The following is a 71918-nucleotide window of genomic DNA, read 5'->3' as shown; positions in this document are numbered from 1 at the left end:
GACGTTAGCAGCAGATCCTTTAAGTCCTGGAAGTTGTGAGACGGGGTCCCCATGGGCTTGTTGTTCTAGCACATCCCACAGATGCGCTATCGGATCGGATCCCATCCGTATGATGAGAAGAAAACGTGATTCATCAGACCAGGCCACCTTCTTCTATTGCTCCATGGTCAAGTTCTGACACTCACATGCCCATTGTAGGTGCTTTCAGTGGTGGACAGGGGTCAGCATGGACACTCTGACCGGTCTGCAGCTACACAGCCCCGTGCACATCAAGCTGTGATGCACTGTGTGTTCTAACACTATTCTATCATAGCACCATTCACTTTTTCAGCATTTTGTGCTACAGTAGCTCTTCTGTGGGATCGGACCAGATGGGCTATACTTCACTCCCCACGTGCATCAATGGCGCCCATGACCCTGTCGCCGGTTCACCTGTTGTCCTTCCTTGTACCACTTTTGGTAGGTACTAACCACTGCATACTGGGAACACCCCCCAAGACCTGTGGTTTTGGAGATGCTCTGACCCAGTCGTCTAGCATCACAATGTGCTCCTTGTCAAAGTGGATCAGATCCTTACGCTTGACCATTTTTCCTGCTTCCAACACATCATCTTTAAGAGCTGACTGTTCACTTGCTGCCTCATATATCCCACCTCTTGACAGGTGCCATTAGAACGAGATGATCAATGTTATTCACTTCACCCGTCAGTGGTTTAAATGTTGTGGCGGATCAGTGTACATTAAATGGCGGTTTTGCCGACACAGATTAGGCCTAATTATGAGACTAAATCGCACTTTCAATCAACACTAACTGAAATTACCTTTTTCAGTCATTGGTCTAAAATAGTCAGACTTGCCCTGGTTGGGGTCTAAAAAACCTGATTCCCAGAAGGAAGATTGGAGCTAATTTAGGTCTAAATTAAGGTTTAAACTGAAGCTGGCCAGAGGCAGGTTTATCTTTGGATTAATGGACCTGGGCCACCAGGACGACATTGAGTAAAGAGAAAATGGATTATCCTGACTAAGACCAGACAGAAGGAGCTGACTAGTCCTTCATTACTGTGGCCTAGGATTTGCTAGCCCAGAACTAACTAATCTTAAATTAAACAACGTCTCTTTTTTATTAGCAATTCTCTTCACAACCTTCAACCGCTTTGACAAATCGGTGAAAACGACAGGATGAGGTAATCAGTCCAGGGCCGGATAATAATCGCCCGTTCCCTTTCATCTTTGCCAGAGAATATGAATGACATTTATGAAATGTTTTCCCCTTTCCCGCTTAAATGGCGTCGTTTGCACTGGAGTGCTGCCTCCTTTCATTTGATGTGAGGAGAAGCTAAACCAAAAGACACTGGCAGCTTTGGTCTAATTTGCCCCAGAAAAACCTCTTCCCTCCCGTTTAATTAACAAAATCTGTTTAATTCAATCGAATCCTTGAAAACACACTCGTGTCGCCCTCTCTCTCTCTCTCTCTCTCTCTCTCCCTCTCTCTCTCTCTCAATACAGTCGCACATCTCAACAAGAGCACCTGAACATCGCCATGCACATTTCCAAAAAGCTGGACCCCGCACACGAGATATTCTCCAGACAACCTCCTGGCGAACAGAGCAAATGTAAATGACTTTCTTTTTCATTAATTATGCCATAAAAATGTAAATTGCTTCGGCGCCAAAATGCAAATGGGGCGAAGATAAAAGTCTCTTGTGCCAAAAGAGAATGTATAAAAGATTCATTTTCTCAAAATGTGTGCCTTTGTATGGGAAACCGGAAAGGGGACCTGTTAGCCGCCTCTATCAACTCCGCCACAGAGAAGACGCTATTAGTTTGACCCGCCGGCTCACAAAGGCAACGGAGTTAATTAGAAGCAGAGGACCGGGTGAATATGTCTTCACAGAGTCCGGTATTGCAGCTCCATCTCCTCTTCTGCGCTCCTCTCGAGAACCTCAGTTTCTGACTTGAGTAATCCCTTTCATGCCTCGTCCCTGGGCTCATCACCACGGTAACAAACGTTACCAGCACTTCAATTCCGGCGAGTTGAGAGACAGTTACAGTAGAACAGACTCTCGCGTCCTCTCTAGGATGCTCTGCCGTGTGCTATTATGCTGAAAAGCGGTACTACAAATTTCGCCTGTTTAATCTGTTAAAAGGTGTGTTTTTTTCCTCAGGCTCAATTGCTTTTTCGTGTGTTTTTTTTAATATGGTGTCATATGCATCCTCACTAATAAAATTCTAATTAAACGGTGGATCACTGATTTCAATTGGAGGGACAATCCTCAGTTCAGAAAAATAGCCTCTGTTGAGTGTACAAAGCTGTTGTATATCTGTTAAATGGCTGTCGGTTGAAATTCTGTTCCAGGGCTAAAGCCTACTTCACATCGAACGCGTATCTGCATCCGACAGCGGGATCCTCCCCCCTCGTGGCCGTCGGATTAACTAGGTTTCGCACCACAAAAGATGTTGATGTTGGCGAACAATGTTTTCAGGGATTAGCGATAAACAAATTGAATCAAACATATTTTGTTCATTAAAAGCAAATTATACCAACGCAGCCGGCTTCTTTCGGTTCAGCTTCTCCCCGGATCAAATGAACGCCGGCGGCACTCCAGAGCAAAATTACACCATTTCAGCAGGTTTATTTGAAGACGTCTTTTTGGAGTGCGGAGCGTACTCACAAATCAAACCCTGTTTCAGACATATATTAATAAAGCATTTTCACAAACCTAGTTTTTGAAATAACATGTCAATGAAGACTTCCAGTCCTAATGACTGCTCCAGGCTATTTCAGAGCCATTCAGTCGAGGTACGATTTGAAAAACCAAACTACTTCACTCCTTATCGAGTGTGACACATGGATCTTCATTAGCAATTTTAATTAGGAGTCTTGTGCAATTCATATGACACCTGCTGCATGCAATGTGCAGCAGGTCTACTTCTATTTATATGTTTCTCAACCTCCCAGCTCTAGACGGGTCAGAACAACAAAACTGGCTGCAATTCAAAACCTCACAATGCCGATCACCAGCTCTGCCGAACCCACCACTGCTGTTAGTTCTTTGTTTCACTGATTGTTCTTTAGTTGAGAAACTAAAAGAAAGTTGCAACGCTCCCAGTGAACTCCTTGATACACTATATCGTTGTTTTTTTTTGTTTTGTTTGTTTTTTCCCGAGAATAAAGGGATTGCTTTTATGGCAGTATGCATTAAAGGGGCGCCGCACTTCAAGGGTGACGCTTGTGTTGCACGTGAAGAAGGAACACGAGGTTCCTAAATCATCAAATGGAAGAACAAGGAAGGCGGTTTTCAAGCGGCATGATGAAGAGCCTTTTGCTGCCGGATAGTTCACAGATAGATTCTTCTATCCATGGCGTGGCGTCTCGGCGCCTCCGACTCCGCCATGCCATGCCGTCGCTCTCCTGGGGGCCTTTGTCTTTCATCATGAAAAGATCAATGGAGGACATACAGTACGCCGCCTTCAGGGGCTGTCGATGGGAAACAGGCCCCGAAGAACAACATCGCACTTATCAGCCGCTCTGAACAATGGTCGCGGCCCGTGCCGGGACCAATCAGCCGGCCGCCCTGTGGTCCCGGGGAGCGGGGACGATGTGAGATTGCTTCTCCGCCGAACGCCGCCTCCCATCGCGGCAGACGTGGATGTGAATCACACAGCCGCCCGCGAAAGGTCACCTTGGACAGGTGGAGACAGGCCGGCGCTAAACTTCGTGCCTATTGGCCCTCCCTGTGCGGCGCGGCCGTTTGTCATCTGACTCTTCTCCCCTTGTGAAATTGTAATCGTCTTCCCGAAACGGGGTGAGAGTCGACGATTACCGCGGGCTGTTTGTCACCGCGGCAAAATAGGACCGTGAGAAGCACAGAAAACTGATAAAGATGGGTTGGTCGGTGGAGGGGGGTGACTAGAAAAATGTGTTTTCTTTCAAAACAAACCCCACCAGTCCACTGAGAGCCCAAGATTCAGGGGCAGAAATGTCCCTCAAAACAATCTGCCGGTGGTTGTTTATACGTCATAGAATTGAGAGTCGTACCGAGAAACCGAAACCACAAGTGTATTCTACAAAGATCAGAAAGACTTTAGCTTTAAGCATCGTCTCGGAAAAGATCATTAAAGGCCAGAATGGGTGTTAATATGATCAATATTTTTAGTTTTTGATCAAGATTCTAGCTGCAGCATTCTGAACAAGCGGAAAACTTCTATAAGCACAATTAGGAAGACCAGAGAAAAGGGCATTACAATAACCAAGTCTGGAGGAAAAGTTTTGAACATCGCGCAGTGATGGAATAGGTGGAATTTAAGAATGAAAATGAAAATTTAAGAAATGAAAAGATGCTGTCTTGGTAAAAGCCTTGAGACTGGAATGTCAAAAGAGAATCAGATATTATCACCTGATCAGATCATTAAGATCATCGATATTAACACTCGAATTCTCAAACAAACGTCCATATTTGGCTGGTCTAACAACTAAAAACTCTGTTTTATCGGCATTTAACAGGAGAAAGTTCATACTTAAAAAAAAAAGATTCTGATAGACTGATAACACCATATTAGGAAATAATGTCACAGAGGGTAAGCATATAGATAGAGATGAGCAAGGGGCCAAGGAACGATCCCTGGGGTACACCAACCGTTACTTCAGAAAATTTAGACATTGTATTATTGTAACTTAGTGTTGAGTTCTATTTGATAAATATGAATGAAACCGCGAAAGCACCGTCCCCTGGATGCCAATCTGCTTCTCAAAGCGGCTCAAAGGTATGCTGTGGTCCACGGTGCTGCACTCAAGTCAAGGAGCAGCAACAATGATGTTAATTCGGAATCAACAGCAACAAGTAGATCATTGACTTCTCTGGGCAAGGCAGTGTCAGTGGAATGACGGGACCGAAAACCAGATCGAAATTAATCGAAGCGATTGTTGTGGGATAAGCGGGAAGTAGGTTGATCAGCGACAGCTCCCTCAAGTAATTTGAACATAAAAGGAAGATTGGAATCTGGTCTGTCATTATTTAGAATTTGTGGATCGATAGCTGTTATTTGGAGCGGCGGTTTGACAACGGCAGTTTTCACAGCTGAGGGCACAGAGCCATGGAAAGCGACTTGTTGATAATATCAAGAAGAGGACTATTTGAAACAGGAGGCAGTTCTTTAAAATGACTAGATGGTATGCACGTTGTAGATTTGGAGGCAGTTACCTCGCAGGCTGGCGAGCGCCTCAGGGGAAATTATTTCAAACTGTGAAATAGAGCAGTTGGTCGGAGTCACAGTGCCTGCATCCATCAAAGCATTAGAGAGTTTATAGCCATCATTTTGAGAAGTGGACAAGTAAACTGATCTCTAATGGAGTCAATCTTGTTTGTAAATCAATCAATTCAATCCATTTCAGAAAACCATCAGCGCTGAATGAAGAGCCACTGGCAGGGGTATTCAGGAGTTTGGCAACAGCGTCAAACGGGAAACGTGGGGTATTTTTGTTTTCGTTAATCAAGTGAGATAAATACGCCGTCCTCGCAGCCGAGCGCGCACGTTTATACTTATTAAAACGCTCCACCCGGGCAGGGGCGAGACATCCCTTATTTTGTCACGCGCCACCTGCGCTCCAGTCGTCTACGTGTCTGTGTGCACGGGTGTCATCTGAAAAACCCACGGCGCCGATTTGACCCGAGCGCGTTTTCCGGTTGTGGGAGGGGCAGCGGAGGCAAGCGCTTTCAAGGCTTCAAGGCACTATTCAGATTGTCCGTGAGATTATTAAGGGAATCAAAATTTGAGCTGCAGGAGTCAAGTGTGTCAGGTAAACACCGGCATAGACCTAACATTGCTGTCAATACGGCGATTGGTATGTATAAGAGCCTCTGAGCACTTACTTGGAATGCAGAGAGAAACATTAGAAGAAGACACAGGAGTGATCAGAAACCACAACCTGTGAGACAGGCGTCTATACCTTTTATAAAAAAACGATGTGTTTTTCCACGCTTGTGAGTGGCATTCTTCACATGTTGGGTAACGTGGAGAATAGTAACAAGGTTCATAAATTCCAGTTCAAAAACTACATTATACAGGTAAAAAAAACTGTATTAAATCTGGTCCTTTAGGGACACATTGCAAATCTCTTAAATCCACCGGGAATTCCTCACCCTATGAACCTTTTTCCGAGGTGACATCACTGTCGCCCAAAGTGGTAATATTGACCCCAAACCTGAAAGCACACCTTTGAAGATTGATTTGCAATTACTGACCTTCAAGTGAACCCATTTCCCCTTCAATACACTTATAAATAATACTTTCCTGCCCAGGCATCAATAAATAACCAAACTCCAATCCAATGCTTGAAACGGAATTGTCAGGATGCTTTTGATTTTACCGAGCTATGGAAAAACATGACCTCCTTCTCTATCTAACTGTATTGCCCAAAACTTACACCTACTGGTAGAGAGGGGGTATTACAACATATTTCAAATAAATTACTCTCCGACAATTAAGTGAATGGAAAAAGAAGCAATATACAATAATACAAAGTCAGTATATTTTTTTCCACAAGACACAAATCAATTCAATCCTATTAAATCACAATCCAGTATGCCGTACGCCTCAGGTCCTGCAGGGACGCAAACGGCGGCCGAATCTGAGACCCAGCCCATGTGAGCAAGGGACGAGATTTATCCACCAGCGAGCCGATTGTCCCCGCATCGTACTGTATCTGGCTGCTTTTGCGATGACAGATCATCGGCCGCACGAGGAGAGTCAGTATCTCGACAGTGTCGGAAACCCATTTCCCTCTCTCATTGCTCCTCTCAGCCACATCCTGTTGTGCCCTGGGCAGAGGCGGCGGCTTGACTCTGATGTACGACGGCGGAGCCGAGCAGAGCCCTGCGTTTAGCTCCGTGACGTCAGGCCGAGGAGCCTCGCTCGCGCCGACGCCCGCGCTTCGCTGCCTTTGTGCGAGGCCCGATTCTCCCTCCTCCTCGGCGCAGTCCGTCTGCGAGTCAGTTCGAAGGTGAGCACTCTCGATGGAAAAGAGCCTCTGATTAGACGCTACACCCTGCTCCTCCTTCATGGATCTCCCGTCTCTGATTGCATAGCAGGAGTCGGAGGCTGTCAGTGCAGTCAGTTATCACCTAAGAACTAAGAACTGAAATCAATGGTGAACAACCGCACGCTTCACAGAAATGATTTATAATGCATGAGCTCCAAAGGGTCTTTGTGTTCATCTGGGGGAGTGGACTTGTATTAATTTGACTATTTGAGTGGTGCAAATATATTTTTTTCACACTGTGTGTTATTTGTGCAACAAATCAACTTTTGTCATTATCTAACCCAGGTGACGAAAGAGAGTCAAATGCATTCTGAGTGAGTTACTAACAAGCAGGAGGATGAATCAGACATCTTTCGTCGAGCAAATTTTTGTCCATATCGTCCGAGACACCGGGGTTAGAGGAGCTGTTGCTGATCTGCAGTAGAGAAACTCAGCTGAACGGTGAAGAAACAGTGGGAAAAGCCCCCTAAACTGACACAACACGACAAGAAATAATGTTTGCTTTGACATTAGCGCACAAGTTTGGACGACTTTGGAGGGGACATCCAAAAGTATTTCGTGAAGTGAACTCGTGGATCTCCCGAATTCCCTCGGTGGCGGACTGACCCAGAGGGGCCTACAGATAATCCCGGACGTTCGGACGAAGAACTCACCCTTCACACTCGCCCTTCCCCGTCCCATCCTTCCTGCCAGTCCATGCTGCCCCAACCATACATACATACCCCCTTCATACCCCTCTACCTCTGGGGTAAGACTGTGGTCCCCTGCGGTGGGCAGCTGGTGGGCAGCCGCAGTGCAGCGCCCGGGGACCCACTCCAGATTATTTGCCGGTGCCTCGGGTCAGGGGCAACGGCGGGAGCATTAACCCCCGACATACAGTGCGTCTCTTTTGATGGTGGGAGGAAAGCGGAACACCCAGAGCGAAAGCCACGCAAACATGGGGAGAACATGCAAACTCCTGACTGTCCAAAAGACATGTCCACATTCATTCCAGTGACTCCACCTGTGTGGTGAGACTTACGCACGACATCACACTTCACGTGTGTACATTCAGACAACACTGTGTTCCTTGCACCTGAAGCTGTAATAATACAATTGTGTCGAGGGTTTTGAATTGTTCTTGAAAAGAGTGAATGTTCTGATAATCCATACCATCCAATCCATACCTCATTAGTAATTGATTAGTAACCTTATTGATAAAAGTATAAATACATATTATTTATAGCTATCTTATTAATAATTGATACCTACCTTATTGTTAAAAGAATAATAACCTAGAATTTATACACACCTAGTTGATAAGAATATTAGAAAATATATTTACGTACATTAATACCCACCTAATTGGTTATGATTGCCTATCTTTTCACTTCCTGATACTCTAAAGGTTGAGTTCACGAAAGAAAAGTGTTTTGAATACATTCTTTATTTTTGTCAGGGTTTTATTTTGACATTGCATGTATTGTTTTCATATCCATTGATACTGTTTATTTCTATTGTTTTTTTTCTACAATATATGGTTCCAAGTTAAACGTACCTGGTCTTAAGTGTCCTTCTTTGGTTATCAGTCACTACTACGTCCAAAACGAAATCCCACTATATTCTGATAATCTAGTCCATCAGCTGAATAGTAACGACAGTGACTGTGCCGGTGTTAACTCTGACATAAGCTACATCCTACTCCATCTTTATGGATCTCCCATAATTGTAGAGCAGGAGCCGTGATTGCGGAGCAGCAGATCTGAGACGAGCAGCGCAGTCAGTAATCACTGAAGAGCTAAGAACTAAGATCAATGGCGCATAACTGCACTCTTCACAGAACTGATTTATAATGCAGGAGTTCCAAAGAATCTTTGACTTTTATGTATTAATTTATTTTTACCTGTGCTGTCAGCAGCAGGCTTGGCATACAACGCCATACTTTTATTTATTTGACTATTTGGGTGGTGCAATTTTTTATTTTTTATTTTTTACACTGCTTTTCATTTGTATTGCAGGTAAACTTTTGTCATCACACAAACATCCATGCCTTTGATTTGCGTGCCTTTGAAAGGCACGCAAATCAAAGCCCCGAAAGTATCGCTTCCCTTTCTTGCTGCCCATTTCGAGAACATAACATTCTTCCTACAATGATGCCAATCAAAATAAAACAGTGAGCCAGACAGAACTTGGAGTAAGGCTTGAGGATCTACTCCCATCACACAAAGAATAAAGCCTTTGCGGTGTGACCTCTCTTAAAAAAATAGTGTTTTGTTTCAGACCATGTCTCGAGTGCATTTTATGTGTAAGGGCAAAACAATTGCTATTGTAAACGGACCACCACTTTCACACGTTTGACAACCATTGAACTACAATTTGCTGCAGTGTGTCCCTGCCTGTGTGAAACAGCATTTCAATGACATCGGCTACTTTTTACTTTCCCATTAGACACCCCCACCCCCCCCACCCCATGAACCAAATTAAGTGAACCAGAACACAAGGTCAAGGCATACAAATAAAACAAACAAGCGAACTAAATACGAAAATACAATTTTGGATGAAAAGTATGCAGAATCACACTGTAGTACAACAATATTTAACTGGATAAGGAATGTGTCAGCGGTGGGTTTCATTTAAAATAACTTGAACTGATGGTTCTCGTTTTACACGTTAGCCTGTTTTAGCTGACATCAAAGAACAAGAAGGACAATAAATTCTGCATACAATATTGAAAATTGAGCTTATGCAGATCTTCTTGCTAAACGGATTGGGAGCGTATCTATCTTCCCTCGGGTCTAATATTCCCCAGTTCAATGTCCTGTTAACACACATTAACCCTCCTATGGTGTTGGGATCAAATTTGACCCGTTTCAAGTTACAATATTTCGTAAATATTATCCATAAATAAATATTATAAATATATATTATTTTTTTAAATTGGAAAACCAATGGTTATCATTTGGTTTGATTTTGAAGGTCTCTTAGATAATTGTTACATCTGTGGTGTTCTGATTTAAATCATTAACCCTAACCCTAATCCTAACCCTAACCCATTACGTGTTATAAAGAGCCGGGGAACAAATGACCCTGGGAACATAGGACCCTGGGAACATAGGACCCTGGGAACATAGGACCTTGGAAACATAGAACCCTGGGAGTGCACATATGTAGAACTGTGGAACATCGGACCTTGGGAACATAGGACCCTGGGAACATAGGACCTTGGGAGCATAGGACCCTGGGAACATAGGACCTTGGGAACATAGGACCCTGGGAACATAAGACCTTGGGAACATAGGACCCAGAGAACATAGAACCCTGGGAACATAGAATACTGGGAGAGCACATATGTGGACCTGGGGAACATAGAGCCCTGAGAACATAGTGCCCTGGGAACATCTGACCCTGGGAACACAGGAGCCATAGAACATAGAACCTTGGGGACATAGAACCCTGGGAGAGCACATATGTAAGAACTGTTGAACATCGGACCTTGGGAACATCGGACTTTGAGAACATACAGTAGGACCCTGGGAACATAGGACCTGAGAACATAGAACCCTGGGAACATAGGACCCTGGGAACATAGGACCTTTGGAACGTAGAACCCTGGGAACATAGGACCCTGGGAACATACGACCCTGGGAACATAGGACCTTGGGAACATAGAACCCTGGGAACATAGGACCCTGGGAACATAGGACCCTGGCAAAATAGGACCTTGGGAACATAGAACCCTGGGAGAGCACAAATGTAGAACCGTGGAACATCTGACCTTAGGAAAATAGGACCTTGGGAACATAGGACCCTGAGAACATAGAACCCCTTGGAACATAGAATACTGGGAGAGCACATATATAGAACTGTGGAACATCTGACCTTGGGAACATAGGACCCTGGGAGAGCACACATGTAGACCTGGAAAACATAGGACCCTGGGAACATATTGGGATAACCCCAACATGGTCAAAATTCCCGCCCGCTTACTGAGACTTTGCATAAATAAATAAATGAATAAATACATGAATGAATAAACTAATAAATATATGACTGAATGAATGAATGAATGAATAAAAAAATGAAAAAAAAAATTAATAATAATAATTTTAAAATAAATAAATAAATAAACAAAAAATAAAAAATAAACAAACAAATAAATAAATAAATACATAGATACATGGATAAATAAATAAACAAAATATAGTAACACAATAACGAATCATTCAAGCACGCACAGTCTTTCCGGAAACAAAAGAGCGCGGTCTGCAGATTGGCGTCTGTGTTTTGTCGAGGAGGCGGAGTTGATAAAGTTCATTCAAAAAGCAAGATGGCGGCGCGCATGGTGCAGTCGTGAGCCGAGGTGTCAGGTCATAATACCGTTTCAATTTAACAACTCGATGAAACGTTTTTCTTTTTTTTTTTTCTCCAAACAATGCACTAATCCGATGCTGTTAACGCTTCGTGGATAAACGAAGACACCAGGGAGAAAAGTGAGTCGACGCCGGCTTTGCTGTTATTGAATGGAAGTCCCCGTCGAGTGAGGTGTCACTCAGGGTGGTTGACATCTGGGGCAAGAAGATAAATAAATTGCTTTGAATGCTTCACAGATCTGTCTTGTAATGTCTTGGTCGCAGCTTTCTTAATGGATAACACTGCCGTGTTCGGTGAAAGAACCGATCCCGTGCCTTAGACGAAAGGACGCATTTCTTAACGACTTTGTGAAGTATATTCACTTGGACTTTTAAATATATGTAGTGTTGGAGATGAAGATGCACACATATATCACATATGCTGTTTCTCACTCGCTAAGCGATTGTGGCATCCTGGGCTGTGAAACGCGGTCTGTTGTTACTGGAGCCCCGGTAACCATGGCAACATCCTCTCCCTCCTCTGCCCACTCACGATCCACGCAGCCCCCTGCCCGAGCCTGAGGAAAGCGGGGTGAGGCTGCTCCCGAAGGGGTAGAACACATGGCAAAGATGATGGCCAAACCAGGTTCCTTATACATTCAAATGGGGAAACTAAGCCTGGCGCTTGCTCTGGCGATGGCATTTGCTGTTAATAACTAATTCTTTACACGATGGATCATATTCACCCCATCTGTTTCACCGCCATGCATTGTTTTGGAGCTAGACTGGGTTTTTGTACGGACTGTAACGTGTCGTCATTTGTAGTCACATTCAATGCAACGTGGGATGGCGGCCCGTCTCCCTGATATCATGGAGAATGTTTACCCTTTACATACTGTACGCACAGGATAGACTGCTTGGTGTGAAATGGAGCACAGACCTCGACAAATGGGTGCTGATGTCCTGGTGTGTCCACCATTGCTGGGGTGTTTTGACTTTATTTGCTTCCAAATCTGAATTAGATGGTGGCACACTCTAGTATTACATGTAATTTAATACTTTACACACTGACCGGTGTGTATTTCCCAAACTAGACTACCAGGTGTTGATTGATGATTTATTTGTGTGTGTGTGTGTGTATGTATGTGTGTGCGTGTGAGTAAATATTTACCATCTGCTTTGGGTCGGAGCTCAAATATCCCAAAAAACACCAGACTATGCTTGTATGTGTCCCAATGATGCATAATGTTTCTGCTTCTCCTCAGGGTTGTAGACGCTGCGGCTCTGTCTCCGCTCCGTGTGTACTGTGTGTGTGTACTGTGTTTAATCTCTTGAACTTGAACTTGAACAAGCACAACCTGTCCACGGGGGAGGGGGCGGGGCATAGTTCTATATCGACAAACATGATTGGTCAGAGGTGAAGCTCGCCGCTTCAGCGAACACTCAGTCGACGGCTCCACTCCTCGCGGCTCCTGGGGACCTGTGGGGAGGGGAGAGAGGGCGGGGGTATCGGATTTTTGGGCTGCTACCGGTGTAGGTACCAGGTGTGCTCGGCCTGGCAGATCGGGTCGCACGGGCGAGTCAGAGGGTGAAACAAACCCTGTGGTGCAATGAATGTGAAGCTGAGGTACGGGTGTCGGGCGCATCACTGGCCATCTCCTCCGTGCCATCGGTTTGCCTACGTTTTGTATGAGCATTATCTGCACATTTTGCAAGTTTATAATTTATCTTTTTTTTTTTCCAAGTCAATTTTATCAGGCAAAAAAATGATAATTACCAGAGGCAAACATCAAGGAGGTGAGGTAGTGCCGTAAAGCATAACCTATGTTTACCGCGGTTTCCCACCTGAAAAACAGAAGTTACATAGTGCAAGAACAGGCATTGGTGGTGGAGGGTGGGAATATAAGAGGTGTCATTCTCAATATTACAAGTCATTGTGCCATCAAAATGATTTTGAAGCTGTTATTTTAAGGTTAAAAAAAATGGGGGAATGAAATTAATATTGAGATATATGCATTTATAGGTTCCTATTTTGTAAAAAAAAAAAGTATTTTGTTTACGTCTACTTAGGGTCAATGACGTGACGCTAATTTCTTTCTGTCTGAATCAATTATCATTTAAATAAATTACATATTTTTTCTATTTTTCACATGTGAAAAATAGAAAAAATCTCTATGAAATACACTCAATTTGAAACAGCTTTAAACATATATATATTAGTTCATTTTAGGAGTTTTGTGCCTAAGTCTAGAAATTTCAGGCAGTACAGCCGTGTTTTCTTGACAGTGAAAAGGCCTAAAGCTTTATTTATGGTTGTACACCTGACATTTTAAACAAATTAACGAATGATGTCTTTCTACTTATAACGCATTGAAGGCTCTTTGGAAGGATGATGGTTGTTCTATGGCGAAGCCTGTCCATCAGAGCAGATGACAGGAGCAGAATCTTCCATGCTGAAAACCCTCCATTCACAGTGTATTTGTTTTCACCCAATGTTCGGAGGGAATGAATATGCAATCATGAATAAAAATGGCTTTCTTGGTCACTGATTGTCAACCAAAGTGAGATCGCAAAGAGAATATGGAGTAGCGCCTGAGAGGGGAAAAAAAGGGAAGAGCATTGTTGGTTCCCTCCTAATGGGCTAAGTACAACATAGTTTCCCCATTCGAAACCACGCCCTATTGTTTCTTTGATTTAACTGTTAAATCTGTTGAACTGTTAAAAACTGTTAAAAACAGATACTAAAACACATACCTTTGTGTTACTATAGGTGTTTCAACCATGCATGTGCCAGGGTGTAAACTGGTTCTGTCCCGGTTGGGAACACTCCACCGGGCTGTCCACCACCCTGTTCCCCGTTACCTGTCTCCGAGCACACGTACGCTGTTCAGTGAGACAGGAGTATGGGAGAGGGACTATCGGCCAGAGACTCGACGCAAAGTGGAACGGTGGTGGCACCCGCGGATCATGGAGCAGTGGCAGCGGGATAATGCAGAAGAGGTAAATATCCACGTCGTGCAGGTACCGGTTTCGGATATCGGTCTGTTACTAGGTTAATTTAGGGTATGGGAAAAAAATTATCCAAGATAAAGAAACATTTGTATCACAAATTACAGAAAAGCAACTCAAATTATTTGCTTTTTGACACCTTGAATTATGTTAGACATCTCTAATGGAGAAAATGTGACTATAGGTGAACCATTAATTTGTTCCAATGACCCAAATTAATTGTCTAACTCTATACTGTAAGGGATCAACAATACTTAGGTTTAGGACTTGAAATCGGTATTGATATTGAAAAAGTAGTATTGTCCATCCGGAGTTATTATCCATTTTTTATGCTCTCACTGACCATGGGAACCACAGTTTCTACTTTTGTGTAGAGCCAGATTAGATCCAGGGGGTCAAGTTCATTTATATAGCCCCCACAGTAGAGCCTGAAATGGCTTCACAGGCCCACCTTTCACATATAAATCAACCGCATCCCCTAGTCTTCAACAGCATCCCCATCCGTACAAGGAAAAACACCCTTAACACTATGTGGCAAGCTAGATCAGGGGTCGGGAACCTATGGCTCTTTCGATGACGGTATATGGCTCGCAGACTATTTTGAGCTAACATTTTTCATCACAATTGACAAGTAATAAACAATTATTCAGTGTCATTTTAAAGTAAAACAGGTAAGAGAAATTACAATTTTGAAAATAAAATTCGAAATCAAAATGTGGCGGACAAAGGGGCGTAGTCAAGCACCGGCTGCGGACCACAGAAAGACTCCGGGGCGTCTTTCACTCGGCGCCCTGCCCCTCCCGGGTCTCTGCTCTGGTGCAACTTGTGGGAGTCTCTGCCACAGGTAAGGGTTTAGGGAGGGAGACGGAGTCTTTCTGGCTGCGGTGCGCCGACATGGCCAGAGTTTTATTGTTCATTTTAATATGCGGCACGCAGGCCGAAATTATACATATCACTGAGGATTATTATAATAATTGTGGATAATGATGATCCTCTCGGGCCCAGCAGGAATGGCGTTCCACTGCTGGGCTGCTTACGAGCCCGTGCGCCGATCCCCTCTGTAAGACAGACAAACATTAAGAAACCTCCCTGTCCCAAGTTGGACCGATCAGCTGAACACAAGTTGTCAGAAATGGAAGAAAGTTCAATATGTATGTGACAAATAATCTCTTGAACTTGAACCTGAAGACCAGCTGATTCTTAAAACTTGGAAGGAGCTTCCCGTCAAATAGCACACAATGCAGCGTGTGAGTATTGCCGTATTGACCATGTTTGGCTCTGCATACGCATGTGAGCAGTCTTTCTGGCATCTGAGAAACATTAAGAGCAACCTACGCTCACGTTGAACCGATGGAAGCCTCAACGCCTGCATGAAGCTTAACCTCACTACGTATGAAGCAGACTACACGGCCATCAGCAAAACCATGCAGCACCACAAGTCGCATTAATGGTAAAAAGTATTTCATTTATTATTGGTCAGCTACAGTACAACAACAATATTACTAAGAAGAATAAATAGACATTTATTACAATAGCGCTTCTTTAAGTACTCAGAGATGTGTTATACGTTAAAAATGAATGCCTTACTTAAAAAATGCACGCATTAAGTTGCATTCTATGGCTCACAAGGAAATACATTTAGAAATATTTGGCTTTCATGGCTCTCCCAGCCAAAAAGGTTCCCGACCCCTGAGCTAGATAGTACCAGAGTCTATTTTGCTCGTGCATAGTGCCGCAGGTCATTAATTGTTTAATAAAGCTAACCAAAATATGTTAACCAAAATGTAGTACCAATAAAGCCCTATAATTAGGGCCAATAAAGCCATATACCAGACACACAGTTTTAATAGGGTGGTATATGATACGGTGCGAACATTCATTTAAAGCCCCCTCAACCTTTTTATTAGGTTTAATTGAATAAGATATTATGGGTCATTAAGCACCTCTTTAAATGACTCCTCTAGCTATTTAAGGCCCCGGCCCTTGACGCTCGCAGGAGACCTATAGCCTCGGCTGATTATATAGCATAATGACCAGACCTTGTGTCTGTCAGCCGTGAATGCAATTTCTGCGACAGACTGTCATTAATCAGGGATATTAATGGCAGCCTTGGCCGTAAATAATTGATGTAGGGATTCAGTAATCATTATATGGATGGACCTAACCAGTTCTGGCTACTGTGCCGGCGCTGTGCTCCGGTAGTGACTGTGAAAATGATCGTATATACTAAATTGTAGTTGGTGTGTGAGACTGTACGGACGCGTCCTTTGGAAGCTATGGCGCTGGTCACGCCGCGCAAGCTTGCCCCTGCGTATGGGACGGATCTGACCGGGTTTTCACTGACGTCTGACATCTGTCGTTCTCAGGGTTCCGCTAGGGGGAAGTTTTATGTCCTCTCCATGTTTCCGTACCCGTCAGGGCGCCTGCACATGGGTCACGTGCGCGTGTATGCCATCAGTGACGCCATTGGCCACTTCCAGCGAATGAGAGGGCATCAGGTAAGTCGGAACAGATTCACCTAGTCCTTACAGTAAATTTGTCATGTGACATTAAATGTAATTCTATTGGCAGATTAGTTTTCTTTCCACCAACAAATTTTTCCGTACAGTAGGCGTCTTTTACTCACGGTCCGACGTGTTTTTCCCATCCCACATGACCTCACCGTCATGACTCGGGCTCAGCTGCGCAAAAGATGTTTTAATTCAATATGTGGAAGACTTGAAGCAGCTCATCCTACATCTTCCCCGGCATCAGTTGCTCCATTTGGAGCTGCCGTGTGGATCATTTGTGGCTCAGACGCATATTGACTTTTCTGTCAAAATCTCAAAAGGCTCTGCCAGTGGTGTACACACCACTTAGGTCCTATTGTCACAAAGATCTCAGAGCGTCGAGGCAATTATCTGATGCAAATGGACCGACAACCATATGAAATATGGTATGACGTATCAAATTGCCAAGTTTTGAGGGAATATTTTGAAAGGATTTAATCATTGAATCTGCACAAAAGATCAGTTTAAAAAAAACTTTTGCATGTTGAATATTTGGATCGAAAATAAATATATTCAGAACACAAGTTGATAAGTTATTGAACTTATTTAACAATCACAGTGACCAATTGTTTTCAAAAATATACCGAAATCCACCACAGGAAGATTGATATTACTCAGAACATTACAGCTCGTCATGTCTTACGTCAAAATATTTAGTGTTGATTTAACAAGGAAATGGCTTGTGATGAAAGGATCGTGAATATATTGAAATAATAAATTTAATAAAATTGTGTTGATGTCATCCTATTTATTACTTGGACAAAAAAATATATATATAATTTTTTGTTATATATATATATATATATATATATATATATATATATATATATATACAATTATATTAGTATTTAAACAAAAATTGTTGCTATTGTTCTCACTTCACATGAAGAGCACCTTGAGTACTTCTACGAAATTGAAGTTTGGAAATTTCGGAAATCTAGGAAACGGAGGATCGTGGTCTCTAGGGAAAGACCACAATCGCCGAAAATGAGCGGTCGGCGGTAAAGCTCCACCAATCTTTCTCTAAGTCTGAGTGCTTTTCCATGGAGCTGAGTTGATTTGTGGAGCCCTTCTGCAAAGAGGCTTCACAATCCCAGAAGTAGAGCGTGGAGCACACACTGCCGCCATGACACCTCCATGACTCTATTCCACATCAAACCTGAACGATGCCACTGCCTTGGCGGCTGTCGTTGCTGTTGGTATTTAGTGGTGCGATGGCGCGGTGCTACAGAGGGAGCCGTGTCAGAGGGAGCCTCCTAATGCAGTCAACCTCGCACCTTGTGACATGGCTTTGACGGCCTATGTTTAGCCCTTTCCCTCGCTTCGTCTCTGCCCTCCCATCATCCATTCTTGTCGCCGCCATGACGAATCGCCAAAATTGCAATGACAGGAAGCAGCTGCTGTCCATTGTAGTGGGCTCTTCTCTCCTCTCCTCTCCCCTCTTCTCCCCTCTTCTCTTCTCTTCTCTTCTCTTCTCTTCTCTTCTCCTCTTCTCTTCTCCTCTCATCTCCTCTCGTCTTCTCTTCTCCCCTCTTCTCTTCTCTTCTCTTCTCTTCTCTTCTCCTCTCCTCTCCTCTCCTCTTCTCTTCTCTTCTCTTCTCTTCTCTTCTCTTCTCTTCTCTTCTCTTCTCTTCTCTTCTCTTCTCTTCTCTTCTCTTCTCCTCTCCTCTCCTCTTCTCTTCTCTTCTCTTCTCCTCTCGTCTTCTCTTCTCCCCTCTTCTCCTCTCCTCTCCTCTTCTCTTCTCTTCTCTTCTCTTCTCTTCTCTTCTCTTCTCTTCTCTTCTCTTCTCTTCTCTTCTCCTCTCCACTCCTCCTCTCCTCTCCTCTCCTCTCCTCTCCGTGTATTGGAGGACAATCTTCATCCTCCTTGACAGGGCTGTGAGATGTGGCACACCACCATCACTGCATGTAATCAGCACGGTATCTTCCTCCCAGATGACAGAAAGACGGATGAAGGGTTGGAGGCGAGGGGAAAGCCCACCCCTCCGAATATAACAAAGGCACAGTGGAGACCAAAAGTGATGAACACTTTGATCTGTGTCTCCACTTTTAAATTCATCACCGCTGAACTCATTTGCCCACCCCCCTCCACCACCACCACCACCACCAAACTGTTTGCTGAAAATGAATGGGAACAATTGAATATGTGGCAGCTGCTACTCAAACACCAGGTGTTTATGTTTGTACTGTATGTGCGTGAGCACATAGCATGCTGCACGATGCGCATGATGTGTTTCTGTTAATAAGCTGTCGCTTTGTGTCGCACGCCGCGACATTTCTTATTACCAGAAAAACGTAGCGCATGTATGGAATAAAAGGTATAATACGCCGTCAATTTATTTGTATAGCCCTTAACACAATACAGTTTCAAAGGGCTTCACAAACCCACATTTCACATAGAAATCTACGCCATCCCCTGGTCCAAACCCTGAAACCGGGCAAGGAAAAACTCCCAGGGAGCCCTTAGGGGGAAAAAAAACACGGGTTAATTCTTTTTCTTTTTCTTTTCTTTTTTTTTGCTCGGGCTCAGTGGTGTGTAGCTCCCCTCACCGCAAAGAGACTCCCAAAATGCCGTTGACTGCTTCCCATGGTCTCACATGACTGGCAGCTGCCTCCCCGCCCCTGAGTATACGTTCCACACCTGCATCTGTCAGGAAAGAGAAAAAGTTCCCTCTGTTGCGCGCCGACTATTCTATTCACAAGTTGATCGGAGCAGCCACACCTTGTCGACGGACTCGGTCTGCAGAGTTTTATTTTGGCTTTCGGGGGCTATTTTGGTTGCGCAGAAATGCCTAGTAGGCTTTTCCAGACGGAATGAAACTCCGAGCTTGGCCTACGTGGGCTGAGAAATGTGCTCAAGTTAGCAGCGTGAATCTACTTCTCCAATGTCACCTCTAAACGTCTCTTTTTCTGTCCTTGTGACCAACCCACAGTGCGGACGATGTTCTACCCTCCGTCCCAGTCAGATATTTACATCCCGCGTTATTAGATATTTTCAAGCTCTTCGTCTCTTGGTGTAAAAAAAATTCAGAAAACGGTCCACATTGTAATAGCTTGGGGTCGAGCCCCTCGAGCCACAGAGTTGCAACAGACTAGCATTCTCATCTGGCGTGGACCTGGGCTTTGGTGGAACCGCAGCTACAGGCGGAGGAATGATAGGAATAGGAATGATGTGCCTCATCCTCCCTCTTTGAACTTTGGGATTGAGCTCAGCGCGCTCATACAGGCTGTCCATCACAGCGGGTCCCTGTAGCAACGCCTCACCCGACCTGTTTTGCTTTATGAGACGGAGTATTTACACTCGGAAAAAAAAAAAGGAACAATATAGCACCGGATCCATTTTAATGAGCGAAATCATTTCCTATTAACATAGCCATTGTTTCTGTCTCTCCGTCTCCCCCTCGGTGAGTCTGTATTTCTCCTCAACAGTCTCACTAGTCCGCCGTGCCGCTGTGCTCCTAATACCACTCGGCTTTACAAATTAGGCTCAGACTGTTACCAAGGATACCGAGTCGTCTGAAACATCAGCCCGTTTGAGTCAATGTAATGTCTCCCCACTATTCCTCACCTTCCTCGCTTCCCCGCTTCTGCTCCTTCTCCACGTCTCTCACCCCGTCTGCTCCTGGGCCCCTCACCTTTCCGCCGCCACACTTCCGCTGCCGTGAACCCCCAACGCGGGAGTTTGTTTCGGTCGATACCGTGGCGTAGGGAGCGACACCAGCTTGGTCTAAACGGTGGCGGTAGCGGCGGTTTGGTGGATCTCACAGCGGGGATGCACGGATCGAGTTCCAGGTTGTTTAAAACCTACAGGGAGAGGATGACAGAGACGGCAAGCAGACGCGAGCACCTCCCGATATCCAAAGCCGAGCACTAGCAGCATTAAAGTGTTTGTCAAGCGCACATTTGTTTAACCGCTTTGGATCCTGGAAATGGCTTTGCGTTGTATTGTCAGCTATGGTCGACAGCTTTACCACTTAATTCTGATAAAATAGCCCATTAAACCAAATTAAGGTTAGAGAAACTACCCTTCTTTGCACTGGTCATTAGCTGACAATAGAATGGAGATTCTGAGAGGGATACTTTGAGCAGCCTGTTCAGCACCTGTTCTTAACAGTATTCCTGTTGTAGGGGATGGTTGTTGTCGTCGTCGTTGTTGTTGTGGAAATGATGCTGCATTGTCGCTCCGGGGGTCGTTTGACTGGAGAGATCGCTATTGTTTCCACAGGTGTTAAACCCGATGGGCTGGGATGCGTTTGGACTCCCGGCAGAGAATGCTGCAATTGAAAGAGGCCTGGACCCAGAGGACTGGACGAAGAAGTACGTTCCGGTCTTTCTGATTAACATCCATCATCGTCCATTCGCTTGCACACATGGCATGTCTCCTGCCCTTTGATGTGTTCCTCATTCACCTTCCTGTCCCACGTCCCTCCTCCTGCTCTCCTCAGAAACATCCAGTCTATGCGAGAGCAGCTAGACAGCCTGGGGCTTTGCTTTAACTGGGACCGGGTGAGTAGACCTGGATGGCTTCCCCATAAAAAAAATTATTTCCTGAAAATACATTGAAACGTGTAGAACGTGTAGATATGAATATGTAAATATGTGTCAAAGTATTATTATTTTACTGTGCACACCCTGCAATTACTTCCAGGACCCCTTGGGGGTCGCATACCCCAGTTTGGGAACCCCTGGTTTACATGAGAGCAGGGGTGCAGCCGATCACAAAATGCACGGTTCGGATCGTATCATGGTTCCGAGTTACGGATCGGATGCGTAGCGGCGACAGGCGGCAGCCCGTTCCCGACATGTCCTAAAGTGGCTGTAACACAGTGGCGACCCACCGTGAACCAATCACTGCGCTTGAGAGTAAAACACAGCACGCGGTGCATCGGTCTTGTCTCTTCTTTTCACTGCATCGAGATTTATGGAATTATTACTTTTAAAAAAGTAGCAGCGGCAGTCAAACTGTATTTCATTATGATGGTTAAATTTTTGCAATTGATCCGTGGTTCACACGCGAGCCAAAACCGTCCGTACGGAACACGGATCAACCACGTTCCGTTACACCACGACATGACAGATAAGGAACAGGATTTTCTCTTTTATTACTGTTATTCAGTGTTTCCCTGACCGACTACAGTCTCCCAATCGTCCAACTTTCATAGTATGATGTCTTGGCTCTTGTGGATTCATGACTCCTTGACTGCCGGTAATTTAAGGGTGAAGGCTAAAGCCTCTCGACTTCATTCATTTTAAAGTGAATGGATTTTTTTTTTTTTTTTTTTCGCTTTAGCTATTTCACTAAGAAATATAAATTGACTTTCTGGTCTGTTGTGAGGCTGCTCATTTGCCAAATATGACCAAAGTGTCCTGCTGCAGATGCCTCTTAGAATCAACTTGCGATATATATATTTTCCACCTTGACACCAGCCAGCCAAATGAAACACGTATAAAGAACTGCATGCGGCCCTCACTGGTCAGCGTTTGAACCTGAACCTGGTGTTTCCTGGCAGGAGGTGACGACCTGTCTTCCAGACTACTACAGGTGGACCCAGTACTTGTTCATCAAACTCTTCAAGGCAGGGCTGGCGTACCAGAAAGAGGTAAAAAATAAATCTCACTCCCCTTTATCGGGCTTTTCAAACCTTTTCAGAATATGAACAGTTTGGATTTGAAAAAGTATGAGATAGAAGCTTTTGGATTATCAGATTTGTTCATGTGTGTCAATTCAGGTCAAGTTTGCTTCTACAGCCCTTAATCACAGTCCAGTCTCGAAGGGCTTCACAGGCCCACGTTTCACAGAGAAATCAACAGCATCCTCTAGTCTGAAACCTCTTCCAAGCAAGGGTAGAAAAAACCCCAGAAAAAACCCTTTGGGGAGGGGGAAAGGGAGCAAACCTTGAGAAGGGGCCACAGAAGAGGGATCCGCCTTCCAGGACGACCAGGCTGCAATGGATGCTGAGTGGGCGACAATAATAACAATAATGATAATAATAATAATACAATATAACAAATCATAGGATCTTGTAGTTCTATACTATGCAATTTCAAAGCTAGACAATACGAGAGTCTATTTGCTGGTGCAGAGCGCCGCAGGTAGACGCCTCCAGGGAAGTGGTCATCATCAGGCCCGATCCAGGTAGCTCACAGCAGCCTAAACCCCCCTCTCAGAGCAGAGAGGGGGGGTGGGGGGTAGTACACAGTGGGTTAATATCCAGACGTCATGTACCAGTGCTAAGGGGTGAAGGCAGGGTCCGGTGTGGTTAACCAAATGCAAGACTGTAAAAATGAGTCGTGTGTGTGTGTGTGTGTGTGTGTGTGTGTGTGTGTGTGTGTGTGTGTGTGTGTGTGTGTGTGTGTGTGTGTGTGTGTGTGTGTGTGTGTGTGTGTGTGTGTGTGTGTGTGTGTGTGTGTGTGTTTGTTTGTTTGTTTGTGTGTGTTTTTGTGTGTATGTTTGTGTGTGCGTGTACGCCTATGTGTGTGTCTGTGTGCACGTGTGTTCCAGGCCCTGGTGAACTGGGACCCCGTGGACCGCACCGTGCTGGCGGACGAGCAGGTGGATGAGAACGGCTGCTCCTGGAGGTCTGGCGCACGGGTGGAACAGAAGCTGCTGCGACAATGGTTCATCAAAACGACCAACTACGCCAAGGTAGGCAGCTCTCCGTGGGGGGAGGACTCGGGAGACTCTACAATCAGACCGCTAGAGCCTGTCTCAGGCCAGGAAGAGAGCCGTGCGGGGTTCCGGCTAATGGCGCCGGGCTGCAGGACGCCCGGCAGGCTGATGAGAAAGCGCCACTTTGATTGCTCTGTGGTGAACCGGCCTTGATGATTCGTCGCTACAGGGACCCGCTGTGATGGAATCGCCTTCTCTGGACTCACCGATGGAGTTCCATGCATTATACGTCCGACGCATATATGCTCCCTGTCAGGTTAAACACACACCCATGTATAATGCAGAATGCTCCTCTAAGCCCTCGGACTCCGAGTTAATGAGAAGTGAGGAGGCTAGGCTCTTTATGCTAATGAAGGATAGCACTCAAACAGCTTGTTAATATTTCTAAATGCACGGTAGTAGATATTGGAATTGACATAGAGAAATCTGTAGGCTTAACATAGGTTAATTTACTTTTCAAATAGGAAAAATAGAGAACATTTGTTCAAATGGTGTACATTTGTTCAAATGGCGTGAATTAATGGACAACGGATACATGAATAATGAGTTTGTGCTGCAGTTCGTCCTTTTTTGATGCAAATCGTTGCCTTTCTTTTTTTTTTTTTTACGCCAGTCAGCCCGGATCCAGTTTGAGCGGCCGTGCTGTAGCACGCCTGTCCGTGTCAGAGGTGTGAGAGGAGGCGGAAGCTGCCCACTGTGACAATGTGTTCCTGTTATTCAAAATGGTTTTTTTTTTTTCTTCCGCGAGGAACGGAGAGAAGGGAGGGGTGTAAAAGAAAAGAAAAAAGAGAGAGACATCTGACAGGAGGAGAAGATGGTTAACGGAGGCGGTGTCGATGGAACGTCGTTATTCGTGTTACTGCATACATGTGCATTGTAATTATGTACATTTTTTATGTCAACGGCTGCAAATGTGTAAAAAACAAAACAAAAAAAACAAAACATTACCTGCTGTTTATAATGACTTTGTCATCAGCGGAGCTCCGGGTTGTGTGTCAAACTCCACCAGAAGGCATGTCCGAGTTCCTCAAGACACAAATCACGACAAATAATGACTGCGATTGATCATTGTCATGTGGGTTGTGACACGTACAAAATAATTACGTGGCATTATTAGAGTTTTCAATTTCATGCATAATCACACATGTAGGACCGGGTAATGCATAACGCCCGCCTGCTTTAATGCGGTCGACATCTGAATGATTGACTTGCTCCGCTCGCAAAAATATTTTTCACATTCCGTATCCCTGGGTGTAAACAGATGGGCTCCTCAATCACTCGGGCGCTCAAAAAAGCGAGGCGCTGCCCGACGGCATGAAAACCACATCCGAGCCGTTGCGGGGGTTTGCGGGGTTGCGGGTTCAGATCTCTCGATCGGCGAGGGGGGGGGGGGGGGTCATTTTTCCGAACTCCCAGCGCTGATGAGGCTCCGTGCCAAAAGTCCAACTGTAGAAGTACGATGGTGTTTATATAACCCCTCCTCTGCCTGCAGCTGATGCCGCTTCATTCCGTTTACGTACTCTGTGTATGTGGAAATGGAGCACATTACCTCATTGTAATGTGACAGGAATGTCACCACGCACGCACGCACGCGCGCGCGCGGGTGAGCACACACTCACACTCACACACACACACACACACAGGTGCGCGCGAACACTCACACACACACGCACACACACACACACACGCACACACACACATACATACACACACACACACGCACACAACAAATCCAAACCTAAAGCACCCTTACTTTTTTGACGTACACTTTTTTCTTCTTCATAGCTATGCTTGGTTCCCATGGCAACCACTGTCCTTGGGTTATAACTTCCCTTTGAAGCCGGCTTCTATGCCAAGCTGCGTTTGCTTTTCACAGGAGAGGGAAATAAAAAAAAAAACAAAAGAAAAAATAATTTGGCCCCTCGCTCGTTCACTGTTCCATTAGCGTGCAATCATCTCCTCTCCGCGCCGCCCGGTGCAGCTGGTAACCTCTTGATTTGGCGGAGACGCGTCCCAGCGCGGACGTGTCTCGGCGACGCCGCAGCTCGTTGGCGGACTCTGGCCGTGGCATTTCGGGGGAGCCCGACGCAGGCCCGCCGGCGCCCAACGCCCCTGGCTCTCAACGTGGCCCAAATACACAAGAGGAGCCGATGACACGCGTGGCAATCACGGCGCCGGGGGGGGAGAGATCAGAGTTTGTATTGTTACTTGTGTTGAAATAGCCGCCGTGAGGGCGTGGTGTACTTGGAGGGCGCAGCGGAGGGTGAGGTGTGTAATAGCTTGTGACAGAATAACAGAGAGGGTGAGCGAGCGAGAGGGAGATGCGATATCTCCTGCTCCAGTTGGGCTGTGGCTTATTGGCCCCAGCCTTGTTGATATGCATAGCTTCCTCTAATCACTCCCACTAACTGTGTGTGTGTCTGTCCGTGTGTAAGTGGGGGGGGGGGCAGAGAGAGAGAGAGGACCCATTGAGTTCTGATTTGCAGGATGGTAGAATTGTTTGGAAAAATTCACCTATTGTGTAACCTGGTTTTACACTTTTGTCCTTTGTCCAAATAGAAGAGCTGCTCTTTGCAAATAATTTATCATTTGTACCCACACCACTGACCTATCCTGTGTATAGAATCACATTTGTATATTCGGTATATCTTTATATATTTGACGATTTCTGCTTTTTTTTTTCAGCTACCTGTTTATATTATACGCATTTTTTTTTTTAACTTTACTTTTCATTATTTTTTATTTCATTTCATTTTTTTTGCCCCACTCTCAAGTTAACATTATTTTACCAAACGTACATTAAGAACTTATACAAAATAATTCTCGTCACAAGTGCTATGAAAACAAGGTGTGCATGCGTAGCACGCAGGTGTGCTGTAAGGTGTGTTGTTGTGTCTTGTTGTTTTCCCTGCTGCAGCCGCTCCTGGACGCCTTGGCCGACCTGCCCGAGTGGTACGGGGTCAAAGCCATGCAGGCCAACTGGATTGGAGACTGCACTGGCTGCTACTTTGATTTCCACCTCAAGGTAAAACTCTCTCTCTCTCTCTCTGTCTCTGTCTCTCTCTCTCACACACACACTCACGCACGGACACACACACACGCGTGCCTCCCCTTCTCCCTTTCCCATTGCTTATTCATTTCCTTCGCTTCCTGCTTACATTCCATCTACCAGCATTTCTCCACCCTCTCCATCCTTTAACCTTTTCCTCGCTCTCACCCTCCCTCCCTACCCTCTCTTATCCCCATTCTTGCCCCCCCCCAACACACACACACGCTCAGTTTTTCATCTCCCCGTCTTGTTTCCACCCTTGGAACTGATTGCCTGCTTCTTTTTTGGATTCCGAGGTGTCTTCAGTGATGCTTACCGACGCTCTTTGACTCCTTGAGTTTACATTTGCACGGTGTATCCATCCACGAGCGGCAATTTACCCAAACAAACGCTGCTCGAGATTAGTTTTCTATTGAGAGTCACGAAAAGCGTGTTTTGAGGGGTTTTACACTTGTGCCATTTCAAACAGAGCGTCTGAATGCCTGCTGAGAGCCCTCTGATCACCCTTATTATCCGGCGCTCCTTGAGAAATAATCAGGAGATGTACTGCTTGTTTGAGAAAATGTTCATATTCCAAGCGAGAGGGGGTTAGAAAGGCTGCAAACGTGTGTGTGTGTGTGTGTGTGTGTGTGTGTGTGTGTGTGTGTGTGTGTGTGTGTGTGTGTGTGTGTGTGTGTGTGTGTGTGTGTGTGTGTGTGTGTGTGTGTGTGTTTGCGTGCGCGTGTTTGCGTGCGCGTGTAGATGTAGGTGCACATATGAGACAGTGTCTCATAAATCAGCTGTAAGCCTTGTGGAAGGGGTAATTAAAAGCATGTCCAGAGGTCGTTTGGTTGATGGGGAAAGGGAAGGTCTCATATTACATATACATATTATCAGCTGAAGCCCGTTCCTGGAGACGCCGGAGACCTCCTTAACAACGTGTTTGAGAATCAACTATCAAATTAACCCCCTGTGCCATCTTTCAATAAACCAACTCAAATTAACTTGACTCGACTTGATCTTTTTAATATGAACATCTTGGGTATTTTTGGACTCGTCTTGTCTCTGTGAGTATCTTTTGATGGCAGAAAAGGCGTGCCGATTCTTATCAAATTACTCCTCTGTGTTGGATAAAAATTGCATCCAAAATGTATTATTGCCCCAATAAATCAAAAAAGTGCTATTGGCATGTAGATGGCTCAAACGATAGCTTTTGTGCAAGATTGAATCCCTTGAGGGGTTTGTTGGGGAAAAAAACGCTAGGAGACCCTTTCATGTGAGCGTTTCATTTTTCACCGCGCTCACTGTTGATGTTTTTTGCGAACGTTAGGATCCCAGCAGCCTCTGGTGTCTCCTACCCAGGTGAGCGGCGTAGAGTTGGGGGAGACCTTGGCTGCATACACCGCCTCCCCGGAGGCCCTGTACGGGGCGGCGTACGTGGCCGTCCTGCCCTCCCACCGGCTGCTGCACGGCACCAGCGCCGTGCGTGCCGCTTGGGGGAAAGCCTTTCAGCCCGGCAGAGGTGAGCTCCACATTACCTGTTCGGGGCGTGTGTGTGTGTGTGTGTGTGTTTGTGTGTGTATATGTGTATGTGTGTGTCCACTTGTGTGTTTTTGTGCGCCCGCCTGTGGAGGCTGTAATTGGGATTCCCTTGAGTGTCCCTCACTCTACGGCGAATGATTGTTGATAATGAGCGGCAGGTGGAAGGAGTGACCCCCCACCTCCTCTGCTCCAGATGCCCTGACCGAGGTGACCGCCTGCAATCTGCTGACCGGTCAGGAGGTACCGCTGGTCATTTCGCACAAGGAGGAGTTCCACGGCCATCTTGACACTGTGATCGGTGAGTTGTGTCGTTTGTCCGATGTGCGGCGTCAACAATGGACTCGCGGGAACCTGCCGATGGCTCGTGTGCTGCCTGTGAGGTGTCAATGAGTCGTTCCTCTCTCTCTCTCGCTCTCTCACGTATGTCTGTGTGCGTAATATACGTCTCGTGGTACCGCCGAGTGGATTCTTTAATACCGTAAAAAAAAAGCGTCAGTGTTTGTCTCACAGAGTGTAGGTGGTGCCCAGAAGGCTCATGACGATTAGTCACTCTGCCGCAAACACACCATGCTCCAGCTCACCAGGGGGGAGGGTTTTTTTTTTTTTTGTTTTGTTTTGTTTTCTCGCGCTCTCAGTGGATTTCTTACATGTGTTTGTGTGTGAGTGAGTGAGTGGGCTCGTTTGCGCTACATCAGTACCTGTGTCTTGACAGGCATCCCAGACACCAGTGAGGAGGATCTGAAAGTGGCCCGGGCTCTGGATCTGAAGTGGAACGGCGTCCTGGAAAGCCAGGGAGATGGAACACACACTCTGGTGAACTCGGCTGAGGTCTGGCACGACGGACGCGCCGTCTGAGCAACTATTTCAAGTCCCTCACCGATACAAGTCGTACTTAGTCATGCTTGACTCATACTTGTACGGAAAAAAAGCCATTATTTCTCCATTTATCTGGTTCAGTTTACAGGGCTCACCAGAGAGCAGGCTTTCTACAGCATTACCCAGAAGGCCAGAGACAAAAAGGTGGGCGGGCACCTCACCAGCTCCAAGCTCAGGGATTGGTTGATATCCAGGCAGCGGTACTGGGGCACGCCAATCCCCATGGTGCATTGTGGCTCCTGTGGTCCGGTGGCGGTTCCCGAAGAGGAGCTCCCGGTCATCCTTCCGAAGCTGCCCTCGCTGACAGGGAAGGGGGCGTCGCCTCTGGAGGCCGCCCATGACTGGGTCCGGTGTACCTGCCCCAGGTGAGGATGCTGTCCTTTTTGTGCAGTAACATCCTCATTTCCACCTATGGACATCCGAGACGAGGGCTTGTGCCTAGGGGTGGGGTGGGACACGTGGCTGTGAAATGTCCAATTGGCGCGACCTCCGCTGCTGTGAAAAGTCACACAACTGTCTTTTGGTAATCAATAGAGGACCACAGTAGATAAACACCAGTTTGGCTCACTGCTGGGTTTTTTTCGGGGGGGTTTTTTCCTCGCATTTTACAGAACGGTTGTAGAAAATGTGGAGTCAGATGACACAAAATCAATGAAAATAATTTACACTGCTTAAACGGTGGTGGAAGGACACCGAGAAAATAAGCCGTATGGAGTATTCAGAGTGTCGTATCTTGGGCGGTGTGTTCTGAAAGCAGACTTGGAGCAATAGCGGTTGCACATATCGGTTTTTTGAGAGGGAGAGGAGGCTTTTTCTCGCTGCCCATCGCTTCTTTTGTCGTGTTCGGTGTGGGAAGCGGAACATGAGGAATGCGAGGACCTCATGCTAAAGTTTTAGATTTGAAGTCCACACACACGCACACGCACATGCACCAACAAACACACACACACACACACACACACACACACACACACACACACACACACACACACACACACACACACACACACACACACACACACACCAACTCCCTCCCTGTAAGTCTTTTGGGGATGCGGGCTGAGAATGTAGTCGCCCCTCAGGCCAGCTGAGAGAATTGACACCTTTGCAAGTACACGGAGCGAGCTGAGATTATCAGGAGTGGGATGGCTAATCGTGTGATGAAGCGTTTTGTTCTGACGGCGTTACGTAAGGAGTGGCAGCTGCAAGAGCGGCGCCATGGGACGACTGTGGAAGTTGCATAAGCCCCGAGTCGTTCCCGGAGAGGGAAGAAGAGTGAGAAATATCCTGCGTGCGCGCGCGAACACACACACACACACACACACACACACACACACACACACACACACACACACACACACACACACACACACACACACACACACAATTTACCTGTTCACTTCACGCAGAGATGAACACACAAACGCCACGCTCCGCAGCAGACTGGCGGTGAGTCATCACAGACTAAGGGACTGGAAATGTGTGAGAAAGCAGAATGCCTATTAAGATGCTGTTTCTACAGAAGCCCCCTCCCCCCCGGCCGCCGCCATGGGAATTCCTTTCTAAATAAGACTAATCAGGCCGCCGTGGCTCCGTGTTGATTAAAACAATGGCCCACTCAGGCGCCGGCGGCACAAGGCACCGGGGCTGTGTCGGCTCGCTCGGAGCAAGCCGCTCTTAATTCCTCCCATCAGCGAAAGATTGATGGCTATATCGGGAGATGCGGTTATCTCCCCCTCTCCATCTCGCCCGCCGCCGTTTGTAAGTGTCTGCGGGAATTTGTTCTCGTCACTTGTCGACCATGTCCAATTAAAGTTTGAGTGGAACACAGAGGAAGGGTCTGATGAGAGATGGAGGCAGAGATGGAGCTTTATCTGTCCTTGAGGAAGTCATTTCCTGTGCGCTGATCTGGTCTCCGGCCTCGCGCCGAAACCGTAATTGGCCTGCCAAGTGAACTCCGCCCAGATCAGCCCTTTATTTCCCGTCGAGCGTCCGTGCGCAGGCGTGGATGGGCGGACGTGGAGCGCGATGGCGCAACCGGGCTGGAAATTTCTTTTTGCCGGACCCGCGGAGTTATGTAAGATTCTTCTGCCGAGCCGCTCAGCACGGGAGAGTGTGCGTCTGTATCGCCGACTCTCACCCTCCCGCGGTCTGAGTGGAACCGTCCGCCAACCTTCCGGGGGGAAACGACAGTCATCTGCCTCTGATTGGCTCGCTCGTGGCGGGAGTCGATACGTAAAACCGGGCGGTTTCGGGCGGCAGTGTGGGCTTCAATGGCTCGGTCCGTTATATGAGGCTTTATTTAGCTCCTTGGCGGTGGAAGGATGGGAAGGGGCTTCGTTAGAACAGTGGATTTTTCATCATATGAAATAACACCTGGCTTTCAAATATTAACCCCGCAACACCTTACCATTGTTGCTAGGCAACTCCCGGCGCTTACCTCATCCTCTCAGCCCTATAATAGGTGGCATGGTGGGTGGTTGAGGGTGGGAGTGAGGAGTAATGAGGAGGAGGGTGTTACTTCCTAGTATGTGTCTGTGTTTAGAGAGCAGTGGGAGTGAGAGGGAGTCGAAGATGAGAGTCTTGGCCCCTCGAGATGTGCCGTGTGACGCTTGATGTTGATTGGAGTAAAAAAAATGTGAATGGGTGCCAGATAGATTTTTTATTTTTTTTTTTGGGCGACTGACTCAGAGAGAGAAAGACGCACAGACAGACAGGAAGCGAGACGCGAGAGCTTTGTCCTGCGTGGCCAGAGAAACGCCCGCTCTGTTGCGCGCAGCCAAGCCTGACGAAGTAATTCTTGCCTGGTTTTCTAGGACACAGATATTAAACTCCAGAGGGAGTTGTTTGGGAAATGTTGGGGAGGCGGAAACTTCCCCCCCATGAATTGAGTGCAAAACAAATTTTGTCAAATCAGATTTAATGATAAAAAAAGTTTTTTTTGTTTTTTTTTCCCGTTGCCTTTGCGGATGTCCCCTCCGCAGCAAAACGTGTTTTGGCAGATTTGCGCCTCGCACAGTGCGCGGTGTTTGGTTTGGGGGAAATCAGGCGGAGCGTGGCATCTCCAACACAAACACACGAGGCGTACAGAAGCGAGCCCAGTGTGAGGCCTGCCAGTTTGTTCCCTGTTGGCACGGCCTGATCGACAGGACGCAGGAACAGGGCTGCGGTGCCGGTCCAGCTCCGGCTGTCTGTCTCCACAGGGACATGACCCCCACAGCCAGATGGAGCCAGGCTTATGCGCACACACACACACACACGCACACACACATGCACGCACGCACAGACACAGACACACACATACACACATTCATTCTCCGATTACGTAAAATTATAGGTCACGTCTCCGGGGGCATACGGACAGGAATAGTTCTGCATTTGGTCATATTTACATTTGTCACTCAGACATTGATTTTTGTGTTGCCGGCCCTGACTCCATTTCTCTCTGTCCCTCTCCCGTCTATCTCTCCTTGTCTCTCTCTCGCTCGCCCCGTCTGTCTCTCATCTTCTCCCTCTCCCCCTGTGGTGTCCCACTAGATGTAAAGGTCCGGCCCGGAGGGAGACCGACACCATGGACACGTTCGTGGACTCGGCCTGGTATTACTTCAGATACGTCGACCCTCACAACCGAGACCGGTACGAAAGGGGTTCCGCCCCGACGTGCCCTTTCAACAACCATCAGCGGCGTAAACAACTGAGCCCATTCCTCTGTGTCCTCCATGCTTTTCTCATAATCATGATTTTCTAATAATATCTTTGACAAGGCCATAGCAACCTCTCCTTTCACTCCTGCTATGATTTTATTTTCTTTCTAAACTGCCTCTCTCTCGCTTGCTCTCTCTCTCTCTCTGCTTTATCTCCTCTCATCTTGGAGTAACCGGTTTTGGAGGGAAAACGTGGACGTCACTTTTCACCCGATTGCCGAAAATGAAATAAAAAATGAAGGGAACACAAAGTCAATTGAGGTTCTTCAGCACGGGCGGCTCAGCTCTTGCTGGCTGTTTCCTGATATTAAAAGGGATTTTATTCCTCTATTTAATCTGATCTCCGCCTCACTCAATACACACGCACGCACACACACATACACACACACACACACACTGCCACCTCACCTTTCACATGTATTTGCAATGGCTGCAAAGACACACACACACCCTCTCCACTACTTCTACCAAATGCATACTACTGTACACATGTGCATTAGCTTTCTCTCTCTCTCACACGCCATCACTCACACACACGCCCCGTGCCCCCGTCAGTTCCACGTCCTCCACATTGGGGGACTGTGTAGCTGTGGCTGTCACCTGCTGGGACAGTGGCGATAGCCTGAACATGACAAAAGAGATTAATTTCCCAGTGGCCTGACCTCGCTGTAAAGCTGCTTTAGGAGAGGGGAGGCTGGTTGCTGCCCCCCTCTCCCCCCACACATACACACACCCCGCCCTCCTCCCTTCTCCTCACTTTTCTTAGTGGGACAGATTATAGCACAACAGAAAAAGCAATTACACTGTTTGTGTATCCGGTTGGCCCGCTGAGCCGTGTGCCATGCAGGGAAAAAAGGGGTGTTAGCGTTTGGGGGGAGGGGGGTGGGGGTGAAAATAGGATGTAGAGGGAAGAGGGTTTCTAGGAAGAGAGGTTTGTGTGTGTGTGTGTGTGTGTGTGTGTGTGTGTGTATGTGTGTGTGTGTGTGTGTGTGTGTGTGTGCTTGTGTGCGTCCGTCCGTGCGTGCGTCCGTGCGATCATTAGGGGCTCATCTGCTGGAGTCCCTAATTCTCCCCGTTCAATAATTCCCAGACATCACCAGCCTATAGGGAGGGGTGTAAACAGGGTTGGAAGGTGACACAGAGGAGACTGCCCTAAAGATCACCACTGAGCAGCATCCCTGCCCATTACCAGGCGAGTGAGCCTAATGGCGCTCCCTCCGCCCGGTGAAAAAGCAAACCAGCTAAACCACTTAACCTCCCTTGGTGGAAACCTCTGAAAACACATTAGTATTAGAATTTGTTTTTCTCGTTCCCTGGTGTTTGAGAGCGGGAGAAGCATTTCAGGGCGCTGCTGTAATACTTTTTTGCCTCTATTTCCGTCCAGCCCCTTGGATCACTCTGCCTCAGATACATTGTGCCCCCTAGAGGTTTTATATACAAACAGCCAGCAGATAATAAAACTGACTCTGTTTTTCAAAGCTTTTGACATTTTTTATTTTTATTTTCCACCGCTCCAGGCCTTTCGAGCGCTCCAAAGCCGACCACTGGCTGCCCGTGGACGTCTACATCGGAGGGAAGGAGCACGCCGTCATGCACCTGTACTACGCACGCTTCCTCGGTCACTTCTGCCGGGATCAAGGCCTCGTGACTCACAGGTTGGCGCTCAGGTTGAAAATAGGCTGAAAACACCCGATTCGGCCATCCATCTTCCTCGGAGAACTATCAAACCGCAGGGGAGAGGTTTGATGCACAAACGGAATATGGAAAATGACATCCACGTTAAACGTCTGCATCAGTCCTCCTCTCCACGTTCGGAGCGCTCCCTTGGCCCGCTGTGTTAACCGGTATATTTCGTGACGGTGCAATTTCCTCCCCTCTGCTCGTCAGGGAGCCGTTTAAGAAGCTGCTGGTGCAGGGTCTGATCAAGGGCCAGACGTACAGGCTGGCGGACAGCGGTCAGTACGTGAGGAGGGAGGACGTCGACTTCACAGGTACTCCACCCCGCTCCCTCACTCGCTGCTGTGGTTTCGCAAAGTGCGAGAAAGAATCATGTTGATCCGACAGCAGAGGGCTGGAGGGATAGAGCCATAAATCACATTACAGCTGGGTGATAGATCAGTTAAATATCAATGTTAAGACATGAGACTGAAAAGGGTCTACACATTGCTGATGATCTTTTGAGGATTTGGTGGCAATATCACCATTGTTTGAATTAAATTAAATATATCGTATGACAGCACCATTAGTTATCTCCAGATATTGTCACAATCAATATTGAATGATATGCTCATGATACGCTTAATGACAGGAGATTTTTATATAATTATAATGATGATATTTAAAATACATTTGAATTTATTACTCACATTGGTGTATTGTCTTTTTTCTGATCCACAGCAATTAAGATGCTGCAAAATAACAGCCATTATGAATAAAAGTCAATTTGTAGGGGATGCTTTTGAAGGCATGTAAGAGCTATTTTCTCTTTCCCGCCCTATGATCTCCCTGAATTGATGTTATGCTTAAGGTTTTTTCGACCACTTGCAGTTGCCTAGTTACAGAATAAACACGGATAAAGCGGCGGCATTCAGCGAGAGGGAAACCTCAGCCTCTCAAGACACCTCGTCTCTCCACCCAGTGTGTGTTTGCCGGCAGTCGAGGAACCACACCAATCCAATCAGGACTTGAAGGAGACTTATTGTTCGGAAATAGTCGCTCGTTTGAGCATTTGAGAAGCATATTTTGGAGGAAAAAATTAGATGAAGATATTTTAAAATGCTATTGTACATTGACCTAAAGGGCTCTTTTGTGGATTGGAGCAGTAACAATGTAATAATAGGGCAAAACTGTAGAAAATAATTCAAGACTTTATTTAGTTGGTCTACCAATACAGTTTGGCCTTGATGCATCATCGGGAATGTTGCACTTGTACATTGTTGTATATATTTTTTCATATTGTGCTTCAATTGTTATTTATATGATACTGTACAAGTACATTTAAAAAAAAAAAAAGGAAAAAAAAGACAATGGCAAAAGTTGTTTCTAAACTAAATTGAGAGAAAGAGGTACAAAGGAAAAAAAAACATTAACAACAAATATGTTTTGTAACAAGCAAACTAATATAAATCTGGTCATCTCTTCAAGTGTGTTTAATTATAATTTCTATTTTTTTTATAGTATTGTAATAACACTTTAATTTACTAATAACATAGTCATAATTTAGACCTACTCATCCATTTTTATCTATGACCATATTATTGGTACATATTTATTTATCCTGTACAGAAATAGCCCATCTATATTTATATTTATATATTTACATTCATATTTATGCAAACGTACTTGGCAGAATAAACAAATAATTCTGATGCTTGTTTATGGAACTTGGGCTTATTATCTACCCGCCCCCTTTAGGTGAGGAGCCAGTGGCGCCGGGTGGAGGCCGTTTGGAGGTGACATGGGAGAAGATGAGTAAATCCAAACACAACGGTCTGGACCCCCAGGAGGTGGTGCAGCAGTACGGCATCGACACTGTGCGTCTCTACATCCTGTACGCCGCTCCGCCCGAGCAGGACATCCTCTGGGACGTCAAAAGTGAGATCAGACGCTGTAAACGACACCGTGATAAATAATAATAAAAATGGTCATTTACAACCTGAAAAGCCATTAGGTAATATTTCTAAAGAGTGAATTTTAAGTTTCTCCCTATTCAAATTCCTGAATTTCCAGCCAGGGATTAATACAGTTTATTTTATTTTTTTTTTTTTTAATCTTGAAAGTATTGGGTTTATTATCTTTAATCTTTTATCTTCTGTTTTCACTTTGAAAACTGCGATCAAGTGAAAACGTTGTCATTTTTATTTTCTCACATTGATTAGCATTGGGCAATTTTAAAGATGGACAGAATTGCATTTGTTTTTCTTGTTCTTTAATTAAACTTACGATGTACCATTTGAATTCCTGTATTGATATGTGTGTGTGTGTGTGTGTGTGTGTGTGTGTGTGTGTGTGTGTGTGTGTGTGTGTGTGTGTGTGTGTGTGTGTGTGTGTGTGTGTGTGTGTGTCTCTCTCTCTCTCCCTCTCTCTCCCTCCGTCCTCCAGCGGACGCCCTTCCCGGGGTCCTGCGGTGGCAGTCTCGGCTGTGGCAGCTGGTGACCAAGTTGAGGAGCGCTCGACAACTGGGCGACTTTCCCAACCCGTCGGGGCTTAAGAAGAGGGAGCAGGCCGAGGCCAAGAAAATCTGGACGAACAAGAACTACGCCGTGGAGCAGGTAGCAGCGCCATGGTTACAGACAGGCACTATCAGCACTGAAATGCTGTCTCAGCTCTGACCAGTAGGGGTCACTAATGATACCCTTTTGAAATATAGAAAATGGGGGATTCAGCCAAGGGCTTTGTTTCATAACTGTACATTATATACTTAATTTATGTCACCCTGCCTTATTTTAATATTGTCTTATGACAAATTATGGAATATTAGTTAATATTAATGTTAGAAGAACTCTTAAGTAAGGTTTTGCCTAATGTAGTGTAGGGCACTTTTTATGGCGTCAAGGCTTCTGTGTTCAGTGGCAACGAGCTCCATAGCACACTTCACGGTAAACTAGTACTGTTATATAACCTTTATAAACCCTGTACCAGGCCTCCAGGATTACATCCCGTTCTGCATCCATGGTAACTCGAGACCCCCGAGTAAAAGGGTGAGAGATGAGAGGAACAGGAATTGATTTGAAATTCACTCATTCTCCCTCCACACATTATAAATAGCTTCTGTTCAGTGCCATGTTTGATTATCCTTTTCCCCCGAGGACCCTGTGGTTTTGAAAAGACCTCGGGCTGTTTGTTGTAAGCCCCTAAAGCCGGGAATGTCCTTTGATCCGCACGTCAGAAAAGGCCTTGGCCATTGACCTTCTCCCAAGGGCTCTCCCCAAAAATGGTTCTTCCCAGAAGCATAAGCAGTAGCAGAATACTTGTGAATGCTCAAGTGTCTAGAATGCCCTGTCTCACTGTGTGCACATTCTGTGGCCATGCCGCTGAAGCAGTCTCTCTTCCCATCTCGTCCTTGTTTTTGGACACCTCACCGATTTAGTCAAATTCCGTGACACGGACGTCCCATTTGGGAAAGCGTACCGAGATGCACGGTCAGTGTACCTGCAAGGACCCCGATGTAATACTTTACCCTTTTTATCCTGGAACCGCTACCAGGTTACGGCTCACTTCACCGAGGGCTTCCTTTTCAACGCGGCCATTTCCCGTCTGATGGGACTCACCAACACACTGTCTGTGAGTGGACGCTGCGCTGGAAATTACGTGGTCTGAGCCTTTGCCTCGGGCCACCATGTTGATATTCTGGATGTGTCCTCAGAGTGCCACAGCCAGGGTGGTGCAGCACAGCGTGGAATTTGAGGAGGCCCTGGCAGCGCTGTGTGTGATGACCGCACCCATGGCTCCTCATCTGGCCTCCGAACTCTGGGCAGGTGTGTGTCGACCCACCTCGCGCGCGCACACACACACACACACACACACACACACACACACACACACACACACACACACACACACACACACACACACACACGCAATTACACTTAAATCCAAAGGCAGGATGGACATCTGAACAACACACCACCACCACAGACACCAATGATGTTCGATTTTTTTATTGTGGGATTTAAGTATTCTAGCTTGTCCAGAGAGGGATGGAGGGAGATCGGAAGGAGCAGCGGCAAAGGGAAATGATGCGTTCAAATGAAAGTGAAAGGATGGAATTTCTTGGTTCCCTCCGAGGGGAAGTTGGCTTCAGATGGATGTGGTCATTGCCTCTGTTCCTCCAATACCATGGTGATGTAACCAGCATCGGGTGTGCGGATGAGCTTCTGCCCGGCTTGAATTCATGACATTCTGTAGATGGATCTATGGATACGACGTTTTCACTGCTGATCTATTCTGATCCATTACTTCTTCTGAACAGCATGGACTTCCGCTGTTAATTTGGGGTCCTTACAGCTTTATAGAACACACTTCTCCATCACAGAAAATACAGATGGTATTGGATTTTTGTATGAGGAATATTCTAGGATATAAATACCCAATAAATTTTTTTACCAGGGAACACAGCAATATCTAAATACCGTTGTTGATTTCAGGTAATCCCTAACTGATTAATTTATGTTGCTGTTGGAACTTATGAGGCAAGAAACCACACATTACACGGTACTGTGCAACTCAGTAATCCATGCCATAGATTAACACATATAAAAAAAAAACAGATAAACATCAAATAATGGAAAATAAATATTTTGTATGAAGTTTTTATATTTACAAATGAAACAATCAAATCATTGTTGTTATTGTTTTCGTCAAGATACTGTGATATCGCCGATTTCCTGATTATTTTGGTATACTGTAGTGTAGAGGCGGAGTAGAAGGATGTGGAGTAGACACCACTCATCCCTCTTTTATTTAAAAATCTGTTGTTTCCTTGGACAGAGATTTGATTTTCTTCTGTGACATCATCATGGATGCCCTCAACCACTCCTTAGATAATTAGCGTCATATCAACAAATAACTCAACAGGGCTAAATCACACGTAAAATCTGTACTAACTGGAAAGGCCTTTCTCAGTCACGGTTTAAAACACTCTCAGACCTGCCCTCGTCTTGGTTTTAAAAAAAAATCTGATTTCCAGAAGGAATATTAGAGCTAGTAGACTAATTTGCTTAATACAATTAAACCTGGCCAGAGGAAGGTTTATCTTTGGATTAATGGAGTTGGCCCTCCAGGTCGACATTGAAAATAAGAAAAATTGAAGACCAGCACCGAGACCAGACAGAAGAAGCTGGCTAACCCTTCGTTACCCTAGTCTCGGAAATTCCTAGTCTAGAACGCACTTATCCTAAATGAAGCAGTGTCTCAGAAAAGGCATTTTTTAAATTCTGGATTCATTTAAAGTAGGATTACCTTCATCCTGATTTATATTAAACCCCGTCTGCAACATGGCCAGAGCCCTCTCCGCGGGATCTACAGTAAACTTAGGGAGCAGAGGACATCCCCTCATTGTCTCAGCTGCAGGTAAACAAATCCTCTGCACACTGCCGGCCGATAACAGCATAGCGGTGGGGCGAGCGGTCGGGGTCCGGGAAAGGTCTCTAGGCGTAAAAAAAACGACATCTGAGCTGACGGCAGCCTTCAGGGAATCTGAAATTACGGCTGCGTGTTTGCTGATGTTTGCAGCTGATTTCCGGAACGTGTGTGTGCGTCGGCTCAGAGCTGACGGAGTGTATTTATGATGAGGAGCGCAGTCCTTCCCTCTGCCTTGTTTCACCACACTGTACGTATCACCCACACTCTTATATGCGTAACGAGCACGCACGCACACACGCGCGCACACACACACACACACACACACACACAGAGTACATGACAGAGGAAGTTCACATCCTTCCTTTACGTGTCCTCTGGGATGGATGTTTGTGAGATTTACTGTTGGAGCAGGAGGTCTGGCTAACAGAATAACTGATCCCTATAAGCCTGTATCTATATGTGCACATTTTGTATATTGACCTGTATATTTCTATATGTGTATGTTATTTTTCTATCGGTTATTTTTAAACATGTATATGTCATTCCACCTTTCTCCATAGTCCCAATAGCGACTACCTTTGTGTGTATAACGCTCGTATCATCTCCACTACCTTGTAAATATATGTAAATGCTGACCAGCGTTTCTTTATTTTTGTTTGTTTTTTTCTTTAATATGTAAATGCACTCGCCCCATAAATCAGTCAGTTTGCTTCGATTCAGACATTTTTACCCCTCCACTTGGCTCTGATAAATACTTTGTATACATGAAAGATGATGAGCAACCCCCAACCCTGAAGAATGCTCTGATTCTCTTGAGCACGACAATAAGAGTCTTGGGCGTGACACTGAGTTTGTTCCGGACTCTCCCAGGCCTCAGCCAGGTGAGCAACCCCCTCAGCCCCCTGCTCTCTCGGGGAGGAGACGTTCTCGACCAGCCGTGGCCGACCCCCGACCCGGAATACCTGGAAAAGCCTGACTTCGTGGAGCTGGCCGTACGGGTAAGAAGACTCGCACACACATTTATACACGGTCACACAGGCGGACACATCCAAACCAGATACCCGGGTAATAACGCAGTGTTTTTTTGTTTTGATTTTGGCCCCAAGCTCACAGAGTTCTGTACATCACTCTATATTAATAGACACATGCACATATGTTTGCTCTTATGCGTGGGGCATTCTCTCGAGCTCCCTACTCTGTAACCCCAAGTTTCACTCCCATGATTGCAGTCATACTCTTTAATTTTCGCTGAGCTATGATTAGTGTGTGTGTGTGTGTGTGTGTGTGTGTGTGTGTGTGTGTGTGTGTGTGTGTGTGTGTGTGTGTGTGTGTGTGTGTGTGTGTGTGTGTGTGTGTGTGTGTGTGTGTGAGCGTGCACTCCTGCATCTGCATGTAAAGTGGCGGGCCTCGGGCTAAACAGACAAGTGAGTGGTAGAAAAATGAGAGGCCAGTCACAGAGAAGTGCCGGTTATTCTCGGCTCACTGTAATTCTCTGTCGCTGATTTCTCTGCCACTTTCCCCCATAAAAAGCCTCCCTCGCGTACAAATGGCGAAAAAGCCGGGGAGCATCTGCAGTTATCAATGGGCGGCGGGCTGCACGCCTGTTTGTGCCGCTTCCGTTCTTGCGCTTGTGTCTGCCTGCGGGTGCCGTTTTTTGGGACATGCCGCCGACCGGTGAGAGTATCCAGCTGCGAGGGGGACAGGATCAAAAAGGCTCAGGAGCGATCGGACCAAAGTGTGTGAAGCCCGTCACTCGCCCATGCGTGGACGCGGGGATGCGGGGGGGATTACACAGACACACACACACAGAGAGAGAGAGAGAGAGAGAGAGAGAGAGAGAGAGAGCGAGAGCGAGCTCTACTCACCCGCTTAAACACCCACAAGTGTCATGACAGCGAGCCCCGGCAGCTGGCTGACCACTGCACCAATCTCACTGTTTCCACAGTTTGCCTCTGCGCTCTGGAAATAAAGGGAGACACGGGCAAGAGTTTCAAAATGCCTTTGATGGTCTCCGCCTCTCTCTCCCTCCCTTTATATTTTCCCCTCGTCCAATAAACGAGATGCACCGAACGGCGCTGAACCGTTGGCGAATTGAAGCCCGGCTCTCTCCAATAACCCCTTTCTACCTTCTTTTTTCATATCCCGCATTCCTACAATATCAAACTGTTTGATGCCCTGAGCCTCTCGCTCCCCCAGAACGAAACATTCTTCCTTGAGCCTCACCGCCGAAATGTTTTTATTCATAAACCTGGCGGTGATTTTGCTGTAGTTAAAGGGTAGCTGTCGTGGCTTCCCCCCCCCCCCCACTCCTTTGGGCGCAACTTCACATGCCCCGTCCACTAGTCATTACCACAGCAAGGCCAGGCCAAGGCTGTGTGAGCCTCTTCCCCCTCCCTCTCGCTCTCACACACATTTATTTTGGTCTCGGAAGCTTGTAAAACACACGTCTTCCGCAAACTGTATGTTTTGAAATCACTTTGATTTGGTTGAAGGAATTGGCTGTTTATCTGACATATCGAGTTTGGCAGTCGCACAATGCAGCTCGAAGGCCAGTGGACGGCTAGCCATTAAACATACATTATTTTGCTCCTCACCCCGTCTCCTGCTCCTCATCCTCAGATAAACAACAAGGTGTGCGGCGCCGTGACGGTCCCTTTGCAGATCTCCCAGGATGCCGAGCAGGTGCGACAGCTGGTTCTGGAGAGCCCTCTTGGACAGAAGCTGCTGGGTGAACGGCGCATCAAGAGGACCATCCTCTCCCCCAGGACGGCCCTCATCAACTTCCTCATTGATGACTGATGTTTTGAGGATCAACCGGTTTTCTAACTGTCGGACACGTTACATTACATTACATTACATTACATTACATTATGTTATTTAGTGCTTTTATCCAAAGTGACTTACAATAAGTACATTTTTCTGGTAGTCTCAAACCACTGTATATCACAGTCCCAACCGTGTAAACCCTCTATAGGAATAAGGAGTTACAGCCACTCTTCTACAGTAAGCTCAATCTGTTGCACTTTTGTTTACTTTCGGCAAAGACATGAGACAGTCGCCGAGTGACACCGTTAGTGACTCATACCACTCCCGCCGCTCAACTGGTGTAGGATCATGCAGCGTGAACGCCTCGTCTGAGACGCATCGTGCGGTGTGCAAACCGCCCCGTCCGCAAGACAGAAAATACAGGGAAAGGGTTAAAAAATTGGCGTCTCCATTTTGAAAGTTGTGTCGTCTGTAAGTGCCTTCGGACGTCCTGACGGGATCGGGGCAGCTGGCTCCACCATTGCGGTGCCTTGGACGAGAAGAGCGGCCACCGGGACGAGCGGCTTGCGAGTCCGCGTAGCGACTATGGAGCCCGGCGGCCTGCGAGGGCGGAGGAGCGGAGCGAACGAGTCCGAGTCTGGAACCTGACTCTGGCCGGAGATGTGGAGGAGCAGTTCGGTGGACGGCCTTGTCCTGTCGGGGAGCACCGGTGTCTTAAATTTGATCCAAGCAGAGATGGGAAGCCATTGAAGTGATCAAAGGAGGGGAGTTATATGAGAGGACACATGGGGTGGGACGCTTTTTTCTTTTTATACCAACAATTTTCCAAGGATAAAATTTAACTTGTACAGTCTCAAATTGAATGTAAATAATATAAAGGAATTTTTTTTTATCACACTGTATTTGTGCTTCTTTATTTAACAATAGCGGTCTTTTGATTGGCTGTCTGCCGTTGCACCATCGGCCCAATCCTCTGACCGTCGTTCCCACATCCGTCCGCACTTGACGTGCGCCCACATCAGCTTCACACCTCTCAATCTACCGCAGCTGTCTGCTCTTGACGCCGCGCCGCCCCGGGTCTTATCGGCGCAAAACGTTCTGCCGTTCTTGCCGCGGAGCTGTCTGAGCCCGCACGTGGGCCGCCGTCCCGACGCCGCGCGCCGCGTTTGTTTGCGGCCCGACGCGGTGCCCTCGTTTCTGGAAACTCACTGCTTCCAGGGCTGCTATTGTGTCCCCTCCGCCAGGCTCCAAACGCCTCTTTGTCAGCGCTGTCGTTGGAGGTCACTGAGGAAAAAAAGCCTGCGGTCTTAGTTGGGAACCTATTAAGTGATCACAGCTGCCAGTCAGCGGTCTATTTTGGGTGTTATGACCTCGGCACTACAAGGTGCCTCTTCAGTGACGTTACGGATCAATGAACACATTGTATTGTAAAGCTGTGTACTATATTGCACTGGCCACTTATTTGGGCGAGGTCATCATTCTGCCGAGAACAAATGTCCTGGACATTGAACCATATCTATTTATACACCCCCTAACCTTTCTGTATCAGCAGAGTGAGTAACCAGCAGTGATAGGACGCTGTGGAAGTCTCGCTAGTTCCCTTGCTCGGTAGTTGCTATCATTGTCCTGATAGAGCGCCGCTATGTTGGAAGTATACGAGTGGAAGAGGGCTTGATTCTGAATACAGAGCTGGGGATAACATTACTGCAACGGGAGAGTGGAATAGGAAGCCACCCTGACTGATCCGCCCTAACCTTTTCCCCATATTCCTCCAGTCCATCTCTGAGTGTGGGGTGGCGGGAAGTGGCTTGCAGGAGAGACACAATAACAGGAAGAGGAACCAGGAATGAGTGTGTGCGTGTGTGTGGGGGGGGGGGGCTGGGTGGTTGTTGGGGGCCAATGGCGTTAATTATCATTTCACCTTTTCTACTGCTGATTTCCATCCTTTGTGTGAGGATTTTAGTAAAAGCTACCTTTCAGTAACTGTTGATGCCTTCCAGCTGCTCTAGCGTCCCTAATATGCTTCCGCACCACAGTCATAGGAAGACCTGGAGAGTCTTTGAAGAATTTAAGTGTTTTTCATTTAATTAGTTTGTATTGTTCACTTTCAGGCCGCTGAGACCCTCGGGCTGCGTGGAAAATATGCAAAGGATACGTGGGAGGCGGCTGTGGGAATCCACCCCCTTTCCATGCACCTCACTGTGTCATTCCGGTGGTTCACCGGTGTTTTATCACGTTGCTTTTTAGCCTTCCCTTGTTCCCAAACCTGCTACCTAACACGTTCGAACTTGAACTGCCTTGACTCACACCGCTCATGGCCCTTCGTCCCGCAGGATTTTTCGGATCTGAAAAGCCCAAACGCCTCGTTCTCGCCGAGTCGGACCCTTCGAGAAAATGTTCGCCGTTGCGGTTGAGGTTGCGCAAACCGGTTAAAGAAAGTAGTTTTAGAAGACCCATTCCAGCCGGTTCAAGTCGGAGTTTGTGAATTTCATGTTACCTCTGACTAATACTTCAATTTGTCACTGACCGCCCCTGAAGTCACTTGACACTTCACTCAGGCTCAGCAGTTACCATGGTGACTAAGAATGGTGAACGGGCAACAGTATTCCAGTGTGACTCACTTTCTTTTGATACTATAGTTGCATTTGCACGCATGGAGATGTACAGTGTCGCTTCTCTTTGATGCGTTTAGAGCACACGCACGCACGCACACACACACACACACACAAACATTATTCCTCTTGAGAAACTAATGGAGTGGGCGAGGGTGGAGCTCACAGTTAAGTCACAGTCACCCTCCATTGCACAACATTTCTGAGCCGATGATCTCGGAGATTGACCTCAAGCCTGGTAATTTTGCCATCAGTGGAAACATTTATTTGTGATCTCATTGTATAAAAGAGCTTTTCCGCAGTCCTTTGATTGTTCCGGGGGAAAAACCGAAACTCCCGGTACGTACAGCTGTACGTAGAGTTAAGACATTTACGATGAATGCAAAACTTACAAGACTTATTTGCTGGGTGTCTGTAATCTAGGCTCTTGTCTGTTCTGTACCAACTCACAAAGGTGGAGGGGACATGTTTGAAATTGTTCACAAAATAAACAAATAAAAATGTGAAGTTGTATGCAAAGTTGTTCCGTTGCTTTTGTTTCCACCCTTTAATGACGTTGAAATGAACCACTGAGTTAATTGCCGTTACCAGTAAAAACCGGATGATCTCGACTTTTCAAAAATAAAGTTAATTGTTGCCAAGTTTCCGTTGTTGTTTACCACATCTATAAATTCACTTGGGGCATTCTTGTACTTTGGCCAATATAAACAGTACTTTTTTTTCTATCAATGTAGTTGTCAAATGTACCTATGTGCTCTATTTGATGTTTCATATGGAGGAGCCAAAAAAACAAACGAAAAAAACTTTTGCAGTTTTGAATTGAATTATGGGATTTGAAGTGTAATCTAGGCAACACAGACTATGGTCTGGGTTTCACTTCAAATTGAACCAATAACTTTAACCTTTTAACCCTAACCCTTGCGCCCCCCCCCCCCCCCAGTAAAGTTGGAATAACTTATTGGAACTGGTCTGGATTTTATAAACCCATTTTTTTTAGGAAACGTTTGTAATATGTAAAATAAATATAATATTTTCAAGTTGATCCAAAAATAGATGGATAAAACCTAAAAAAAATACATTATTATATATTACCATATTGTATTATAATAATATTTTTTTAAATGGAGGTTTTACAAATTGAAGCACTATTTTGTTTATTTTTTGTTCAGTGAAGTTAACTGGCGCCGATTTGTAAAACATCGATACTTAAAAAGTTGATCCAATAAACTCTTTCCTTCCGTGGTATCAGCAGAACCAGCGGCGCGCTGCGCCTTTAAGAGCGAACCGGTCCCTCGTCCCAACTCCCCCGGTGTTGTTGTCAACCCCCAGACTTCACTTGACTTCAGGCCGTGCAGCAGCGCGCCGACCGCGGCTCCTCCGAAAGTAGGGGGGACAAAAAAAAAAAGTACCGAAAGAAAAGTAGAAAAGAAAGTTCCGCGCGTTCGGCGTCGAGTGAGTTTGCCCGGGGTCGGATCCGCCGCCGGGACCGGACAGGGGGTGGGTTGGTCGCTTGGTGGAGGGAGCGCCGGGGCCGGGGCAGCAGGACGGAGGACGGAGGACGCGGCGGCGGAGCTGGAGGCGCGAGTCTGCCCCAAACTTTTCCTTAAAAAAGGATCCGCCGGGCGGTGCGTCGCCGCGGGACACGACCCAGCGCTCTGATAACACCGGAGCGAACTTTCCTCGTTCTTTTTTTTTTTTTAAATCAAAGTAACTGAAGAAAACAAACAAACAAAATGGATAAATACGAGGATTTGGGTCTCGAGGCGAGTAAGTTCATCGAGGATCTGAACATGTACGAGGCGTCCCGGGACGGGCTGTTTCGGATGAGGAGGGACGCCGGGAACAACCCGGACTTCGAGGAGACCCGGAGGGTGTTTGCCACCAAAATGAACAAGATCCACATGCAGAAGCAGCAGGAGGAGATGGCGAAGAACAACCTGGCCATGAGGATGAACGGGGGCCAGAGCAGCCCGTACTACACCAAAGACCGGCCCCCCATCAACAGCTACAGACAGGCTGGAGAGGCGGCTGCCAAACCCCCGATCCTGTCTGGCCCCGTGGCTGGGGGTCAGTACGATGGCCCCAAGCACCACCCAGTCCTCCAGTCCGACCTTACGACCTCCAGGGCGTACGGCTACGGAAACAATTACGATATTAAGGAGCGTTTTGAGCCACATTCTTACAAACACCACACCCAGGCGCCCACACACGCCGGTCCCCCGGTCGGTCCAACCAACGTTTGGGAAACCTCCAGTGGGGCCCAGCTCTCCCCAACTCCATCCCCGCCTGGGACCAGCTCTGGAAGCAGTCCATCTCATCAGCAGCCAAAGCACAGGTCTCCACCCCCCTCCACCAACAGTCATCTGTGTGCAAGCCCGACCAGGGCCCCTCAGATCCAGGCCCCCGCCCCGCACGACAGGCGGAGTCCAACCTCTGCGTCTCCCGGGGTTTCAGAGCTGTCCAACTCTGGGAAATCAGACCTCATCCCTGCCTTGCCTCTCAGTGCCTTCAACGCTGGAGCCAACTTCCAGCTGCAGCAGCCATCCACCCAGCCTCTGCCTGTAACACCAGCTGCGGCCCATTACTCACCACCTCCATCGGCCTTGAAAGCCTCTGTCAACCAGGCTCACTCTGGTCTCAATGGCCCCGCTCAGGGCCACAGCTCTCCCGCTAACGTGGCAGCCTTTGCTCTACCTGCAATGTTGTCTGAGTCAGCAAAGTCCAAAGCCCAGCTCTCAACCTCTCCCTCAACTCCTGACAACATCACCAAGTACCTCAGTCAGGGTCAAAGTCAAGGTCACGGCCTGGTGTCTACCTCTGGACAGTCCTTCTGTGCTGAAGGTGAAGGCTGTAGTTCTTCCCTGATGGGGGCCATTAAACTGCCCTGCCAGGCCCTCCCTGCCCTGGCCCCTGAACAGGGGCCTTCTTCTGCTGAGGTCAAACTGGAAGCTCTCACGAAAAGGCTGGAAAAAGAGATGGATGACCAGCCAAAGGCTGACTACTTTGGTAAGTGTTAAGGGTCAGTTAGGCTTTGACTTTAGTTTTGCAGTTGCGTACATCCCAAAAAGGAGAACTTACTTTCAAAATTAGGAAACTAGATTTTTATGTCATTTCCACATGCTTTCACTCCATTTTGCTTTAGTTTAGCTCGAGTTAGAATAAGTGTCACTTTTTGAGGGTCATTGTTTGTCTGTTGTTCGTGGAGTCCTTGTGCCCTAAGGGTCGCCCTCTCACATCAACACCTGGAATCCAAAACCAATCGTTGTCCAGTTGGTGTGATTTTATTCTTTATGTTCTATGCAGTTCTAATCTGATTTGGCTACAGACCTGGGAGACGGTTGTCCTCTCATTTGTTCTCAGCTGTTCCTTCACGTGATGCTTCGTTGTGCCCTGTGAAAATCTTTCTTTTTCACTGCCCTGTGTCTGGACTGGTTCACTCTTTTCCAAATGACCTCATCACCACAGACCTGTACTTGCACATTTCTCATTCCTCTTTATTTGGCATACCATGCATATATAGTATGTTACACACACTCAATAGGAATGGGGTAATTACATTTCAGTGAATGCACCTGTGGCTCTTTTAAAGTTCTTGCTTGTGGTAGAAAATCCAGTGGTGTTTTTTTTTTTTTTTTTTTTTTTTTTTATTATTTTTATTTAATTTATATTTATTTATTTTTAAGAAAGTCAGGCTTGTTGAACACAATTCTGCTAGTTTCCCTTCACATTTGTTTTGTTTGGTTACCTGATTTTTTTATGGTGTCCGATTCGTAAGCTATTGTATCTAGCCTTATCTTAATAGGGAAGCACTGCAATATTAGTGTAGCTGTGTCACATTGCACAGGAACTCTATTGGACAACCAAGAGAAAATGGATAGAGCTGGACGAGATGAAAAATTGAATCTATTCTAGTGTGAGATTCTGCTCCTTCGTTTAAAGCAGCACTCTGTAACATTTGGCATTTGGCGCCCCTACTGTCCAGCTTCTGAGTGAAATCGCACTTTTTAAAGGACAAATTTGAACCTTATCGGTCACGTTTCAATAACAGTCTGTTACAAATGCAAATATAATGTACACCTAGGTTACAGCCCCACTTGCATGGACCTCGCCCCTTCAGCGAGCGCGGGTTACCCAGAGCCTCTCTTCCCGCAGCGCCGGGGGACCCACGGGGAGAGAGGGGGCGCGGGGATCGGTCGGCTGCAACCGGTGTAGCTACCAGATGTGCTCGGCCTGGCGGATCGGCTCGCACACACGAGGGTGAAACAAACCCTGTGGCGCAATGAAAATGAGGGCTAGCACTCGCCGGCCGAGGTTCAGGTGCCGGGCCGTTGGCGAGGTGGAGCCAATATGTTTTGTATGGGCGTTATTACCAGACATTTTGACCGGCAGGTTTATCGTTTATTGTTTTTGTTTTAAGAAGAATCATCGGAGAATCATTTTATTACTCGTCTCACAGATGCACTGCACTCAAGGATTGGTGGCTGGAGAATTTCAGACAAACAAGAAGAAATACCAGGGAAACAAACGGTAATTTCTGGAACCAAACATCAAGGAAGCGACGTAGTTTGTCAAGCATAACACACAGGTGCCATTCTCTAGGTTACAAGTCAGTGTACCATCGAAATGGTTTTGAAACTGTTATTTTAACCTTTTTTGTATTTTATTGATTCATTTGTTTATTTGGATCTCCATAAGTTGTTGCAGATTCAACAAATATGTGGTCATGTCCATGTGTCCATGTGTCCACAAAGAACATAAAATTGTACAGAACCATTTCAATCCATTCAACAGAGTGGGGGGATGCTCGCCTGTCAGAACAGCTGACAGGGTGTTTTCACGCCTAATTATGTTGCTTTTCATCACGTTGAGGAGCCAATGCCATCAGAGTTTCTGTTAGGAAAAATTGGTGCCGGTCCATGTGTCCTGGAAGATTTCAATTTCCCAGACAAATGGGAGAGATTCCGGTCAAATATTAAATATCTGTTTATTGAGCTTAAAAACAATTATTAAGCAGGCTATATAGAGAATTACATAATCAAGGCATGTAGATGGATAATCTTGGTTTATTCAATATTTAAAATTAAATAAGTCTTTCTGTTAAGCCATTTAAAATAATAAATACAATTTACAAATATTACTACTTGAAATCAAATAGTTTCTGTTCGTGAACAAAAAGTAACAAGTGCAGCCACTTTATTTAACATTTCACTGAAATAGCATTTTGATCAAATCAAAAACAAAATTAATATGGCAAGTAGGTCTAAATAAATAAAGTTTGTGCTGTTGTCTGTCTGCATCGGGACGTCCTGTCCAGATACTGTATTTTACACAATGAATATTTACCGTCTGCTTTGGGTCGGAACTTGATCCATAAAAAACACCAAACTATGGATGTATTTGTCCCTGTTGTTAACGATACATCATGTTTCTGTTTCTCCTCGGAGTTCTAGACGCTGCGTCTCTGTATCCGCTGTGTGTGTGTGTGTGTTTACAAGCACAACCTGTTCATGAGGGAGGGGGGCGAGGCTTAGTTCTATATCGCCAAATGTGATTGGTCAGCGGTGAAGCTTTCAGATCAGCTTTAGATCGTCCAAACTGGCTGGCACCTGTTGCAACTTGCCGAGCGTGAAAATGAACAGACCTGCAGACTTCAATATCGAAATGATCCACCCAGCACTCATTTAAATTGTGCTTGGAGGGAATTATTTTCACCGGTCATTACGACCGGAGAGATTTAAATATGTCGGATTTCAACAGATTTTCCCGGTCAAAAACCGGCAATTACCGGATAACAGAAACGCTGCATGCCATTTAGTTCAGACTCTAGGCCGTTATCGCATACTGAGATTTCTTTCAATGGTAATTGAAAGCCTTCATTTTTGAGCTACAAGGGTTATTTGTTGGTCTGGTAAGGGCAAACCTAGACCAGACCAGTTGTCTAAGCAGGCCGTGCATCTTCGGGAGGCAGCTGGAGAACAGATGGAGCGTCTTGTTCAGTCTTCATATAGTTCTACATTATCTATTTAATCACAACAAGCCATGTTAAACACCTTCCACTTCAACACACACACACACCCACACATTTTATACACATAGCCCAGTAAGCCCACGTTCTTCCAGTTTAGATCTTCTCACTAGACCACGTCTCAACCCCTGCATCATGCTTTCACACTTGAAAATAGCTTTCAGGATGCACAGATGAAAAGTTCCTCCTCTGCCTTCTGCCTGTTTCATTGATATTCAATTATGTATGAAAGTCTAAAATAAACCCCCTCACCTTCATTTGATTATGATCTTGGGAGCCGCACGTAGAATGCTGAAGGAATTTTGAGATATGCATAGTGTTGTAATTGGCTCAGTGTTTTGAACCTCATCCGACTAGACTTATTAGGCTGAGAGATGTTAGACACACATTCTCAACATTTTCCAGGGCTCCTTATACATTGGTTTACCTCTGGCCTTCATCAATATCTTTGCTGTCCAGCGAGCACTGGCATATGCTGGCCCGGGATCTATTGGATTCCTGAAAGCACACAGTGTGCTGTTCGGCTGGACTGCAGCTTAAGGTTCTGGGAAACCGACTCCGGTGCCAAACGGCTGCACCGGGGGAACACGGAGGAATGTCTCAATAAATGGAGCGAGGAGGAATTGAGGAAATGGTCGGTGGAGAGAATGCACGGGGGCACTCCAGGGATGATTTGAGAGGTGTCAAACCCATGACGGGGACAAATGGAGGGGTTTTGAGTAACGTCAGCGGCGGCGCCTTTATCTCTCGCCACTCGACGGAGTGGATGAGATATTAATAGGGAGAGAAGGTCCGACGGGGAGGGAATGAAAGTTGGGATATCTGCATGCTCTCACCATTTTCACGCAGTTGGTGAAGTTTGTGTTCAGTTTATTCCATCTGGTTGTGGATCCCTCACTATTTGCCGTGCCTCTTGGCTTCTGCCTTGGAAGGTTTTTGGGAGCCTAGACAGTTTGAGCAGCACTGTGTGTGCATCTGTTATTCTGTATGCATTTGTGTGTGTGTGTGTGCCAACGGATCATGCAATGTTTTCCTATCTCTGTTTGTTGATTGGTCCTGTGTGTACTGTGGTGAGTTATTAAATGTGCTCACCGCTCACCAGAGAAGTGGGAGCCACCATGTGTGATGAGGGTTTAGTGTTCAGTCTATGATCTGCCGGTCAGCCTGTGGAAAAGAGCCATCGAAATGGAGTTTTGACAGCTGGGCAAACTGGAGGGGGTGGATTGAGGGGAGTTTTGGCGCCGCATTTTGGTTCCAACCCCCACTCCCTATGCCCCTTTTCCTGGTCCATGAGGCTTTTACAGAAAGCGGCCCATGGAATAAAAGTGGCCAAAGTTAGTTTTACTGCCTTCTGTCAGCCCAATAGAAGGTCTTCTACTAAAAATCAAGAAAATGTGTCCCAAACAGGAAACGAGGAGGAAAGGGGGTCGGGAATTGGGTGCGTGTGCTATGGAGCAGTCTTGCTTGTCAGGAATTTAATTTATAAAGAAAAACTATTTATTTTAAACTCTTTTTTTAAATCACTATTTTAGAATCCTTCCAACGCTAAGAGAAAGGTGTGAGTGGTTTTCCATTGCCGTGCATTTGTTTTCCAATAAAAACATAAATTAATTTAGAATTTCTTCATGAACAGAAAATAATGCAACAATATAATCATGTTGGTTTCAGGCTTTCCACGAATTTGACAATGTGTCCTCTATTCTAGTTAGAGGCTTAGTTGAATTAGGTAAATATAGCTCCGTTGTATATTGTATTGCAACTTGCCTGCGAGCAGTAAAACATAAACAAGGTTATAAATGTGGCCGTGTATTTGTGGCCGCAGACCCGTGATGTGTGCTGGGTACAGTTCAAACAGAAGCTTCTCTGTTCGTGTCCAGCAGTCTCTGAGATGGGCCTCACTGGGCAGCCAGTGTTAAACCCACTATCTGACTACCTCCACGCTGCTGCAAATCCACACAAAAAACACACATAATCTTTAAAGCAAGTGTCTCAAACTACAGGCCCTGGGGCCCCATGCTGCCCAACGAGACAATTGAATGTGGCCGCTACATGTTTTTAATATGCTGTACATTATAAATTGATGGCCTGCAGGTAAAGACCCTGCTTTAAAGAGTTACTCTAGCTGGAAACGTTTACCTCTGCAACGCCTGTCTGGTGTCGCTGTACCTCTTAAAATGTGACCCACCGCATACTTTAGGGTCATTTGGCGGCTTTCGACATTTTGTTTTTTTATCGCATCATTTAAAGTGGAGAATCAGAGTTTCAAACAAGGTGTCACTTGTGCAAATCTTTTCAGAGCTGTAACTTGTTAATGACAAGGGTGTGGCAAACTGTGATTCTGAGATAATCAGCTTCAAAGTTTTACCCACACTTGGCTTCATTCAGCCAGCTCCCAGAGTGCAAATGGAGTTGGCGGACAAACAAAGCCTCATGGCTTATTAACTAACATACTGCTGAATGGGCCAATCACGAACAGCGTTGAACAGCGTCAACAACACAACTAAAACTATTTTTGTAAAAAAAAAAAAAGCTTTTATTGAACAGTAATAACATACATGTTTTATAAAAGTGGAATTATTTTGAAGTTTAAAAGTACGGACAACATAACAAAATGTAGAGTATCAATATTGTGAGTCTCGGAAAATCTGAAAATCTGTCACTAATCTCAACAAACTTCTTCACGTCATCAATTTCTTCCGTTGTAACATCAACGGGCGTACCGTCGGTCGCCTCCGGTGGTTCTTGAAAGTATTCAGTTTCAGCGTCACATTCAGGTCGAAATCCGCTGTTTGAAATGTTCTCCATGTCCGGAGTAATATCAGATTCAGCGGCGCTGTCGGAGAACTGACTATCATCGCGGAAAATGAAGTCCAGTACGCGCTGCTCACACTGACTTGGATCTATCGCACTGGTCAGATTAAGGTTCGCGATTGGATTTAGATCTTCAGCCACTCGCTTCTCCTCATCCATAACAACATAGGGAAATTAAAGTTTTCACAGATAAGTGAAACCGGATCCTCGTCTTGTTTACGGAAGTGACGTCAGTGACGTCAGCAATTCTTACTTGATGGTATATGTTGGTACACACCCCATCCACAACGATGTCTCCGTGTATGTGTAAATGTAGTACGATTTAAAGGTTGAACTCTATCAAAACAGTTTCACATTGTGACTTCACATCACATGGAATATGGATGAATGATCTTCACCTGGATGCTCGCTTTAAAGCAAACGATCGATCGTGTTGTTCAGCGCTGTTCAGCGTCTCAGTAAGTGAACTGCGTTTCCCCACGTAATCTAATGGGAGTATTTAACTCCACGGTTTTAAAATTTTTCTGCTATTTATAAATCAAACTCGGTTTTGAAAAAACGTTGAGATAAAAAAAACAAAAAAAAAACACAAAGGAACGAATCTGGAAAAATCTGATTTTCCTTCAAGAAAGTTTTTTTTTTTTTTTTTTTTCTCCTCCCCCCAACTTATTTGGCTGCTCTTGGCCATTTTAGAAATGCGCGAGATGGCGGGTTTTTGCTCAGGGGGTCACAAATACTTCCCGAATGCATTGTGCATATTGTATCTGATGGATCAGGCTTAGCAGGAATAGAGTTGTCATCTGTCACTCATCCAAATGCCAGTTGTAACATCCCGGCCTGTTATTTATGGCCCGCGGCGCAGACAACTGAATGTACTGCCTCTTTCATCCCGCTTGTTGTCATGCAAAGCAGGAGAGTGACAGACTAACAAGTAGGGTGACATAGGTGAAAGATAATATTTTAATGTCACCCTATTGTGTTTCCAGGTGAAGGTGTGTCTCTATTTAACATTGAAAAGGAAATGCACGTCCATGCACCTCCACCTCCAGATCCAAATGAAACACATTTGACGGACAACAGATTCCCTTGTTTCGACAGTGGAGGCGTGTTGGGCTGGCGGGCCTCTTGGGTCCAAAACCTTGTTGTCCTCTTGTCCATGGCAGTTTTATATCATTTGAAGTGGATTATGGATTCAAATGCTATAATTTGTCATTGTGTGATCATAGGACAATGTGAACATTATTAGTTTCTCATAATAAACTCTACAAAATGTCCCCATGGCTATCATTGCGCGCCCAACCATCCTGGAAGGATGCGTCTTGGATTCCCGTCAAATGAGGTGTGTGTGTGTGTGTGTGTGTGTGTGTGTGTGTGTGTGTGTGTGTGTGTGTGTGTGTGTGTGTGTGTGTGTGTGTGTGTGTGTGTGTGTGTGTGTGTGTGTGTGTGTGTGTGTGTGTGTGTGTGTGTGTGTGAGCACTTGGATTTTTATCACACTATTCAAAGTACTTACTTTGCGGTCTCCGCGCCAAGTCAAACAAGCAAATAAGGATATATTTCCCAGCTTGGTGATGCAGCACGCTAACCAGCTTCCTGACTTTTTATGGGATGAGGGATTTTTTTTTTCTCCCCTTGTCCATTGTTTTGCTCCTGTTTGATGTTCTAGTCTCTTGCCTCTCCAGCACATTCAGCTCAGAACAAGATAACAAGAATTGTATCTCCAAGGGAGTATTTGCATCTGTGATGTAGTAGTCGTGGATTAGTGCAGGGCTGCTGTACACACTCTGTATTCTGCAGCTCCATTGATGTGTGTGTGTGTGTGTGTGTGTGTGTGTGTGTGTGTGTGTGTGTGTGTGTGTGTGTGCGTGTGCGTGTGTGTACGTCCTAAGTGAGTGATTGCGGCAGTGTGTGCACCAGTGTCTTATTTGGCTGTGAATTTATTTTTATTTTTTGACTGTGCTGTTTTTCAGGGATCTGTGTGAAATGTAACCAGGCTGTGTATGGCGCCAACCAGGCCTGCCAGGCCATGGGCAGCCTCTACCACGACAGCTGCTTCACCTGCAGTGCCTGCAGTAAGTAACATGCATATGTGACACACCTGCACAGGGGAAAAAAAACTGCTTCCCCACGAATGGGGGAGGGATACTTAAATAGAAGTAGAAGTTTTGGACCAAAAGACTCCTTCAGAACAAGATCAGAACAAATTGACCCGGTGATTGTGGTTTTCTCGCGGTGTTGTCAGCGCAAAGCCCCGAGGCGAACTTTGTCCTTCGCCTTTTTCTCGCTCTGAGAGCGAATGGGCCAAAAGTCACGGCAGGGGGTGGACTTCCACCTCTTTTTCTGGGTCAACCTCCGCCTTTTCCCAGTTTTTCCTCAAATATAAATCAGTACACAATATAAAAACCGGTAAAGAAGGCTGAATCTCAGTCAGTGTGTGTATGTGTGTTTTGTTTTTTTTGTTTTGTTTATTGTTTTTCTTCTCTCCTCCAGTGCTGTTGAGCACACCACGCCTCCTGTGCCGTTCCCGCGCCCGTTTTCCTGTGTTTTTATTTTAGATCTATTTGTTTTTGTTAGTTTCTACTCGTATGAAACAAACGTTTAAACTCAGCTCAGGGACGTTCCGCCTTGGATCAGGACAATGGATTCCATAATGGAGAGAGAGCGATCCCTGGTCCACTGCGCGTCCCGTCCCGGCCGTTCCAGTGTGTCTCCCAACAAAATAAATGGATTTTACATTTATTTTGAGGAGCACAGCACCCACACGGCGGTTGAGGCTAATAAAAAGCCCTGGAAATACTGTCAGTAAATTACATTGTTTGAGTTTTATTTTACTTTATGTAAAGCAAAGCCGCCCCCAGCTCCCAAGAGTTTGTGCCTCTTGACTGCCGAGTTCTTATTGAGAATTCTGCTGACGCTGTTCTGGGACATTTGATCTCACATCTTTTCAAGTGCGTCTCCTACTCAAGTGCCTCGTACTCCCATTTAACCCCAGCCACCTATCTTTCCTCAAACGGTTAAGTCTGCCCCAGCTTGTGTCGCCTCCCGACGGACAGCGCACAGAGCCCCTTTTCAGTTGAATGGGAGTCTAATACTGTTTGGCAGTCCTTCAATGCCTCAAGCACGCGCACACACACACACACACACACGCACACGCGCGCACACGCACGCGCGCATTTGCGGATGAGAGTCGTCGTGTTTGCTTTCTGGGTGTGTCAGTCCCTCCCCCGGCCCACACAAAGAGCAGGGAATGAGAAAAGACACGGGGAACCACTGCAGAGGTTAGGGAATGGTGGCCACACATAAGCTGAGCCCTAGAGGAAACGCTCTGATTCATTCATTCATTCTCTGATTCTTTTCATTTATATCCACTGAATTAAACCGATTCAAAACGTTGTTCCCAAACATTAGCGTAATCACGATCAAGATCTCTGATTTGCCCTGGATTGTTCAGTAGGGGTCTCTGCTTACCAACAGTGTTTTAATCTAGTTCTTACAGGATACATTATACCTGTAGCATTTCCGTCCAAATGCGCGGAATAGCCTTCATTGGTATTATAATTTCCCTAACAACATCTCTATAACCTTTTTCAGAGCATTGTGGGTTCTAAAAGCTGTTATTTTCTGCTTATTTTCAGAGCAGTTTGTCAGAGGAAATCATACATAGTGACAGTTGGCTAGACATGGATTGGTGGATCACTGTGCCAGTCACTGTTTTCTAAATGGTGAACAGAGCTGCTTTCACGCATGCACTCCGGACAATGTCTGGACCTGATTATCCAGACATTGTCCTGATTTACCCTTTCACACATGCAGCACAGAACTGGAGATTGTCCGTGTCAGACGCGTTTACGCTACTTGGAAATACTCTGTTTGGTTTGGAGGAGGGGCGGAGCCTGGAGGCGTGCAGGAGGCAGGACGTGACGCTGCAGAGTTTTCTAGCACACCCAAGACGAGGCGACAGACTTATCAGTAGTTGTTTTTTTTGCATTGATCTATTTGGAAGTATCTGCAATATAAACGAGAAGGTTGAAAGTAATTATAAAGCAGAAAGGAGTACGCAGCAGTAGGCTTGGGCGATTGTGCAAAATTCCAATCACGGAGAGGGCGATCTCTCTCTCTCTCTCTCTCTCTCTCTCTCTCTCTCTCTCTCTCTCTCTCTCTCTCTCTCTCTCTCTCTCTCTCTCTCTCTCTCTCTCTCTCTCTCTCTCTCTCTCTCTCTCTCTCTCTCTCTCTCTCTCCTCTTTATTTTCAGAACACGGTAAACTGCACTAACACCAGTTCAATGGTTGGATTTTTCCTGGCGGATAAAAATAAATATGTCATCAATGTCAATCGCGATCGATGGAGTCAATTGCCGATAGACAATTTAATCGTAAATCTGCCCAAGCCCACACAGCACCTACGCTCCGTGCCCAAAGATCCGCGCAAAGGTAAATAACTGGCGCATGATAGAGACGTCATCAACACGCGACAGTCCCACTCGCTCGCTGTCAATGATCCAGACAATTATCTGCTCCCTTCACACGTGGGCTCAATCGGACATTACCCGGACTTTGTACTAGGGCGCTGGCTGGGTTAAGTCTGGTTAATGTCCGTGTCAAATGATTCGGACATTTGCATTCACACATAAAGCTCATCTGGGTAAAGTGTGGATAATGTCAGGTTTACAGTGCATGTGTGAAAGCATTATATGTTTTATCCACCCCCTGCACTTGGCTGCTTACAAATCAAAGCCCGCTGCATTCTTGCTACGTCGTAGTGGCATTCCAAAGCCAAAGTCCCATTTAGCTGAATAGTTGGTGGATGAGTCTAAACCAATTAGCATCCCTCATATAATTACAGAGTCCTGTGTATGTTGGGAATGTCTGGAACTGTGGCAACCCCCCCGACTCCATTATCTCTATTATTCTGCAGACCTTTGACCTCAGTCGTCAGGCTCCTGGATCGTGTGCGTGTGCGCGTGTGTGCGTGCGTGTGCGTGCGTGTGCGTGTGTGCAAAAGATCATAATGAGGAAGGCTGATGCTCATGTCTAAACTGGGAGGCGAGAGGAGTATATACGCACTGCATACCTCTCATAGCTCCCTCCATGTGAGGGCAAAGGGGGCCATGCTCGCTGTGCGTGGCCCTCACAGGGAGAGTATCCAGTCCAGGGAGGAATGCAGACGCTGGGGCCCTCGGGAGGTCGGACACCGGGAGGACACAGGGGGCAGTTATGTCAGCTGGGCCCAAAGAGACCCGAGCCCAGAGCAGCACAGGACAGGAGGACCATTCACAGAGACCACGCACACACACACACACACACACACACACACACACACACACACACACACACACACACACACACACACACACACACACACACACACACTCTGACATGCACTAGTGGACATACAGACACACTTATGTACTTCCATATGTATGCATGCGTGGTCCCACATACTAGACCTACGGCAAAAACACAGACTTGCACTCAGATCCATGCAGACAGACAGACAAAAGACACCCAGTGCCCTCCCCCTGCCTTGTTGGATGACGGACCCCCTCACTGCCACTTAAAATATCCATGTCCCGACAACCTTCACGCCTGTTTGGTTGCGTAACAAAGACATTGCGGCTGTGAACTTTCTCCGAGAATATCCCGTCTCACACCATCCCCAAGCCGCCACCGCCACCATCCCCACACACCGAAATCCCTCTAATCCCCTCCACCGAGGTGCCAGAAAAGCAGGATGCTGTTCCTTGTGGCGAGGGAGGGTTCAAGCTGCATGTCTGGGATTCAGCACCTCGCTGCGGGGGGCCTTCGCTCCGGGCTAATCATCGACTTTTTCCTCAACCCCTCTGAGGTCCACAGAGAGCACTGGGAAACAGTCTACCGCCAGCAACGTGGAAACCTGCTGAAGATTATGACCCGTTTGTAATAAGGGTAACCGGCTTACCTGGTAACTTACCGGAATTACCCACCGCGAAGGAAAGAGGGCCGCAGAAGGAAAAAGAAAGCAAGAGGATGAGAGAAGAAAGCGTCGCTCCAGATGGGCTGCCGGCACCGGAGTTCCACTGATCTGTTAACTTTACTTTTATACACCTGGGGGGAAAATGAGCTGCCAATGTTAATCCGTACCAAAACAACGCTGTTACAAACTGCCATCAAGTTTAGAGGAGGAACTTTCCGTTTACTGTTTTTTTTTTTTTGTTGTTTTTTTTTTTTTCTCCAGACATTGAAGCCACCAGCCCGTTTAGTTTCTAGAACCAAACAGGGATTTAGCCAATGTGTTTGCTACAGTCAGCGGTCCAAGCGGCTGGACCGTTTGTGTGACTGAAGTTTGTCCTGTGAAGCTACATTTGAACTTCAGCAATTAGATTAATTCAAATGTGATTAATTCGCCTGCCTCACTCTTGTGTGTGTGTGTGTGTGTGTGTGGCAAAGCATAAAAAAAAAAAATGTAATGCATTTGTATTAAATAGCAATACATTTCCAATTTATTAAAGCTTTGAACAGTTAAGATTTCAAGGTGTTCATTAAGAGATGTGCTCTTAGCCTCGGGTGACTCACATGAGTAACCTACTGTCTTCATTAATGGGGGGGCTGCTTCCTTTGGGTTATTTAAGGGATTTTCTATAAATGTTTTGATGAGGGAAAATATGCTTTGTATTGGCCTTTAGTATTAAATATATATATATATTTTTTTTTCAAAAGAGGAAAAGTCACGACTGTTTCTGGGGCTTTCCAAACTGTCTGCCATGACTTCTGACTTTAATTAAGCTCTTATCTTCCCAAAGGGCTGTGAGCCCTCCAACTCTGACTAACTGGGAAAAACCACAAGAATGTGAAGAATAGGAAGGGCCTATATCTCCCCCTCTCACGCCTCCGTTCTTCCTTTTCCCCCTTGGGACCCAGGCCCTACAGCCTGCACGGTAATTACCTGAAGGCCGGTTTGACTGGCTAAATCAAAGTGTCTTCCCCAAAGGTAGTTATTGTCGGCGGCCGGCCGCTACAGTGGCCACGTTATTCTATCAAAGAAGGAAAGAAAATGTAATTGTCAAGCATAGTCTCAACAAATCTCATGTGACTACACTCAAAGATAAATCCTCAGTTTGGCTGCCTTCTTTAAGAAGTTGGAGACTTTTTCCTGAGGATGACCGGAGTGGGGTGGATAAACAAGCCCGTCATTTTTAGAAACATTTAAAAGTAAAAACAATGCTTTTAAACAACTTCTTCTTTCTTTTGGTATTTGACAAAAAAAAAATCAACTAAAAGTTTAAAAGAACATGGGTCACGACATTAATGTCTGTGTAAAAAAGTCAATTGACGCTACCTCAGAAGCCAATTTCTAACGGACCGGTGGTGGGTTGCGCACCGGCGGTCACGCACCGGCGGTCACGCACCGGCGGTCGGGAACCTGCGCCCGGGACCCTCATCGACGTTTTGACCCTCAGCTTCGGGGAACAATCCAAACCCGGGCTTCAAAAACGGTGCAGCTTGAAATGTAGCGTGACTAGATTCGGGCACCTGCGTCCACGAAATGGGAGAAAGCTTCGACAATGAAAGCTAATGGAGTAATGGAAAAGCTCAACTCCTGCTGCTGCTGCTGCGCTAAAGGAGCCACTTGGACCAGAGGCTATTGAAAGGAACTTTCTGTAAAGGCTATTTAGGTGATTTGTGTGTGTGTGTGTTCTTGTGTGTGTGTGTGTGTGTGTGTGTGTGTGTGTGTGTGTGTGTGTGTGTGTGTGTGTGTGTGTGTGTGTGTGTGTGTGTGTGTGTGTGTGTGTGTGTGTGTGTGTGTGTGTGTGTGTCAGTTGGAGAGATAAAGAAGGCTTTTATTTGCCACGGATAACCCCCTGCCCCCTCTTTACCCTCACTCCGAAAAATGCGCGGAATGTTCCTTCTTCCTGTGGGACCTGAGCAGGAATAACTTTTAAGTGTGTGTGTGTGTGTGTGTGTGTGTGTGTGTGTGTGTCCCCCATCTTCTGTGCATGTATGCACACTGTGTACCGTAGACCTATCGCAGACTGAGAGACGAACAGGAAGTGTTCCCATGTGGAGTGACGCCGGGGGAAGAACAAAGAGGCAAGATGGCGGCTCCTCCTCGCCCGGAGGCCTTGTCCGCGTGAGACCATTAGACGGGGGGAGTTTAATCCGCGACGCCCGTCTGGTAATTGGATTCACTCGCCCCATATTGTGCTCATGTGGTCGAGCTTGTGGCTGCAGTCGGATCCAGATGTGTCCCCGTCCTACCGCAGCGGCTCTGCTGCGCGGCCAGAGGACGTGGGGGACACCGCGCTGCCCCCTCGAGCTGTTTATTTCATTTGACTGCCCGGGATTTCACGGGACGCAATAAAACCTCTTTGGTGTGTTTATTGATTTTCCGAGACTGGAAGTATGCTCGGTGCAAGCGGGAGGTTTTTCCACGAGTGGTCTCAAAAACGGGCCCTAAATGATTTTGTATATTTAGTTACAAAGACGTTTGAGAGCCGCGTGGTTCAAGATGGTGCGAGTCATCCCCCCCCCCCTTTCTGTGCGTGTGCCCACAGGTCGAAGGTTAAGGGGGAAGGCGTTCTACTACGTCGGGGGGAAGGTGTTCTGTGAAGAGGACTTTCTGGTGAGTGGGCGGCCCACAGATAAACCCCCAAAACAGAATCCTTGGGTGTATTTAGTAGACCTGTATTTTTAATGGATATGTATTTTATTCATCTCCTACTGTTGACACGACGTTCCTACTATTGGTTCAAATGTAAAAAAAAACAACAAAAAAAAACCCTGTTAAGCTTAAATTTACTTCTTCCGTTTGAGATTTAGGTGAGCCTCATTAGGGAAATCCACAAGAGATATGTTTTTGTACGTTTGAATTTTTTTTCTATCTGTGATTACCCTCATTAGGCCATTTTATAGTTGATTATAGTATAGTTGATTATTGCATGGCAGGTTTTTGCTTCAGAATATGACACCAAAATGCAAAACGTGAAATGAAGAGACATTCCATATCACTTTCCTCCCGCGGGTGGGATCGGATTGGGGTCTGTAACCAGAGACACCACTTAGCCCTGGTTCGTAAGGACTGTGGTCCACGTGGTTTCACTCTGGCGTAGTTTGCATTTACCACTTTACCACCTGATCTCATACAGTTTAAAACTCCTGGTGAAGAAGGGAAAAAACTGAAATTTGCATTGTATTGCGGCAGAAATGTAATCACATTATTTTAATTTGAAATATGCGAAGTATTTCAAAATCGCTTGAATTCATATGAAATCTGATTAAATAATTGTGGTTTAAAAAAAGCAAACTACTAACTCTAAAATGTTCACGTGCGTTCTTGTCTTAACTTCCATTGATCCATTAAATCGTCTCGTGAAGTGAAACCACACTGACCTGACAGACCCAGATCCAGACGGTTCTCTCGCTTGAACAAATGTTAAGCACGTGGAGAGGCCTAAACAAGCCATTGTCATTTTGTATAAATGTTTATTTGAGGTATACCACACACCTATGTTTAGTCAGGGCTCAGGAACCTACCGGCCCAGTTTGGTTGATAAACAAATTATGTATTTTATTTAATGCTCTACCAATACTATCTTAAATGGTAATCAAGGACAATGCGAACGCTTGGTTCCGAATGCAATTTCTCTTTATGATAAGAGTTTTTTTTATAAACAGATGAGAGATTTAAATACCTGGGCAACGAGATGACGTCTCCCGCAGAAGGGTGTACATCACATGCCTAAGTTGTCGAACAGGAATGGAAGACTCTGTCTCGTCTATACACACAAACCATATATCTTCATATGTCGTGAAGGCTAGACAGACCTCTTGAAGCTTGTTACACAATCTCTCTTTTCTTTGCAACGTCTGCTTCAGTATTCTGGCTTCCAGCAGTCTGCCGACAAGTGCAACGCGTGTGGACACCTGATCATGGACATGGTGAGTGTCCAATTCATTTAGTGTGTGTGTGCGTGCGTGCGTGCGTGCGTGCGTGCGTGCGTGCGTGCGTGCGCGCGCTCCGCATCTGTGCGACCTGGTATTCATGGCTTTTGGCTTTTCCTGGCCTGAGACCCTGAGCTGCAGCGACAACAATGTGCACATCTGGAAAGCGGTTTCTTAAAATCTACTGTGGTTGCATTGTTGGCCTGCGTCTGCCTGCCTCGCCCTTAACACCAACGCCGCTGTGTTCTCAACCTACCACACATATATAAAAACACACTCCAACGGGGGGGAGGGGGGAGACCCAAAGAATGTACATAAAGGACCCGATCACAGATTGCGTGGGTGCAGCGGCGTGTGAAGTATTTTCCTCGACACCCTTCCACACATGTTCCTCATACGCGGCCTATGCGCCGAAAATGGAGGAGGCAACGTCTCGGTTTTAACGACGCCGCATCCTCCTTACGCAGCCACATTAAAGCCCGTAGTCTCCGTCGGGGCCAATCTGGAAAACATAACAGCCGTTGAGTGTTGCATTAAATGTGTTGTAGCAGAGAGGTTTTTATTTATTTATTTATTATTAATTTTCCTTCTACCCTCGTCTCAGATCCTGCAGGCCCTCGGGAAGTCCTACCACCCCGGCTGCTTCCGCTGCGTCATCTGCAACGAGAGCCTGGACGGGGTGCCCTTCACCGTGGACACGGAAAATAAGGTCTACTGCGTCAGAGACTACCACAGGTACAGCAGCCGTCGGGGCACTCCTCCGAGCGCTCAGTATCATCTCCGAGAAAAGACAACGGTGTGGTGTCGAGCCAGATCGCAGAAGAGAAAGACGACCGTCTCCGATTTAAAAATAAATAAAAATAAAATTAAAATAAAGGAAAAAAGAAAAAAAATCCCATCACGGCCTTTTACAGTTTCCTCCCCTGGGGTAGGATGGCGGTTGAAGAGGTCTGAGCCGGGTGCACGGCCTGGCCCTCTGGCTCCGGCACCGCCACGTGCCGCAGACACTTGAAAAACACACTGAAGGACGGGGGGGCGGGGTCGGGGAGCGGAGGAAATGCCCCTCTCCGTCTCTCAGCTCCAGATGACACTCCGGGTCACGCTCTGCGGGCTCGTGACTCCTGCTCCGGCGATCACATGGTGGCTGTTTTTGATTTGTAAAATCCAAAACAGAAAATTGGGAGGTGGCATCAAAAGTGCCTCTTAGAAACTTTTTCAATATGTCCTGCCTTTAGCGGACGGGGCGGACACAGTTGCCATCTGCATGCCGTTGCGCGGAATCGACTAAAAAACATTCCTCTCAGCCTCTAACAAGAGGGAGTCAATCTCCACAAGCTAAACACATAAATAAATAAACAAACAAACAGTCGGCGACAGATGAGTCAAAACAGCATAAGTAAACAGAAATGGGAGCATGGTGATGCAGGCACTTTTTTTTTTTTTTTTTTTTTACTGTGTGTGTGTGTGTGTGTGTGTGTGTGTGTGTGTGTGTGTGTGTGTGCTCAGCGTCACCGGCAGCCAGGATGGTCTACTCTGAGAAAAGGGGGCTTTTGTTTGTGCCTCAGACCTCTAGGTGCCAGCCCACCGCATGCATGGGAGCAAAAATAATAATAATAATAATAATAATAATTATTATAATAATAATAATAATAATATCTTCATTTAGCCTTTTGCTGTTTTTTGCCCTTTCCCTGGTGATAACATCACATGGGTGAGGGAGAGCCAGGGCATCTGAACCACGGCTCCCATGAGCAGTTGATTGTGGGAATAGATAGCCACAGAAATCACCAATGTTATGAAAGTATGTATATGTATGTGACGAATAAAGCTCTTGAATCTTTAATCTATTTAGAGAGATGAGGGGGGGGGGGGGGGATGGCTCGATGAGAGAAATCAATACGTTTTTATGCAGTTCACAAATTCAAAACAAATCTCTGAGAAATGTCTTCTCTCCAATCCCCAGGGTCCTGGCCCCTAAATGCGCCGCCTGTAACCAGCCCATCCTGCCCTCAGAGGTAAGCCCGCAGCCTGCAGTACGTCTTTGTTGTGATGTGGATGTGCGTGCAGGCTACAGTGTCGGTGCAGAAGCCGCTGGTGGTGCTTGAAAGTCAGGTAAAGTCACCTCCCGTGCAGCTCCGCCGAGTTATGTCGACCGCGAAATCCCCGCCACCGCCCCGCTTCTTCCCGCGTTTACACAAGATGCCGATAAGGAAGGCGTCGCACACGTCGCCCCCCCCCCCCCCCCCCCCCCCGGGAAGGACCGCACGTCCGTTGAAGTCGACGGAAACTGGCATGCGTCCCGTTCTAAACAAAGGCGCCATTTAATTTTCTGATTCTGATACCGCTGTGGTGCATTGTTCACCCTCCCGACCAAATTCTCTCGGAGATTCAGATCGATTGGTCGGCTCTCTGCCGAACCGGAACGAAGGAGGGGCCGGAGCGAAGGAGGGGCCGGAGCGAAGGAGGGGCCGGAGCGAAGGAGGGGCCTGGAGCAAAGGAGGGGCCGTCCTTGGCTTCGAGGCTGTCTCATGAGGAATTTAAAGGTCACCGGGAATCGGTGTGCGTGAAGCTTGTCCGTGCTGCCGGAGTTCAGCTATTTAAGAAACGCGGATTTGCAAGATCAGATAGCTGCACGTATGTTTTGTCTTTTTACTTTACCTACTAAACTGCTACGGGCACATTTTAGATTTCCACACATTTTGTATCTGACCCCAATTTGCTCAACAACAACTTGACGCGTCGACATCAACTAATATCAACTTTAATACACTCAAAATAATTCCTTATTCAAGGTTCGGTTCTACATGTTGGTTTCAGGCCTGGGCTTTTCTTTGAGGTATGACCCAGGAATTTCCATGGGGATACGGACGTAAGCCTGGTCCAAACACACACAGGCAATGGATGCTCATAATTGAAACCATGCTCCTTGCAGAACCGTCCCAAATTAAAGTTGACAGAGATGGAATGGCCTCCACGCCCTGCTCTCAGGGGGCGGTCATTCTTGATTTCAAAGGCAACGTATTTCCGTACATTGGGAGGTGGGCGGGGGCGGGGGTTAATAAGTTTATCTCGTGCCTGTATGTGACGCGTTTTGCCTGGGAAAACTCCCCTCACATTTTCACTGTTATTGAGTTTGTAAATGAGAATGAAATAAGATTTGCTGTTATTTTTGAAGACAGTGATTTCTTTGAGATATATTCTGGAAGAAAAAAAAAGCGGACATTCCTAAGGTCTTTTCCAATTATTTTTCGTAATTACATCTTCTTTTTTAACAATTGAGATGGTGTGCTGGAACTTCGGCAGTCACTGAGCGTGTAAACGCTAATGAAAAAGGAACTCATATTATCGGGATTTCATTGAAAGTTAACATCACCCCGGGGGGACAAAACAGACATTTTTTAAAAGTCTTACAAGTCAGAGTCCAAATTCATGGCAATGGAGGATTTGCGGCGAGCGGGAATAACTTCCTCACCCCGCACAAACCAGATAATGCGCCGAGACCTCGGGAGCCAAAACCCGGGAGGGTGTTTACCTGCGAGGTTGACATCAACCGCTCTCGTGTGTTCGCAGGGCTCTGACGAGACCATTCGAGTGGTTTCCATGGACAGAGACTACCACGTGGAGTGCTATCACTGTGAGGTGGGTGGAAAACAAATCAACCGCAGCCTTTGGCTTATTTGGAAACACTCCCTCATTAGGCTTATGCTATGGCTGTGGAGAAAAACACACAAGGACCCCCCCCCCCCCCCCCCCCCCCCCCCCCCCCCGCCCCCTGCCCCCCGGAAAGCCTAATTGTAGTGCTGATGGTAATTATGGGCTGTTGAGGAGTGCGGGCGCACACAGCGCCTCATCATTGCTATCTCATCATTTTCCTTGAGTGCCTCTCTGGGCGCACGCCGGAGACTTGATTGACAGTCCAAATTATTCCAGCCCATAGAAACAAAAATCAGCGGCTCGCGAAAGAGGAGGAGGAGGAGGGGGAGGAGGAGGAGGAGGTGATCGTCTGCGTGTTCAAGCAGCAATCCATGAGTAAAACATCGAACGGCTGGAATCTTGTATTCATCAAACGGTTTGCTGAATTGATGCTTTATTTTCATCAAGAATACCTTCAAGTTTGTTGAAAACGTGAAAATGAATAGATAGAAAGATCAGCCACAACAAACCACTGACGGGTGAAGTGAATACCATTTCTCATCTCGTTCCAACGGCACCTGTCAAGGGGTGGGATATATGAGGCAGCAAGTGAACAGTCAGTTCTTAAAGTTGATGTGTTGGAAGCAGGAAAAATGGTCAAGTGTAAGGATCTGAGCCCCTTTGACAAGGAGCACATTGTGATGCTAGACGACTGGGTCAGAACATCTCCAAAACCACAGGTCTTGTGGGGTGTTCCCGGTGTGCAGTGGTTAGTACCTACCAAAAGTGATCCAAGGAAGGACAACCGGTGAACCGGCGACAGGGTCATGGGCGCTCAAGGGTCATTGATACAGGTGGGGAGCGTAGTGTAGCCCGTCTGGTTCGATCCCACAGAAGAACTACTGTAGAATAAGTTGGTGAAAAAGTGAATGCTGCTATGATGGAATAGTGTTAGAACCCACAGTGCATCACAGCTTGATGTGTATGAGGCTGTGTAGCCGCAGACCGGTCAGAGTGTCCATGCTGACCCCTGTCCACCTCTGAAAGCACCTACAATGGACACGTGAGCATCAGAACTGGACCGTGGAGCAATAGAAGAAGGTGGCCTGGTCGGGTGAATCACGATGAGCTGGAACAACAAGCCCGATCCCTGGGGGCCCCACCTCACCACTTCCAGGACTTAAAGGATCTGCTGCTGACGTCCTGGTGCCAGATACCACAGGACACCTTCAGAGGATCTTGTGGAGTCCATGCCTCCACGGGTCACAGCTGTTTTGGCGGCACGAGGGGGAGATACACAGTATTAGTGGTTATTAGTGGTGGTTTTAATGTTGTGGCTGATCGGGGATGGATAGATAGATACTTAATTGATGCCTGGAGGGAAATTTTGGTGTCACAGCAGCTTGCATCAAAAAACGCAATCATAATTAGAACATGGCAATATGCAATAAACCTGAGGATCACCCGAAAGAATTTGCAATGTAGAGGAAAGCTAAATGTTAATTTAAAGATGAAGATAGGGAATGTACAATAAATACAAACCAAAGATAAACAATAAAAAATAAAATGGCTATTACATGACCTACTGATATACAATAAATGTAAACCAAAAACAATTTAAAAAAAAGAACCTAGAAATCAACAAAAAGCAGGAATTACTGTACAAACTAACCTAGAATAGGATAGAGGATAGGGAAATGTTTTCAATATACAATAACCTAGGCATAAACAACAATACAAATAAAAAACAACAACAATAAAATAAGACCCAATGAATAATAGCTTCATTTCAAATAGTTTTAACTCTGATTAGAACAAGGGAAACCGAGGATATTTGAACGAACCCTTGACCGGACGATCTCTCCCCGGCAGGACTGCAAGATGGAGCTGAACGACGAGGAGGGCCACCGCTGCTTCCCCCTGGACGCTCACCTGCTCTGCCACGCCTGCCACCTGCAGCACATCGAGCCGGGCTGCTCCTCGCCCGTCGCCGCCCCCTCCTACCACCACTAGTTTTTTCGGCTTGAGGGGAGCCGCCTCCTGGAGCTCTGAGTAACCAAAAGAAATAGAAATAAATAAAGAAGGAACTAACCGGGTTGGCGAGAGAGCGGACGCTGAATCTGATTGTGGGGGACTCTGTTGTGTTAAAAGAACTAACACAGTATAAAACTGAAAAAAAAAATATATATATATGTATGTGTGTGTGTGTGTGTGTGTGTGTGTGTGTGTGTGTGTATGCGTCAAATCATATTCTAAATTCCATGAAGTAGGTCGTCTGGTTTTTCCAGAAACGTCGCACGTATGATTTGTGGAACTATGGCTGCTGTGGCTGTGGATACTCGTTCTAGTGCCTTCAGGTTTGGCTCGGGTTCTGCCTTAAAAGTCCGCGAGGACAGGAAGCCGAGTTAAAAGAGGGGCCATCCTTGGAATTAGACCGCACGACTAAATGTGAATTTGTTGATTATGGACGTGTGTCATCTGTTCACAACCATGAACGACAATCTCTGACGATCGGTACCGCAGTCAACAAATGCAGATGAAGGGGTGGTATGATGCTTTGATGTTTTATAGGTTTTTTTTGTTTGTTTTTGGGGGGTTTTTTTTTGGAGGGGGGGGGGATATTTTTTTGGGGACGCGTACATTGACTCTGCTCGTCGAATGGACTGTGCTCGCTTCTCACTCGCAGTGACAAAATGATTCATGATTCATCAACGATATCCGAGCGCCTCGGTCTCAAAAGTGAAGACGAAAGGAAACTCAAGGATCCATTTTAAACGTCACAAATTTCCTTTTTTTTTTTTTTTCTTTCTTTTTCTCCGTCATGGGAATGGGAACATTGATTATAGATAAAAAGCCGCCGCTGAAAAGTCCCATCTCTCACCTGGGAAAGGGCGCGGCATCCGCTTTACATTTCAGATTCCTAATAAAAGGTGTTTTTCTTAGGCTTATAGAATCTCTACGTTATACGTTGTTTTGTTCTTTGCCAAAAGTATTATAAGCAAACGGTAGGTATTACAGCGTGCAGTCAGAGCGACGTGCCTTCATGGCTTAGATTGACAATGTTTAATTTATATGGCTTGGTTAGGGATGAGGCGTGGCCATTTAAAAACAAACTGATGTTATGAGCTGACTAAGAATTTTTATTTAAATGAAGTTTGATATTTAATGTATACAGTGATTATTTTATAGCCGGTTGTAGACTAAATTAAACACAATAAATGATATCGTTTTTGTTTTCTATGAATTAAAAAAAAAAAAGTATTCTACCTTTCTCCTGCCGTAGGTCGCATGTTTTCACTGGCTCTGTTTTTTTGGGGTTTTTTTTTTACGGGGCAGGGCTTCCATGTTTTCTTATTTGATCTTTTGTTGGTTTGGCATCCATGTTTTTGTTTTTTGTTTTATTATTTTGGGGGTTTTTTGTGGGCGGGGCATCCATTTCTTTTCTCCCCTGTGTCGCTCACTTGTGGACCTGGTGAAAAGACGATGGAGAAATGAAACCATTCGATTGGTTGAATTTTATAGACTATCGACGTCCAGGCCAATAGCGTGTTCCTGCAAGCGAGGCTGCACCTTCAGGACCGCACTCCTAGGATTTCCCAACAGCGCCACCTAGTGAACTATAGTTTTAAAGGTTTAATCCACCGCAAATACTACTAGTTCTAGGTTTAAAGGTTTATTCTACCCAAATACTACTAGTTCTAGGTTTAAAGGTTTATTCTACCCAAATACTACTAGTTCTAGGTTTAAAGGTTTATTCTACCCAAATGCTAGTAGTTCTAGGTTTAAAGGTTAATTCCACTCTTCCATCCAAATACTACTTTCTGTCCAAGTACTTAATAGTTTTAAAGGTTTATTCCACCCAAATACTACTAGTTCTAGTTTTAAAGGTTTATTCTACCCAAATACTACTAGTTCTAGGTTTAAAGGTTTATTACAACCTTCCATCCAAATACTACTTTCTGTCCAAGTACTTAATCGTTATAAAGGTTTATTCCACCCAAATACTACTAGTTCTAGTTTTAAAGGTTTATTCTACCCAAATACTACTAGTTCTAGGTTTAAAGGTTAATTCCACACTTCCGTCCAAATACTACTTTCTGTCCAAGTACTCAATAGTTTTAAAGGTTTATTCCACCCAAATACTACTAGTTCTAGTTTTAAAGGTTTATTCTACCCAAATACTACTATTTCTAGTTTTAAAGGTTTATTCTACCCAAATACTACTAGTTCTAGGTTTAAAGGTTAATTCCACACTTCCGTCCAAATACTACTTTCTGTCCAAGTACTCAATAGTTCTAAAGGTTTATTCCACCCAAATACTACTAGTTCT

General features: G+C 46.1%; 2 protein-coding genes across 2 annotated transcripts; both read left to right on the top strand.

The window, feature by feature from the left end:
- Positions 1-11413: 11413 nt before the first annotated feature.
- lars2 (leucyl-tRNA synthetase 2, mitochondrial) lies at positions 11414-43413 on the top strand. The gene is made up of 21 exons (XM_080004952.1): positions 11414-11507; positions 14137-14366; positions 16742-16873; positions 21150-21241; positions 21370-21430; positions 22435-22524; positions 23427-23570; positions 26512-26619; positions 27985-28144; positions 28358-28462; positions 28877-28992; positions 29122-29405; positions 32578-32676; positions 34262-34399; positions 34632-34735; positions 36159-36338; positions 36846-37015; positions 37950-38027; positions 38110-38221; positions 40698-40825; positions 42447-43413. The coding sequence occupies exons 2-21, from the start codon at positions 14148-14150 to the stop codon at positions 42624-42626; spliced, it is 2700 nt and encodes an 899-aa protein (XP_079861078.1). The 5' UTR covers positions 11414-11507; positions 14137-14147; the 3' UTR covers positions 42627-43413.
- Positions 43414-46620: 3207 nt separating this feature from the next.
- limd1a (LIM domains containing 1a) lies at positions 46621-70859 on the top strand. The gene is made up of 8 exons (XM_080005562.1): positions 46621-48211; positions 56009-56110; positions 62569-62636; positions 63890-63952; positions 64560-64690; positions 65919-65970; positions 67526-67594; positions 69461-70859. Exons 1-8 carry the CDS (start codon positions 46939-46941, stop codon positions 69599-69601), a joined length of 1899 nt encoding a protein of 632 aa, XP_079861688.1. The 5' UTR covers positions 46621-46938; the 3' UTR covers positions 69602-70859.
- Positions 70860-71918: the final 1059 nt, after the last annotated feature.

This window comes from Zeus faber (assembly GCF_960531495.2).
Source record: "Zeus faber genome assembly, chromosome: 8".
NCBI classification, from domain to species: Eukaryota; Metazoa; Chordata; class Actinopteri; order Zeiformes; family Zeidae; genus Zeus; species Zeus faber.
The sequence above is the reverse complement of the archived record's forward strand: the minus strand, read 5'-3'. Positions and strand labels throughout refer to the sequence as shown.

Excerpts from the sequence above, each read along its gene's own strand:
- lars2 (XM_080004952.1), top strand. The coding sequence starts at position 14,148 with ATGCATGTGCCAGGGTGTAAACTGGTTCTGTCCCGGTTGGGAACACTC. Across the intron at positions 32,677-34,261 it reads GACCCTCACAACCGAGACCG|GCCTTTCGAGCGCTCCAAAG; the intron begins GTACGAAAGGGG and ends CCACCGCTCCAG. Across the intron at positions 40,826-42,446 it reads TCGTGGAGCTGGCCGTACGG|ATAAACAACAAGGTGTGCGG; the intron begins GTAAGAAGACTC and ends CCTCATCCTCAG.
- limd1a (XM_080005562.1), top strand. The coding sequence starts at position 46,939 with ATGGATAAATACGAGGATTTGGGTCTCGAGGCGAGTAAGTTCATCGAG. Across the intron at positions 48,212-56,008 it reads GCCAAAGGCTGACTACTTTG|GGATCTGTGTGAAATGTAAC; the intron begins GTAAGTGTTAAG and ends GCTGTTTTTCAG. Across the intron at positions 65,971-67,525 it reads AGCCCATCCTGCCCTCAGAG|GGCTCTGACGAGACCATTCG; the intron begins GTAAGCCCGCAG and ends GTGTGTTCGCAG.